Consider the following 72089-nt stretch of genomic DNA (forward strand, 5'->3'; position numbering starts at 1 on the left):
GAGGTGTGTCTTATTTCTCAAATTGAACCATCATCTGTTAATGAGGCATATAAAGATAAATTTTGGATTAAAGCTATGGAAGATTAATTAGAACAAATTGAGAAAAATAACACTTGGACATTAGTTCCCTGGCCTAAAGATAAAAATGTAATTGGAACCAAATGGGTATTCAGAAAAAAACTTAACGAAGATGGTAAGGTTGTTAGAAATAAAGCAAGACTAGTGTGTAAGGGATATTCTCAGAAGGAAGGAGTTGATTACAATGAAACCTTTGCACCGGTAGCTAGAATTGAGGTAGTCAGATTATTCTTGGCTTTTGCAACACACAAGAACTACAAAGTTTATCAAATGGATATTAAATGTGCATTTTTGAATGGAGATATTGAAGAGGAAGTATACATTGAACAACCTGATGGATTTTATTTGACAGATGACAATGATATGGTTTGCAAGTTAAGAAAAGCTCTATATGGATTAAAACAAGCTCCAAGAGCTTGGTATGCAAGATTGGATAAGTATCTTTTAAAAATTGGTTTTACTAAAGGAAATGCAAACAACAATTTATATTACCAAATAACTAATGATGACATCTTGATTATAGAAGTATTTATTGATGATATAATCTTTGGAGGAGAAGATGGTTTATGTAAGGGATTTTCTAGTAAAATGCAGCAAGAATTTGAAATGTCTATGATTGGAGAAATAAAATTCTTTTTAGGATTGCAAATTTCACAGACTGATAAAGGTATATTCTTGAGTCAATCCAAATACTTGATAGAGTTACTAAAGAAATTTGGGATGGAGAACTCTAAACTAGTAAGCACACCTATGACTACAAATGACAAATTATCTCAAAGGGATGAATCTACACCTGTTAATCCAACTAGATACAAATCTATGATAGGAGGCTTACTGTATTTGACACAAACCAGACCTAATATTATGAATGTAGTATGTATTGTTTCTATATTTCAAAGTAATCCTAGAGAAAATCATGAATCAGCAGTAAAAAGGATTTTTTGGTACTTACAAGGCACTATAAATCTTGGATTATGGTATCCTAGAGATGAAAACTTTGAATTATGTGCATACACAGATGCAAATTGGGCAGGAGATGTGGATGATAGGAAAAGCACCACCGACGGAGCATTCTTTCTTGGAAACAAACTAGTTTCTTGGCTGAGTAAGAAACAAAGTTGTACATCTTTATCAACAACAGAATTAGAATATGTTGCAACAGCAACTAACTGTACATAGGTACTATGGCTTAAGCAAATGTTGAAAGACATAAAGGTAAAATGGAAGGAACCTATTACTATATATTGTGATAACACTGCAACAATTGATATATCTAAGAATCCAGTACTACATTCTAAAACAAAACATGTTTCTATCAAACTGATTTTTTTAAGGGAAAAAGTTGAAGAAAAGGAGATAAAATTGGTTTATGTGAATACTAAAGAATAGCTTGCAGATATTTTCACAAAACCTTTGCCTAAGGAGACTTTTGAATATCTCAGAGACCAGCTTGGAGTCATACCACCATCGGTAGAGACTTAGATAGTTGATGATTGTCATCAACTGACAGAATTAAAAGACAAATCTTTTACTCCGGTCTTTGATGAGGAAGCTACTTCTCAGGGGGAGTAGTTGGTATATTAAATTGATTGGTATTTTGTATATGAACTTGGTTTTATTATAACTTTGGCATTTGATGTCAAAGGGGGATAGATATATATGGAGAAACACATTATCTTTTGGAGAGATTGGTATGGAAACTTTTGATAACACATGTTGCTCCCAGGGGAGAGATTTTTGTTTAAGAGAGACTATTATTCTCTGTATTTTGGTTATGATCTTTCAGGAGATTGTTGGTTTTTGGCATTTCTATTGTGGCACTTTGATGGTTTTTCCATCTTGTGTTGCCATCAATGCCAAAGGGGGAGATTGTTGGTATTTTGGTATGGTTTTGTCATTGATGTCAACACCTACTAAAACACTAGCACTTTGGAGATCTAGCAGCATTTACTGGCAAGCAAGTAACTATTGCACAGTTACTGGTATATGGTTCAATGACCGGATATAATGATCACCAACACTTGGAATGGCATGAAAGACACTTGGTATTATTGAAGACATCATGTGGACATCTTATCTTAATGGATTAATCATTGATATATTCATATTTGCATATTTGCATATTTTCTTTTACTGGCAAATAGGTCCAGGGTTATCTAGGGTTTCACCGACAGGTTTATCTTTTCCAGATCAGCATGGCACGCTATGGAGATGATTAATTATTGTTGTAAATGCATCAAGCCAACATGTTCAATCGGTTATTGCATCGGATATTATATTATTTGTAAAATGTCTTATTGTAATATCTTGTAGAGCCGACCTACTAAAATTGGTCTTAGGTTATGGTATAAATGTAAGATCTTATTTGTAAGATCAAGTGTGGAATGCGAAAAAGAATTGTGTGAAGGTATATGCAAGATTAAGCAGTGCAATACACATAGACATCATTTGAAGGTGAAGCTAGGTTTTTGTGAAAGCATATCAGCATTACACCGATACTGAATCCAGCATATGAAGATGTTATTTTGTGCAGTACATTCTTATTAGATTTAACCATCCAACTATAGTCAGTGTGACTCCCATTTTGTGATTGAGCAATAAGCTCTAGGCTATTGGCCTTTATGCATGTGTAGACCCCATTTATGTACACTTACTATCTACAATAGTATCATTTGATTGTGGGTAAGGTTTCCCACCATGGTTTTTCCCCTTACAGGGTTTCCACATACAAATATTGGTGTCATGTACTATGGATGACTTTGTGTTTATGTTTCATGCATTAATATTTACCGGTATAGCAATTAACTGTCAAAACTATCTATCGACATACTTAACTGGTTTACCGGTATTAAGCATTAAGCTGGTTAAGTTGTTTCTGGTTTGAATTTATTTGACAACTGATTCACCCCCCGCTCTCAGTTGTCTCCGGGACCTAACACTGAAGACTTATTGTTTTTCTTTTCTTTTTTTTCTTTTTTTGTACTTTTATTTTAATATTTGTTAAAGCAATTTGTTTTGATAAATATTAAACTAAATATATTATTACCCTTTAGATAAATGCCATTTTATAATTTTAATATAATTTAATTAAGCTAAGTGAAGCCTTAACTAAATAATATAAAAAAAACAAAAATAAAGAAAATTAAACTTGAATAAGTCATTTATACCCTTTATTTAGGGCTTAATACATACTCTAGTGTCGAAAGACATAAGTCTTTGACATAGACGTATTACCATGTAGCATTTGTTTCTTTAAAACAAATAAAAGAAATACAATTCCCTAAAATCTAGGGCAGGCAAACAAAAGGGGTTAAACCCTAAAAGATAGCAATTCTTTTCATTTTGCATTCTTGAAGAAATTTATGTCGTCATGCACTCCTTCTTTACTGCTTCAGGAGCTCGAGCTAGGGTTCAAATCAAGGCCTTCAACTGGGACTTCTTGTATTTGTCTACATGGTATGTCTACTTTCCCTCATCTTTTCTGCTCCATGTTGCTCATACTATGTGTTCCTTTCCTGTTGTATGCATGAAGAAGAAAAAACCCTAATGTTAGGTGCACAATATATCTCTATGTGATATTATAAATGATTATATCTGTGCTTATTTCTCTGTCATTTAATCATGCTTTTATTTAGGGTGTGTGCATGAATGTTTTATTTTTATCTTCTCTGCATGTGTATGATCCTGAGCTGTAATACTTTGTATTTACTATGCATGGTAATGGGTTTTTAACTATATGAAGAGAACTAGAATAGAAACACTATTCTGAGACTTGTAAATGGCAATTTCCCTTTAATATTATACCATGTTCTGGAAAATACAATAGTTAGGTTGGTGAAAATGTTATTTTATTTTTTGTGTTTTGGATTATTTGTACCTTAGGGTTTGGTGAAACCCTATCTTTATCTTTGACCTTTTGCTAAAAATAGAACTTTTTTTATGGAGGCTCCATAGCAAGACTGTTATAAGAGATGTTTTCATATGTTTTTAGCACTTGTCAACATTTTCTGATACCTATTTTCAAAATCATGATATATATGATTCATGCTATGTACAATTCTTGTCGAGTGTTTCTCAAGTTGTGACTGAGATATATGACTGTTGGTATTATGGATGTGTTGCAGTAGTTTTGTCATTGATGTCAACACTTATCCTTCTGGAGATCTATGGTAATGTTGAACTGACACATTGTGTTCACCAACAAGTTCAGTGACTTATGCATAGTCACCGGTATATTGTTCACTGATAGGTTATATTGTTCACTAGCACTGGGAATGACTTGTTATCATCTAGAGATCACTTGGTTATGTCAAAGACATGGTTTGAATACTTGGTTTTGGTATTTTGGTTAATGCTCTAATTGGGTTGACATATTTGTTGTTACCGGTAAATTGGTCTAGGTTATGGACCGATATGCATTATCTATTCTAGATCAGCATGACACGTTATGGAGATGATTTATTGTTTGGATATTGTTGTAAATGTATTGAGCCGACATGATGCACCACATCTTAACTTGTTTTTAATTGATTTTATTGTAATATTCTTAGTGAGCCGACCTACACATTTGGTCTTAGATTTTGTATATATGTAAGATCTCAATTGATGAGATATAGAATATAGGATATGGTATATGGTATGTAAGGTTATGGTATTGTAACATAGTATGTGCAAATATTGAAGATCATATGAGCAGACCATAGAGAAGGTTCAAGGAAGGTTTGAAGGTGATTATCAGAGCTTACCAGGTACTAAATCCAGTATTGGAGATGCTATTTTGAGCAGTATATTATTCTAGGATTTACCTATCCTACTGTAGTCATTGCGACTCCCATTTGAGCAGTGTACTCTAGGCAGTTGGCCTTTCTGCATGTGCAAACCCCATTTGTATACACATACTATTTGCAGTAGTATCATCTGATTGTGGGTAAGGTTTCCCACCATGGTTTTTCCCCTTACAGAGTTTCCACATTAAAATCTTTGTGTTATGTGTTGTGGATGTTTTTTTCTTGTTTGATGCATTAATTTTCATCGGTATTGATATTAACTGTTAATCTATTAATCGACATTAAGTTTGGTTTACCGGTATTAAGTATCAAGTTTGATTAAGTTGTATTTGGGTTGAAATTCATAGTCAATTGATTCACCCCCCCCTATTAGTTGCCTTCTGAGTCCTAACAATTGGTATCAGAGCCTTGTCTTCTTTTTGCAGAAGTCTAACAGCTTGAGGAGATCCTATGGCGACTAACATTTTTTAGGAAGGATAGTCTGAAACTTGATGGAACCAACTATGGTATATGGAAGATCAGAATGGAGACACAACTGAATTGAATTGGAAGAGACATATGGGAAGTTACAAAGAATGGCTATATTGGTCCTGCACCAAATCAACCTAATCCACCAACATTGGGTAAAGATCAAGAAAATGATTGCAAAGCAAGAGAAGCACTTTTGAGTGCATTATCAGATCAACAAATCATGGGATTATCAGACCACTCTACTGCTAAAGCTATTTGGGATAAATTGGAGACATTGTCTGTTAGCATTTTCACAAAATGAGGTTGTTAGCATCTCAGTAAGTTTGTTGGTATGAGGATATTGAGAAGGTTGTTGGATATAATTGAGAAAGGATAATTACTATCTTAATAATATTATTTTTTCATTGATGTCAAGCAATTGATTTTCTGATTCAGTATGATGTTGCCATATCTTAATGAGTATGTTTTGATAAGTATAAAGATGTCAGTAATAGACACAAAATGAATGTGAAAATAAAAGGGGAATAATAAGTTATTCAATGGGCAACTATTACCGAGTTTAGACAATGATGAGATTATGTTGTTTTGATTGTTTCAGATATCCTATATATGAGTATTCAAAGACTGAACAAGAAGGAGAAAAGATTTCAAGCTATAGAATTAGTTAAGGCTTGATACTGTTCTATGTTACCGAGCAAGATGCTAGTTAGTAAACCCTAAGGTTATCACTATCAGTTAAAGAAGGCAGAACATCTACCGAGTGAAGTTCAGTATTTACCGAGTAACAACCGAGTAATAACAGAATGCATTGGATGGATAAATACATTATTAAATGTAGAATACCAATGAGATGGAGTTGATCAGATGATTGGTATGTCGTGCAAGAAGTTTGTTGAGGATCTACGACATTGAAAATACAAGAGATAAAATCCACAACAAGATTGAATGGTCATAACCTAGCACAAGTCCAAGGCAAGGTAAAATGTTTTCAGATCGAAGGATACAATGAACCTAGTCACGTTTTAAGATCTGATGGCTAAGATTGATCATGGGAAATGTGATCAAGGAGATTAAGCGGTTAGGTATTGTTCATAAATAAGAAACTATTGATGAACAATGCATGCAGGCAAAATAGAAGAATAGTGACATAACAGTAGTGATCACCGAGCACAGAAGATAGAAGATCTTATTGAAGAACAGATTGAGAAGCCCAACAAGAAGCAAGAAAAGTCTTATGACAAGATTGTTTTGAGCATATAGAATCTGCTTTAGCATTTCAGATGTGAAGTTGCAAATATATTTTATTACTATTATTTATTTTGTAAGTGACGGGAAATCTCTTAACCGAGTGGACTTAACAGTCTTGTTTGTAAACCCTCTAGCAAGGTAACATTCTAAATGAGTGTTTGAAATCCTTTGACAAAGGTCACTTCTAACAAAGTGCAAGACTCTAAACAAGTCTGAGGGAAATCCCTTAACCGGGTCACATCTAGCAATGTGTTTTTGTAATCTGTAACTGGATTAGCTTCTAACCGAGCATACATTGTTACTACTTATCAGATTGCCATTAGTTTTATGTCAAAGTTATACTATATACTCTTGTCGGTTATCTATAACTGAAATATTCAGTCGGTATGTATAGTCTAGTCAGTTACAGAAGAAAGCAATCACAGAATGCAGTATACACTGAGCTGTCTACCAAGTATCTTTACATGTCTACCGAGCAGCAAAGATGACACATCGAGTTTATTTACACCGAGTGAAATGTGTTACCAGATTCATTGAACCTGGACATGCATATGAAAACGTGTTACAAGATCGAGGCACATCTAATTGTTATCACATTGGAAATTGCACTCAAAGATTGTGTATGATTTTGAGGTTATCTAACCAATGAAATATTTTGCATGGTTATTCATTCAATAAATCATGTTTGTAAGATCGAAGCAATGAATTAGATCACCGTCATAAGAGATCTATTTATACAACATGAGTTAAGAGTTAAAGGTGTGTGCATGAGTGTAAGAATACTGTTACAGAGACACAGAGGTCACCAAGAAGGTTTTCAGAGAACAGTCAAAGAACAGAGTAAACAGAAGGGTTTACCGAGTTACTATATGGGTTACCGAGGTATGCTATAAGCAAGGTAATCTATTCTTAGCACATATAATCTGCTATAACATTCTTGATGTAAAGTTGCAGATATTTGTAATGATTTTATTGTAATATTTTGAAGTTGTAAGAGAAACCTTTAACAGGGTAAAAGACTCTAATCAAGTCTATAAATTGTAAAGCCTCTAACCAGGTGCAACATTTAGATGAAGTGTTGTAAAATCCTTTAGCAAGGTAGATCTAATAGATCTTGCTACTCCTAACAGGGTATGCTATCAGAAATAGCTAAACATGTAGCTCTAACTGAGCACTCTTTATTATTGCAGTAGTGAAGTTGTGGGTGCCATCCCCACCACAATTTTTCTCTCTAACCAAGAGTTTCTGCATAATCAAAATATATGTGTTATGGAGTGAATCATGTGTGATTGTTATCTATTTGTTTTAGTTTTATATTATGTTACTGCACTATTCGGTTTATACATAAGAGTAAAGATATTGTTGAAGAAATATTTTAAAGTACTGAATCATCGCTCCCTTCTCAGTACATTAGCTTTCCATATTGGGCCGAACAATTGGTATCAGAGCTTGAATCTTGGAAAAGGGTTTAACTACCTAAAGAGAAAGATTTTATCAATGGAAGGCTATAAACAATCTCAGAGGATTGTGTATCTGTAAGAAGAGCTAGATCATGCTAATCAAGTGATTGCAAACATGCAAAGGTAAATGCAAAAATCTCTAAAAGTGAGAAGAAGATTATCTGATGATTTGCAGGACTCTCAAGAGTTAGTGGAACAAATTGAGTCATCATGTGAGAATAGTATATCTGAAGAGACTGAAGAAATGATTGAAGTATTGAAAGAAAAGAACAAAGCACTGGCTAATCAACTGAAAGCAATGAAAAGAGAACATGAACATTTCAGCACACAGATGACTGGAAATCTTGATGCATTGAAAACAACTGAGGATAAAGTAAGAGATCTAGAAAGAGAGAAACAACAACTTGAAGTCTTAGTATCTGATAAGAATGATGAAATCACAAGGTTAACTGGAATTCAACAAAACCTATCAGATCAACTAGGTTAGCCACATCATGAAGCAATTTTGAAGAATGATGAGAATCAAGCATTGAAACTTGAAGTATCAAACTTGACTGATGAACTTGAAACAGAGAAGAAACCCAAAGAAACACTGAAGAAGAGCTATGAAGCATCAAAGATGTTGGATGAGCAACTGAATACAAGAAGACCCAACAAAGATGTAGGACTTGGTTACAAAGGAAAAGTCTCTACCAAGAAAGGAATTCGTACTACTGAGAGAGGAGAATCATCAAAGCAAGCTAGAAACAAGAATAACATCAAAAGAAAGAAGCCTATTTGCAACTACTGTGGAAATCAAGGTCACACTACTAACATATGCCAAATCAGAAAAGGTAAGCAACTGAATGCCACTAAGTCCAATGGTTATTGTTACAATTGTAATAAATATGGTCACACATCTAATCAATGTAGGACAAAGTCTGTTAACAATTATCAGAAGGCAAAATTCAAAGGGTTTTGTAAAAAATGCAATAGATATGGACATAGTACCGAGAAGTGCTGGGTTAAGCAAAAAAACTATATGTGGTATGCACACCGAGCAAATGCTAGAGGTTACCAAACTCACACAGATCCTTACCGATAGTATTCTGCAGTACCATGGGATTACAATACAAGGATATGGTGTGAATGTTGTGGAAGATATGGACATATAAGTGTCAACTGTTTTATAAGGTTTGGGATGTACAACCGAAGATCATGGAGAAATCCCAGTATGGCATGTTTTCATTGTCACAAAGCTAGACACTTAGCTAGAGATTGCAAAGATCAACCTAGAAAAGACACTAAAGAAATAAAAGAAAAATTAAAGATGATTTGGAAAAAGAAGGAAATTGTGTCAAATGAAGAAAACACCTTACCTACTGAGTTAGGTGCACCTATTCCAAATTAATCGGTAAAGGTATGAAGGGACTACATTCTCTGAAGGTTAAAATATTAATAGTTCCTATTATATTATGTACTAAATTCAAAAATCTGCATAGTTAAGATGTAATAGTAAGCTTGAAATTCTATCAAAGTCTTTTGAAGCACTTTACAAGAAACTTGTCAAGTCAGTGAATATAGGAAGCCTGTCAAGTCGGTAAATGAAGGAAGTCTAGTTACTCGGTTAAAACGAAAAAGAAGAGTAAATCAGTTAAAGAGGAATCGAGTGCATTTAATGTTTTGACCTAATCCGCATGGAGCCCGATAAGGTATTTTATGTACTTAAAAGCATTTTCACGGTCATTTGCACTTACCAAGTTTTCAAGAAAGCAAAGCAAGTGATCAAATCTCCTACAAAGCAAATTCATGGTATTTACATCAAATCTCAACACATTGTTAAGCTGGTTTACTGAGCATATCTAGTTGCCATTATCCGCTAAGTATAAAGTGTCTGTCATTTGAAATCCTGAAACCCTAAGGACTCTTTGTTAGTTTTTTATCTGAAATCTTCAATGGCGCCCAAGATCCAAGATCCCATAGTTGTCAAGAATGTAGAGAAGCCCTCACTGAAATACTCTTTGACCCCCAAATTCACTTCTAAACCAGATGACAAAACCGCCTTTTCACTCATCCCGAACAGAGTGTTACTAGTCGAAGATGTGAGGTTCTTCACCAAATGTCGTGTTGAAGAACTCAATCATGTTGAAATCAGAGACACCTATGATGAGCTATGTACCGATGGTATATTGAACAACAAGTATGAGCACATAAAAGTCAAGGGATTAACTAAAGCCCTAACCTATCCCCGTGTGTTCAAACCTCAGTGGGTCAAGTTTGTTCTGAGTAGAGTTCACGATGATTTCATGTGGCTAGAAGAGAAACCATTTAACATTACCAAGGAAATCATTCATCTGATTACTGGCTACCCTATCTATGATCATGCTCGAGGCTAGAAGATGATATCACAGAAGGAATTGATCAGTTTAACCGGAGTGGAATCTGATTGCAAAGGATTGAAACTGAATAATGTCACAGATGAAGAACTAAAATTTTCCATTAGAGTAATGGGCTATTGTTTCTTCCAATCAGCAAGGGAAAACAGTGTTCCCTGTGCAACAGTAGACTTGGCTTACAAAATTGTGAAAAAGGGAATGAAAATTGACCTATGCGAGGTATTGCTGAAGAACCTATTTGAAAATATGAACACCATCAAGAAGCCAAAGAAGAACAACTCGGCTAATACTCTAAAGTTTGGATCACTACTGGTATGCATGTTTTTCTACTTTGAAAAATTATTTCCATCAGTCGATAAAGTTGTTTGAGAGCTACACCGACCTATCACCCATCAGATTAATGACTTCATTAAGAAGTTGGGTGATAATTTCAATGATATCATGGATGATTACTTCAATAAATTTCAAGAGAAAATGCATAACAGATATAGGATTCCACCCCAGCTAGTAGAGAAATGAAAAAATGATATATGTTTTGAAGTTGACACTGATTACTATTATGTGAGTGTTGTGGAACTGAGGACTCAATCTTTGTCACCAATGGGTTATGAGATTGATTTTGACATCACAAAATAGCAAATTGATGCATTTCTTACATTGCCCAGACATGCTACTAAGCTGAGGTATGGTACCTATGAGGAAGTAAAGGAAAAGGTAAAGATGAATATTGTAGTACCCAAAGCTACAAGAAAGGCAACAAAAATGATAAAAGCATTGTCTGAGAAATTCGGAGAAGACTCTTCCTCTACACCTGTCAAAGGCACCATTGCCATTATTGAAGAGGAATCTGAAGCCCAAGAGGTAGCTATAATGCTGAGCACTGAATTGCCTAAGGGTAAAGTGTTAAAGAGAAAGAAACAGGACACATCAAAAGTCTCACCGACTCCACCTCCAGTAAAATGACCTAACACTAGAGCATCTGCAGCTTCATCGAGTAAGAAGACAAAGAGTGTTACTATTCCCAAGGTAACAAAGACATACAAGAAATCTACTCAGAGACTCATTTTGGCAAAAGAGCCTAGTGATACCGAATCGGCAGATGCAGGCAAATTTCAGATTGTCAAGAGCAAGAAGGTAAATATACATAGTGTTGAAAACTTTTGTGCTAATCTGAAAGAATATGGTGGATTTGGAGGATTTAGATATGTCAAGTATGAAACCAAGAACAATGATGAAAAGAGACAAATTGAAGAAGCTGTCATCTGCACACTTCTAAAGTTCTAGTTAGCTCCATTGGAACTAGCTAAGTCACTTCCAAATGAATTGTATCTGCATATTGATAATAGGTGGAAGTATGCAATGGACTCAGAGAAACAAATTAGAGAAAGAAGTCTAGTCCATCTCTTTCCTGATATGTCAGTAGCTGAAATAAAGGAACATCTGACAACCTACAATTCAAAGTTTCTTGTCAAACAAAGAGCCTTAAAACTGATGAATGGAATATATATTGAAGTAAAAAATGAGACAAAAGCAAAGTGGCAGGAAATCTTTAAAATCAAGGATACCGGTGAGCAAGCTATAGTTGAAATCATTGATGTCACCGAGCACGATCCTGATGTCACCGAGCAAGGTCCTGATGCTACCGAACAAGACCCTGCTGACACCATTCAAATAGATGAAGATGTCATGGATATAGAGGCACCGAAACAGGAAATGATAGAATGCACTGCATATGCAAAACTTGTATCTAGTGAATCAGTCTTGGAACAAGTTCAACCTTATCCACTGGTCAAGCAACCTGTCTCAACCAAAACTCCTCAAGATACAGATCAAGGCATTGAAGGTCACAAGTCTACAATAGGAGAAGGTACTACTCAAGAATAGACATCTCAAGCACCTTCTGGCATTTAGAATGTTGCAACTAAGACACCAAGTACCGAGACACCGAAGGAGGCTAAAGGAACTGATCAAAGTGTTGCCTCTATCGAGAAACCTACTGAGGGTAATGAAGCCTCACAAGCAATTGTCTTAGTTCCATCAGTGAAAGGTAAAGAAAAGAAATTGAAGAAGCATAGTTTTAAAGTTGATTTGTCAAAACCCATAGTGTTGCCCAATGTAGACATAGCAAAATTAAAGGGGCAATCTCTCATTGATTTTGGTGAATTGTGCAAAGCAAAGGCCGAACAAGAGAAGCAAATGGCCATTCAAAAGAAAAATAAAGTACTTCAGAAGGTAAAAGCACTCCTAATAGATATGCTACTTGAAGCTACAGTATCAACAGATGCAACCATCCACATTCAACTGGATGAACTCCTAACAAAGATAGAGACATCTAGAGTAGATGCATCAGAGTATTTGAGAAAGCTGAAAGACAAAGAGCTCACTGCCAAAATGATAGAAGAGGTACAAAAAGCTATAGCTATTGGCAAAGTTAAACTTGTCAAATTTATTGCTGAGTTGACTCGTCAACTCAAGCACATTCATTATTTATTTCAAAAAACTGCACATTTTCTTTATTCATTAAAGAAATTAAGAATAAAACAGAGGCAATTGAGAAAGAGATCACCGATCTCTCAAATAAGTTGACCACCGAGCCAAATTCGGTTTAGAATTGTTATACAAAGTTACAATAGCTCATGGCTCAACAATTGGACTTAAGAAATGAAGAACACAAGATCAGGATGGACATAATGACACTTTAGACATTATTCCTTCCTCATCTTTCATTATTCCAAGAACAGATTAACCGAGCCACATACTTATCTACTACTCAAGAGGGAAGCACTTTAGATGGCTTAATATCACTATTGGCTAATATTCAAGCACAAAATTCTTTAATGGATAGTGTAAAGGATGCACTCTCTGTCACTCTCATCGACGCTTGGACCAAGTACAAATCCATTTTTGACCAGTTACCACCCCCGAATGGAAATTAAGTTTTTGATGTTTGTCAAAAAGGGGGAGTGATACTATATTTGGGGAGTAATATGTTACAGTACTAGGGGAGTGATATAGTATTAATACAGTTTTGGGAGAATGATATATTATTCGGAGTATAGTATACAGGGGGGGTATACCGAGAAGAATAAGCAGAGTATCCAAGAGCAATAAACCGCATAGTGTACAGAATAGTAAGCAAAGCATAAGAACATATCACCAAGCAGGCAAAACTCAGAATTTTATATAGTATATTGATAAGGGGAGTATATCTGATATATTATTATTGACTATTGTATATACTGTCAGTATAGTCAAATTTTGCAAGTATATAGATTATTGAGTTATAACTTTGAAAGTAGTTTTTGTCAAACATCTCAACTAATGTCAAAAGGGGAGATTGTTACTACTTATCAGATTGCCATTAGTTTTATGTCAAAGTTATACTATATACTCTAGTCGGTTATCTATTACTGAAATATTCAGTCGGTATGTACAGTCTAGTCGGTTACAGAAGAAAGCAATCACAGAATGGAGTATACACCAAGTTGTCTACCAAGTATCTATACATGTCTACCGAGCAGCAAAGATGACACACCGAGTTGATTTACACCGAGTGAAACATGTTACCAAATTCATTGAACCTAGACAAGCATATGAAAACATGTTACAAGATCGAGGCACATCTAATCATTATCACATTGGAAATTGCACTCAAAGATTGTGTATGAATTTGAGGTTATCTAACCAATGAAATATTTTGCATGTTTATTCATTCAATAAATCATGTTTGTAAGATCAAAGCAATGAATTAGATCACTATCATAAGATATCTATTTATACAGTATGAGTTAAGAGTTAAAGGTGTGTGCATGAGTGTAAGAAGACTGTTACAGAGACACAAAGGTCATCGAGAAGGTTTTCAGAGAACAGTCAAAGAACAGAGTAAACAAAAGGGTTTACCGAGTTACTATATGGGTTACCGAGGTATGCTATAAGCAAGGTAATCTATTCTAAGCACATAGAATCTGCTATAACATTCCTGATGTAAAGTTGTAGATATTTGTAATGATTTTAATGTAATATTTTGAAGTTGTAAGAGAAACCTTTAATAGGGTAAAAGACTCTAATCAAGTCCATAAATTGTAAAGCCTCTAACCAGGTGCAGCATTTAGATGAAGTGTTGTAAAATCCTTTAGCAAGGTAGATCTAACAGATCTTGTTACTCCTAAAAGGGTATGCTATTAGAAATAGCTAAACATGTAGCTCTAACCGAGCACTCTTTATTATTGCAGTAGTGAAGTTATGGGTGCCATCCCCACCATATTTTTTCTCTCTAACCAAGAGTTTCTGCATAATCAAAATATATGTGTTATGGAGTGAATCATGTATGATTGTTATCTATTTGTTTTAGTTTTATATTATGTTACTGCACTATTCAACTTATGCATAATAGTAAAGATATTGTTGAAGAAATGTTTTAAAGTACTGATTCACCCCTCCCCTCTCAATACATTAGCTTTCCATATTGGGCCTAACAATAAACCCTCTAGCAAGGTAACATTCTAGATGAGTGTTTGAAATCCTTTGACAAAGGTCATTTCTAACAAAGTGCAAGACTCTAACAAGTCTAAGGGAAATCCCTTAACCGAGTCACATCTAGCAATGTGTTTTTGTAATCTGTAACTAGATTAGCTTCTAACCGAGCATACTCTAGAAGGGTATATTTCTTAGTGGGTCTGAAATCCCATAGTGGTTTTTCCCTATTTGGGTTTCCACGTTAAATCTGGTGTTAAATGTGTTATGATGTTTTAAGTGTATCTGTTTATGAGTATTGAATGATTTACAGTCATAGTTGCATATTAGTAAAGGCTACCGAGGTTGAATCTGGTGAATATATTGTATTGTGAGTTTCTATGATTCACCCCCCGCCCCCCTCATCTTAACTAACACTGTCAAAATTGCAAAACTGGAATGTTTCCAGGTCAGGTATGAAAATTTGAAAATGGAAGAAGATGAAAGAATTTATTCTTTTATGGAAAGAGCTAATGAAATTGGTTTAGGAATACAATATTGTGGAGGATCCTTAAGTGAAGATGAAATTGTTTCTAAAGTTTTAAGAGCATTTCCATTGGCATAAAAAATGAAAGTAACTGCTATTAATGAGTTGAGAAAAATGCCTAATACATCAGTATCTAGAGACACCTTGGTTGGAAAACTTTCAGCATTTGAGCTTGAGGAATTTGGTCCTGTTGCTACAATTAAAACAGATTTAGCCTTCCAAGCATCATCATCTGCAACATCATCATCATCATCATATAACAAATCTGATTGGAAAGACTTTATGCAAGAGAACTTGAAGAAATCAGAAGGGAAAATGAAGAACTGGAAGAACTTGAAGCACTATTTGCAAGGAAAATGCCTAAAGGTCCAGTTGGAAGTAAGTATGAAGGTAAAGCACCATTTAAATGTTTTAATTGCAATAAAGTTGGTCATATGGCATCTAGATGTCTTGATAGACATGTAATATTGAGAGAGGAAGCTGAAAGAACATATAAGCCTAATCTTGAATATCAAAGATACAGATTTAAGAAGAATAGAGACAAATCTTGTTACTATGTTGATGAAGGAGTTACTGATGATTTTGATGAAGAACCGACAGACAATGGATGGGCTTTTGTTGCAATAAAAGAAGATCAACTGACACCTATTATTCCATCGGTAGACCAGGCCCTGGCAGCTAAAATTGAAGAAAAGGGTGAATGAATCATAGATTCTGGACATTCACATCATATGACTGGTGATAAAAGTAAATTCTTATCTTTTCATGAATATAGTGGAGGTCTAGTAAGATTTGGGGATGATAAATCTTGTTTGATCAAAGGAAAAGGCACTATATCTTTGGATGGTAAGAACAATACTGACAATGTTTATTATGTTGAAGGTTTGAATCATAATCTTTTGAGTGTTGGTCAATTAGTTGAAAAGGGTTTTCAGTTACAGTTCAAGAATGGTAAATGCAAAATCATGAACATAACTGGATTGGAGATTGCAACCGGTAATCAGACTAAAGGTAATATCTTTCATTTGAACAACAATGATAATACATGCTTGATTGCACATATTGATGAAAGTTGGTTATGGCATAAGAGACTTTGTCATGTAAATGTTGATTGCATTGTAAAGATCACTTCAACTAAGGCAGTTTGGGATTTACCTAAGATTGTGAAACCTAATAATCCGGTATGTAAGGAATGTCAAATGGGAAAGCAAGTTAGAACAAATTTTAAGAGTATTTCTGAGAAATCCAATAATGTTCTTGATTTAATCCATACTAACTTGTGTGGTCTGGCAAGAACAAGAAGTCTATAGGGAGATAGATACTTTATGCTAATCATTGATGATTATTCTAGAATGTGTTGGGTTACTTTTCTTAGGGAGAAATCAGAAGATTTTAGAAAATTCAAACTATTCAAGGCAATGGTAGAGAATAAAACTAGTAAGAAAATCAAATGTTTGAGATCTGATCAAGGAGGAGAATTTACATCTAAGGATTTTAATACATTTTGTGAAGTGAATGGAATCAGAAGACAACTATCAACACCCCAGATACCTCAGCAAAATGGAATTGTGGAAAGGAAGAACAAAACTATTCTGGAAGTAGCTAGAAGCATGATATTGGAAGTAAATCTACCTCATGTGTGTTGGAGAGAAGCAGTTAATACAACGGTTTACACTTTTAATAGAGTTCACATCAAAGGTAAAATTAGTAAGACCCCTTATGAACTATGGTTTGGTAATACTCCTACTCTTTAATACTTCAGAATCTTTGGAAGAAAATGTTATATTAGGAGAGATGAGTATATTGGTAAATTTGACCCTAGAAGTGATGAAGGAATATTTCTTGGTTATTCATCTAAGAGAAAGGCATGTAGATGTTTTAATAAAAGATTGCAAAAAATCATTGAGAGTACTAATGTGAAGATAGAAGAACAATTTAGAGGAAATTCAAGGTCTATAGATTATGAACCGATAGTTTAGATGATCATAAATAAACCTATATAGAGTGCACCAGTACAGAGTATGGATCCAGTCACACCAGCATCATCAGAGAATTCCATAGTGATTGAAGAACAACAACATGTGAATAAACCTAGGTATGTAAGAATGAATTACTCAGAAGGTCAGATAATTGGGAATAAGTATCAAGGCATTATGACAAGAGGAAGACTAGAAAAAGAAGAGGTAATCCTAAAGAAAATCATGAATTAACAATAAAAGGGATTTTCCAATATCTATAAGGCACAACAAATCTTGGTTTATGGTATCCTAAAGATAAATTTTTTGATTTATGTGCATACACCGATGCAAATTGAGCAAGAGATGTAGATGACAAAAAAAGTACCACTAGCGGAGTATTCTTTCTTGGTAGAAATTTGATTTCATGGTTGAGGAAGAAGAAGAGTTGTACATCATTATCAACAACAGAATCAGAATATGTTGCAGCAGCAACTAATTGTACTCAGGTATTATGGATTAAGCAAATGTTGAAGGACATCAAGGTAAAATGAAAGGAACCTATAATCACTTATTGTGATAATTCAGCAAAAATTGATATATCAAAGAATCCGGTATTCCACTCTAAGACTAAACATGTTTCTATCAAATATAATTTTCTGAAAGAGAATGTTGAAGCAAAAGAAGTAAGACTGGTTTATGTGAATACTAAAGAGCAGATTGCATATATCTTTACTAAGCCTTTGCGTAAGGAAACTTTTGAATATCTTAGAGAGAAGCTCAGGGTAATACCCTCACTAGTAGAGACTTAGACAGTTGAATATTGGCATCAAACCAACAGAAAATAACAAAGAAACCTTTTTCTGGCTTTGATGGAGGAGTGCTACTTCTCAAGGGGACTAGTTGGTTATATTAATTGGTCATATTAGTTGGTTATGTGTTATGATATTTTTATTGATTTAGCATTTGATGTCAAAGGGGGATAGATATCTATGGAAAAAATTTGTATTTTGCAAACATTATCCTTGGGGAAGAGATTATTCATTGAGGGAGAGATATATACTCTCTGCATTTTGATTTTGATTTCTGTCATTGATCTATTCTAGAGATTGTTGGTTTTTAGTTTTTGGCATTCTGTTTTGACACTTAGATGTTTTTCCATCTTGTGTTGCCATCAATGCCAAAGGGGGAGATTGTTGGTATTATGGATGTGTTGCATTAGTTTTGTCATTGATGTCAACACTTATCCTTCTGCAGATCTTTGGTTATGTTGAACCAACACATTGTGTTCCCTGGCAAGTTCAGTGACTTATGCACAGTCATCAGTATATTGTTCACCTGCACTGAGGATGACTTGTTATCATTTGGAGATCACTTGGTTATGTCAAAGACATGGTTCAGATACTTGGTTTTGTTATTTTGGTTACTGGTCTAATTGGGTTGACATATTTGTTGTTACCAGAAAATTGGTCTAGGTTATGGACTGGTATGCATTATCTATTCCAGATCATCACGACACATTATGGAGATGATTTATTGATTGGATATTGTTGTAAATGTATTGAGCCAACATGATGCATCACATCTTAACTTGTTTGTAATTGATTTTATTATAATATTATTAATGAGCCGACCTACACATTTGATCTTAGGTTTTGTATATATGTAAGATCTCAATTGATGAGATATAGAATATAGGATATGGTATATGGTATGTAAGGTTATGGTATTGTAACATGGTATGTGCAAATATTGAAGATCATATGAGAAGACCATAGAGAAGGTTCAAGGAAGGTTTGAAGGTGATTATCAGAGCTTAACCAGTACTGAATCTAGCATTGGAGATGCTATTTTGAGCAGTACATTATTCTAGGATTTAACTATCCTATTGTAGTCATCGTGACTCCCATTTGAGTAGTGTGCTCTAGGTGGTTGGCCTTTTTGCATGTGCAAACCCCATTTGTATACACATACTATGTACAATAGTATCATCTGATTGTGGGTAAGGTTTCCCACCGTGGATTTTCCCCTTACAAGGTTTCCACGTTAAAATCTCTATGTTATGTGTTGTGGATGTTGTTTCTCTTTCTATTTCATGCATTAAGTTTCATCGGTATTGATATTAACTGTTAATTAGTTAACCGACATTAAGTTTGGTTTATCGGTATTAAGTATCAAGTTTGATTAAGTTGTGTTTGGGTTGAAGTTCATTGTCAACTGATTCATGCCCCCCTCTCAGTTGCCTTTTGGGTCCTAACAATGACTGACTAGGACAATTAACTATCATTTGTATTTTGAATACATTGCCTTTAGTTGAGCATGTCATGCAAAACCACTATAACTCTGTCATTTTGAAACCTTCACTGTCAATTTCTCCTTAGTATCCTTATGATAGGATTTTTATTTGTATTTTGTCATATGTGTTGTTTGCTTACTATCCATGGTGATCACATTTATGATAGTCTTTGTATGATAGATACAACAACATCTTGACTCTCAAGGTTGTCACAATCTCTTTCTTTACCTGTCTGTATCATGTGATGGCTATCTATCTGATCTTGAGCTGTGATAAAGTGACTACTCTCCTATGTTTTTTAATGATTTCTATTCCATCAAATACTACTCTTATTGTTTAGATTAATGTTAGTTGTTCCTTTGAAAGGTCAACATATAATTAGTATTTTCTTATCACTGTTATGAGTTGTCATAAGCTGAAGTATATTACTATGGTTGTACTTAGCATCAAGTTCATGCTTTGTGCTAAACCTGATTGTTGGCATATAAACATGAAAGTTTACTGTACCTTTATGGGATTCTTTTAAATGAAAGGACTTCTCTTTTATACCTATGTTGTATGCATACCTTGCAAAAATCCACCTGTGTCTGTGTGAAACTATCAACCCTTTTTCTTTCCTTTTGTCTAAAATGTCTTACAACACTGCAATCATCATCATACCATGTCAATATATTCACTGTCAATAAAAAACTTTAATATTGGTCTTGTCTATTTATTCTCATCTTCATGCCTGGTAGGCCTCTTTTGTGGCATCAATGATGAAGGTTAATGTATTGTGTATGAGAATGAATGCCCCTGTCATTTTGTGGATACCTATGTATATTGACAGTAGCCTCCTATGTGTGCATTTATGGCCTGAACTTTCTTTATGCTACTCCTTGAAGACACTCTATGTATGTATCCACTTTGTCTTTAAGAGACCATCTTTGTTTTTCTATAAAACTTGTCTCTCCTCTGGTAAACCTATATGTGTACTTTGAATTGCTTTCTCTACTCTTGACAACATTGTGACTTGGTTGTTCCATATGGCTCCATTGAATATATTCATATGCAATGAATGTCTTCATGTTCTTGCATCTACTATGATTCTAATTTTTTGCTCCATGATGAATGCTTTCACTGTTATTCATGACTTTGTGCCCATGCATTCTTAACATTATGGATGAATTTTGATATTGCTCATTAATATTTGAAAACTTTAATCATTATGTGCTAATAGAAACTACTTTCACTGTCAAACTCTTATAAGGTCAGCATATGACTACTTCTTCTATGATATGACTATTTTTATTAAGGGAAAATAGGTTTTGAAGGGCCCTTGAAACCCTTTATAGCATTAGATCAAAAGATAGCCATTAAAGCACAATGAAAAAGAAAGAGACAACAAACATAGAAACAACACCTAACCAACAAACAAAAAGCCAACAATAGAAAAACACAACAAACAGGACCAATAGATAAAAAGCCAAGGCTAGGTAAAGTTCTTAAGCAACTCGACAACTTCTAGCTCTAGTTGCTCCATGTTCTCAGCAGTCTGCTTAATTTCCTCAATTTCCCTGCTTTGACTTTTCTTTTTTTTGGTGCTTGCACGAGTTCTTCTACCACGACTAGTATCATCTTCAGGGATGTCTTCCTTCACATCAGTGGTGTCCCCAGAGGTCTTTTCCCCTTGATCACTTTTTCAAGCTTGTTGATAAGAACCTTCATGCTTTTAGAGGCAACCTTTAAGATCTTATGTCTCTGCTCCCTAATCTTTTTGAGTGTATTCTCAACCCCTTCTAGCCTTTTTTAGTAGCCCCAGCTCTGTTTTCCAAGATTTGGAAGCTATTATGTTGGGCATTAATGATATCCTCATCATTACTAATTGCCTTGGTAAGCTCACTTAAACAATCAGGGAGGGAGCTAAATTTACTAATGCTATTAGCTTATAAAGTTTCAATTTTGCTGGATTCCTGGGTTTGTTTAGCTTTTATGCTTGTTATTTCCTTTTAAACCTAGAGGAAAACCTTGTTGAAGCTATCTGTGTCATTTTTGAAACATAGGTCAATATCCATATGGGAGCCATCCTAGGCCTTGTCTCCCATAGGATCCAAGTTCATCTCTAGACCCACCTCCTTCAAATATGCACTCTTAGCTTCCTTCATGGAGGTGTCCTCCCCAGCTAGGCCTACATCCTTAAAAACCACTCAAGAAGGGTGAACGACTCTTAGCTCGCACATCCTCATTTCTCATAGTTTTCCCCTTATGCTTCTGGCTAGAGAGGATTTGGACCTCCTCGCTGTCAGTCTCCATATCATCTTCATTATCATCTTCCTCCTCATACCAGCTTTCATCATACTCCCCCTTTTGCTTCCTTCTTGCCGACCCTTTGCCCTGATCCTCTTTCCCTATTTTTCTTCTTCACTTGCTCAACCCAGTGATATGTGGGTTGCCCACAACATCAGCCTCAGTGTCGTAACCTTCACCATCATCATCATCTGAGTCATCGAATTCCTCATCTGACTCAAAAACCTCTACAATATTTAGTTGAACCATGGTATTTTTGATGTGATTGTACAAAACCACCATAAGACCCTCATGCATAACAGGATTGGTTTGGGGATTGGAGATAACATCCTTTATCCCAACATTTAGGGAACAAAACATGTAATAGGGGATGGAAATTTTCTCCTTGTATCAGAAATGGTTGAGAATAACAAAATGATAGTTGCAAACCCTAGTAAATCTCCCATATAAAGTAATAAATTCCATAATTGCAAATAAAACCCTTCGCCGAATTATCTTAATTACCTGAGGGGAGTAGTAAGTGTGTCTTCCTTTCACCATCCTATCTTTCTCCTCCTCATCCTTAGGGAATTTCTTCACTACAACATTTGACAACTTCCTATCCCTATAGAATTTGATACCATCCATTGGTAGACTCGTAGCCTCAGTGATCATGGTCTCATTCTATTGGGAATTGACACTCATTGGATTCATATGTTGTCATTGATGGCAACATGGCAACAAGATTAATAAGGAATCATACACTAGCATTAGGAGGCATTCATCGATAGACACCAATATTGGAGTATCCAGGGGTACACCGGCACCGACACTAACATCCAGCACTTCAGTGAAGTTGACATTAGTCTTGGACCCGAAGGAAGTTTTATTTGTAAAATCATTTTGTAATTATTGTATAAGGCCGATATTGTATATCTTTTGTAATGCATTGTAAGCCGACATAAGGCATATTGTCTGTGAAGGGTATATAGGTTAGTTTGTTAAGGTCATTATAAAAAGTGATGTGGCATATTGTAATAAGGATATAGGAGATTGTGTAATGTGAAGTATATGTATGTAGATCATTTGTATGATAGTGTTATATCATGCAATGATCTGTAGATAGTTTGGAAATAATTCTTGGAGGAGAGGAGATACCGGTAGAAGTATTCAGGGTTTATGAACCGGTACAAAGCAAAACTATAACTGGAACTCTTTTTGGCATAGTAGATGCATTTTGTGAGTTCATTATTTCTATTTTATTTCAGTAGAATCTTGTAGTCAGTAATACTCTTTTGTGATGAGCAGTGTGCTCTAGGCAGTGTGCCTTCCTGCATGTGTAGGCCCCCATTTTATGTAATATCTTTCATATGGCCAATGAACTGATATTGTGGGTCACAATTCCCACTGTGGTTTTTCCTCTTTGAGGTTTTGCACATATGAATTCTGTATGTTATGGTGTTCATTTCTATGGATGGTTTATTTTCTTCAAGTTATATGTTTCTTCATTTACTAGTTTATATGTGTATGTTATAAAAGGGTAAAATCATATCATACCAATAGAACATAGATTCACCCCCCCTCTCATTGTTCTTGGATCCCAACAATTGGTACCAGAGCCTGGTTCCTTGGAAGAAGTTTAACAACTTGAGGAAGATCTTGAAACTGAAATCATTGAACATGACTATGGAGAAGCAACATGCGATGGCTCTTGAGGATTATGATGATGAAAGGATGAAGAATTTAAAATTACAAGATGAATTGAATTCCGCTAATGAATCCATTCTTATCTTGCAAGAAAGGTTACCATCATCTCAAGCTAAGAGAAAGAAACTTTTGCAAAACCAGGATGATGAAGAGAAAAATGCACTTAAGGAACAATTTCAGAAAATGAGTCAAGCAAACATGCTCATGAAGAATGAAATGCAAGACCTGACTATGAGGTTATGAAAAGATATTGAGGATAGAAAGAAGAAGGAATAAAATCTTGTTATATCTCTAAAGAACAAATTTGATGAATGTGGTAGATTGACTCATGAGAATAATCTTTTGAGAACTGAATTGGTACGCTCCTAGAACAATGAACAAGAGCTTGAAAGACAAATAACTACTTTGAGAGATGATCTGACTACTGCAAATGAGTATAAAGAAAAATTTAGGATTAGTGTTACATAGTTGGATGACTTATTGAAAAGACAAAGGTAGATTGATGATTCTAGAGGACTTGGATTTGTACAAGGTGAAAGCTCCGGTATTGCAAATAAAGATCAGACAACCGGTATGCAAAACTCATCAGAATAGAGGAAATTGGTAAGGAAATATGCTTATAAATTCAATGGTAGATTCTTTATTTATAATAAATTTGGGTATATGGCTAAACAATGTAGAAATAGAGCAAATAAAACTAAAATTTTGTTCCCAGTCAATGCACAAATTGCAAGAAATATGGTCATAGATCAGAAGATTGCAGAATGAATGTTAAATGTCATGCATGTGGAAAGTTTGGACATTTTTCTAATCATTGTAGGTCAAGAAATGATACCAGATATGTTAAAGCAATTCAAAAGAACAATGTTATATATTATGCATGCAACAAAATAGGTCATATTGCTAAGTACTACAGAAGAAAGACTCAAACGATTAGCAATGATAAAGATAATGAGAAAGGAAAGAAGAAGGTAGATGAAATACAACAAGATCACACCAAGAGATGGGTTAGAAAATCCTAAAGAACCAAGTGGAAATGCAACAACACCGGTAACTCCACCGGTTGAACAGAGCATTCCTACACTAGCAAGAAATTCTATTGATAACTGAGGCATAGGCCTTAGGGGTTGGCAAATTCATTGCAAATATTGCATATTCCCCTGGAGGAGATCAGAAGAGATCTAGAGAGTTGATTTCATCAGTATTGAAGGTTCACCCGGCATAAGACTATGAAACCGACATCCAGTAGGGTAGATCGTGAAACATTTATGATAGAGAAAGATTAGGGTTTTATTCATTGATAAAAAGGGAAAGTGGATTCACTTTAAATCACCCTGCATTTAAGCATTCAGAGCAGAGTAAAGGCAAATTTTAAGTGAATTAAGAGCAAGCAAAGGCATTCTGAAAGGATTTCGACCAGTTATCTAAGAAGCACTCAATATTCCACCGATGTTAACTTTCAGGTATTCTTCAAAAATGGCATTTGGATCTTCAGATCCTACTTTTGTTACAGATCCAACCATTGTCAAAGTTAAGGATAGGCTGAGGCCCATATTCAAGGAGGTTCCCCTGATTGCTAAGAAAGAAGACTTTGTGGGAGCATTTTCTAGGGTTCTTGATGGCATGATGTATGTTGAAGATGTGAGGGCATACATTCACTGCACTCTGGAGGATCTAGGCATAGAGGAAATCAAAGGCATGTATTAATTTGTGATACTGGACAACTCCGGAACCATCTGTTAGGACCAGGAGGCAATTGAGAGGGGGGGTGAATTAGTTATCTATTAATTTCAACCCAAATATAACTTAATCAAACTTGATACTTAATACTGGTAGACCAAACTTAATGTCGGTAGATAGACTAGTAGTTAATATTCATACCTGTGAAACTCAATGAATATAATAGAAACAGAAACAACATCCACAACACGTAACATAGAGATTTGTATGTGGAAACCTTGTAAGGGGAAAAACCACTATGGGAAACATTACCCACAATCAAATGATACTATTGCAGATCGTATGTGTATGCAAATGGGTTCCACACATGCAGAAAGGCCAACCGCTTAGAGCTCACTACTCAATCAAAATAGGAATCACACTGACTACAATTGGATGATTAAATCCAATGATAATGTATTGCTCAAAGTAGCATTTCCAATGCTCGATTCAGTACCGGTTAAGCTCTAATAATCATCCTCAAACCTTCCTTGAACCTTCTCTATGGTCTGCTCATATAATCTTCAATATTTCACACATACCATGTTACAATACCATAACCATATACCATCTCACTATCTTATTTTTTCATCTCACAAATGAGATCTTACATATATACCAAAACCTAAGACCAAATGTGTAGGTTGGCTAATTAAGAATATTATAATTAAATCAATTATAGATAAGTCAAGATGCAACGCATCATGCCGGCTCAATACAATTACAACAATATCTAATTAATTAAATCATCTCCATAACATGTTGTGCTGATTTGGAATAGATAATGCATGTCAGTCCATAACCTAGACCAATTTGCCAGTAACAACAAATATGTCAACCCGATTAGACCAATAACCAAAATACCAAAACAAAGTGTCCAAACCATGTCTTTGACATAACCAAGTGATCTCTAGATGATAACAAATCATCCTCGGTGCCGGTGAACAATATAACCTATCGGTGAGTGATATACTAGTGACTGTGCATAAGTCACTGAACTTGTCGGTGAACATAATGTGCTGGTTCAACATAACCAAAGATCTCCAAAAGGATTAGTGTTGATAAGTGTTGACATCACTAAAAAAACCAATGCAACACATCCATAATACGAACACCATCAAACCAAAATACAAAGCAATTGAGGATCTAGGGTTAACCGATACTCTATACATACTAGAATTCAAAGATTAGATCATCAGATACATTTTGAGAAGGGTTCACAACAAGTTCATCTGGTTGGATCAGCCTTACATGATCACCAAGGAGGCTATTCAAGTAGTCACCAGCTTACCCAAAGTTGGACAAGAACCTGGCAAGAAAATTTCCAACACTGAGGTTGAGAAACTCACCAGTGCAACTCATGATAGCAGATCAATGAGCATTAGCACAATCAATGACATTGATGTAAAACTTGCAAGGATGATAATAGGTTATAAGGTAATTCAATCTAGCCGATTGAATTCTATTGCTAGTTCTTCATGTTGCATATCAAATGTTGAGGAATGGTGCAAAATATGATTTATGTGAATGGTTGAGGAGTGAATTGATGTCGAACCTTGGAAAGATCAAGGGAGTTAAGAAAGGAACTTTTAGGTACAGAAATTTGATTGTTTGTTTAATGCTTTACTTCCTGAATGTGCTACCTGGTCTAGGGAAGAAGCATTGGGCTCATGACATACCTATAGGTAGGCAGATCGAGGAAGAAATCACCAGTATTGGTATCAACAAAGATGAGAAACTTTGGGGTTATTTCAAAACACTCCAAGAAAACATGAGGTAGAGGGAGAGGTTATCAAAGAACATTGTGGAGAAGTACTCAACTGATATCTGTTTCATGGTGAAGACCGATGAAACCTTCATGGAATTAGTTAAACCAATGACCATATGGGTTACAGAACTTGGATATAAGGTGGATGATAACATTCTAGACCTCTATGCAAAAATGCTACTAGATGCCCCATTGGATGAGAAAACATAGCATTTTGGCATGACAGAAGAAAAGGCCTTTGAAGTCAAAACTAGATTCAATAGGAAGAGAAGGGAGAAGAAAATAGAAAAGATGTCTACATTTGTGTAGAATTTCATTCACATAATAGATACTAAAATGGATTCTGGATCCAAACTGACTGTGGCTAGTACTATAGAAATAAAGAAGCCTGAAGCTTACATTTCTACCATCACTTCTGATTCTAACCCTGAGGACAATGAATCTCTAGCTTTTAGAAGGGTACAAAGGAAGAAAGTAGATCAACCACCAGTAGAGTAGAAGAAGGTGGAGCCTAGGAGGAGACTTTTTAGAAAGGCAACTAAACCTACTACACCGCTACCTCCGGCAAGGAAGCCTATACAAAAGAGAAAACCAGTTACATCTACTCCATAAACCTCAAGAAAAAAGAAGAAGAGTGATGATACTAAGTCCGGTAAGACAAAAATGACTTGTGCTAAATCAATTGATGAAATTAAAAAGGATGGGATTTTGAAAAATGTATCTATGTATTATGAGGATTTAGAAGAAAGTGAGTAGAATGAGATAAAAGAGGCAATTTTGTTGCATATAGATATCTATAAGAAAGTTTGTAGAAATTTTGAAGGAAATACCTCTGTCATTATATAATAAACTAGATACTAGAAGACTTGACACATTTAAGAGAGATAGGGAGATCAAAGAGGTAGAACTTTTGATTTTATGCAGTTCTATTAGTAATGATGAAATGAAGAGATGTATTGATGTTGCTAATAGGAATTTTTTTAGTAGTAAACCCTGACAAATAAGCCTAATGATGGGAAGAGTTAATGAGGTGATAAATGAGACCAGTGAGGGTTGGAAAAAATTCTTCCAGAAGAATCCAGACTTTCTTACATCTCATGAAGAATTTGTTAAGGGAACAATTTCCACCATTCCAGATAAATCAAAAGGGAAAGGTATTTTGGGAAGTTCAACTCCAATTTTGACTAAACCAATAGTAACTATAGATATACAGACACAACTGACAGTAAAGGAAAGTGTACAATCTGTACCAGAAAAAACTATTTTTGAGCAAGGCAATATACATGGTACTATGAATATTATGGATAATACTCCACCGACAGTAATTGATACTGCACCAAGTGGTGAAGCCACCAATGCTAAATAAGATAAGGTAAAGGGAATTGAATCTACACTGGTAGTTCATATTGATTCCTCGGCAAAGGTTTTGGCAATTGACACTTCTCAAATTGAGAAGAAACCAGTCACTGAGATGAGTCCAACTGAGTTAATGATGATTGCTACTCAAAAACTATTAAAGGAGGGATCTGTAGATAAGGGAATAATAGATCAATCAGTTATAGTGCTGCATAAATTAATCCTTGATTGTCAAATTGAGAATGAAGTAAGCCCTTTCGACAAGCTTAAAACAATAATAGAACACATATCTAAAAATTTTCAATCACTGTAGCAAATATCAGATCGACGAGCATTAGAAAGATTTACTATGGCTAAGAAAGTCACCTTTGACTAGATCATTGAAATAGAGGAAAAGAAAATTGAAGATAAACTCATTCTTATTGAGAATTGTTTGAAACAGTGTACAAACATCTATAGGGTTTGTTGTAGCATAGAAACTCTTACAACAAATGTAGATAGCAGATTAAAGGAATTACATGTTAAGGTTGCAAATATTGCTAATTCTTTTGATGGATTAACCTCGCTGACAACATTTGTTGATGGACAGATTTTGTCCTTGGAGAACCAAATTTTTGCTTTTGAGAAGGAGAGATAAAATCATTCGGAAAGAAGGGAGTCTTAGAGGATTGGTGAGTCCAAGATTGGATTCATTGGGTGGCAGAAGTCAAAGAGAAGGAAACAATGGCACACTTACTAAGTGGACTAGCATCCATATATGAAACTTTCAAAACTGGTTGGGATACATACCTACAGTTGTTGGATAAGGCTTACTCACAAATTTTGAAGTTACTCAAGCTTCGACAAAACAAACAATATTTATTCATTATTTTGTTTTGAATTCTTTTAATTCTTTCACTAGTCTTTGGCATTGATGCCAAACGGGGAGTGTATATATGTAAAAAATATTAGATAGGAACATATGGGAAGGACATCAGAATATCAGAAGGAGTGTATGTCTCAGGGGGAGCATATTTCAGTTGAACCGGTAGGGAATCCATTTTTCACATGAGTGTTGCCATCAATGCTAAAGGGGGAGATTTTTGGCAATCAAGACACTCATCAAATTTATTTTGTTGTCATTGATGGCAACAAGATCAAATGGAAGTCATATACCAGCATTAGGAGGCATTTACAAGCAAACACCGACATCGATACCAACATCAAGTACTTCAAGGAAGCCGACATCAAGGAAGATTTATTTAGAAAATCATTTTGTCATTATTGTCAAGGCCAACATTGAATATCATTTGTAATGTACTGTAAGCCAACATAAGACATATTGTTTGTAATGGGTATATAGGCCAGTCTGCTAGGTCATTTTGTAGATGGTGACATAGGAGAATAATAGAATGAAATTAAGATTAAACAACATAATGACACCTTATGAGTTTGAGGTGATATTGGTGTTGCAATTAAGATTAAACAAAATAATGGCACCTTATGAGTTATAGTATGATAGGAAACCATCAGTCAAGTATTTCAAGGTGTTTAGTAGCAAGTGATTCATCAAAAGAGATGAAGATTGATTAGGAAGTTTTAATTCAAGAAGTGATGAAGGTATATTCTTGGGGTACTCTACTCACAACAAGGCCTACAAGTGTTTCAACAAAAGACTAAAGAAGGTAATTGAGAGTGTACATGTGAAAGTAGATGAATATATACAAAAAGGAATGCAAAACTCAATTACTTAGACTAAAGAATCATATATTGCAGATGACGATCAATCTGAAAGTGAACATGAGGAGAAACACCTATCAAAGCCCCAAATAGATATGTGCAAAAGATTCACCCTAAAGATCAAATTATTGGAAACAAAAATGATGGTGTACAAACTAGAAGGAAAGCTAGGAACATTGAGCAAGTAAATTTTTGCCTTATGATAGAAATGGAACCCATGACATATGATGATGCCAGCAAGAGTAAAGAGTGGATGAAGGCAATGGAAGAAGAGTTGCAGGAGATAGAAAAGAAAAAAACATGGGAATTGGTTCTTAGGCCAGTAGACAAAAATGTCATTGGAATGAAATGGGTCTATAGGAACAAGATGAATGAAGAAGACAAGGTAATAAGGAACAAGACAAGGCTAGTATGCAAGGGATGTGCTCAAGTAGAGGGCATAGATTTTGAAGAAACCTTTGCACCAATTGCAAGACTTGAAGCAATTAGAATGTTTTTGACATTCTCAACACATAAAGGATACAAAGTATATCAAATGGATGTCAAATATACATTCTTGAATGGTAATCTAGAAGAATATGTATACATAGAGCAACCTAAAGGCTTTTAGTTGCATGAAGATGACAACTTTGTTTAAGATTGAAAAAGGCATTATATGGTCTAAAGAAGGTACCTAGAGCATGATATTCTAGGTTGGATAAGTATCTCCATCAGCAAGGTTTCAGAAAAAGAAATGTTGATAGCAATTTATATATCAAGGTAGATGGAGACCACATGATCATAGTAGTGGTATATGTAGATGACATCATCTTTGGAGGTAACAAAGGTGTTCTATGCAAATATTTTGCTGACCAAATGCAGTCTAAGTTTGAGATGTCAATGCTTGGAGAGCTATCACATTTCCTTAGTTTGTAGATTTCTCAGTTAGATAATGGGATATTTATATCACAAACCAAGTATGCAAAGGACACGTTGAAAAAGTTTCAAATGGAGGACAACAAACCAGTTAGTACTCCCATGGTGACAGGTTGCAAGTTGAGCAAAGATGATGAGTCACCTAGCATTGATCAAACCTTGTATAGATCCATGATTGGTAGCCTATTGTATCTTATAGCTTCAAGTCCTGATATTGTGTAGACAATGTGCATGGTAGCTAGATTCCAAGTAGCTCCTAAGCAGTCACATGTCAATGCTATGAGGATGATATTCAAGTATCTGCAGGGAACACTTACTTCCGGCTTATGGTATCCAAAGAAAGGAGATTTCATTTTCCAATCATATAGTGATGTTGATTGGGTGGGATGTGTGGCTGATAGGAAGAGAACCAGTGATGGAGATTTCTTCCTTAGAGATAGATTGGTGTCATGGCATAGCAAGAAGCAAGAGTCTATTTCACTATCAAGTACTGAAGAAGAGTATATTGTTGTTGCTACATGTTTCTCACAAGTTTTGTGGATGAAGCAAACTCTCAAAGATATTCGGGTGGAATTTTTGAATCCTATTCCCATCATGTGTGACAAATAAAGTGAAATCAATATTTCAAAGAACCTTGTCATGCATTCAAGAATGAAGAACATTGCAATTAAATATCACTTTCTTAGGGAGAAGGTTGCAGAGAAGGAGGTACAGGTTGAATATGTTCCTATAAGTGAGCAGGTTATTGACAGCTTCACAAAGACTCTTTCGAAGGACACTTTTGAGTATCTAAGACACAAGTCGGGTGTTGTTCCACCTTCCTTAACACAAACATATTTCTAGCGATTTACAGTTCAGGGGGAGCATACTATTTTTACCACTTTTCATCCTTGAACTTCATGTTTGTCTTAGGAGGAGCTCTAGAATTTATGTGACTAGTACTAACATTGCTTTTTATATTGTAATAATGATTCATCTAGTGGAATCTGTAGAAGGAGGTACAAAATTTATAAAGGAAATTTCTTATGTACTATATATGTGTTGTGATCAAAATTGGAAGTTCTATTCATTGCTCACCATTGACCATTGGTTGTAGCACCCTTTGCCATTGTTGTCAAAGGGGGAGAAAAAATATGGAGAAAATAATCAGAGCAAGGTTTGTAAGTGTGTTGACATGAATACCAAAGGGGGAGATTGTTGGCATTATTGTCATTGATTCAAAAGGTTGCAGAGACACAAGGGTTTGTTAGACATTTCAAATAATTGGAAGACAACTGAGAGAGGGGGGGTTGAATCAGTTGTCATAGATTAATAGAACATTTAGCAATTAAAACTTTAATAGTGAAACCCAAAACAGTAATACCAGAATGCTTAAACCAAATACTAGAATAGTTGTTAAACCAATTAAGCACAAACAATAATCAGAGAATAAATACCATCCATATGACACCAAGATTTATACGTGGAAAATCTGGTAAAGGGAAAACCACGATGGGAAGCCTATGCACAATTAGCTAATACTTCTGCGCTAAGTATGTGAATTACAATTGAGGGGCCTGCACTTGTAAGAAGGCCAACAGCCTAGAGTGCACTACTCATCGCAAAAGGAGTCTCACTGACTACATAGAAATCCAGACTATAAACTAGAAGAATGAATGAACTGAAAAGATAGCATCTCCTATGCTTTAGTACAGTTCCGGTTAAGTGCAATACCAGAGGAATAAATCCTCTTACATAAACCCAATTCGATCTCCAATGATCAACCAAATCCTCTGCCTAAATGATATTACATTATTTGCACATTACATATCTATATCCGATTCCTGACCATATACCATGATGATCTATAGTGAGATCTTTCATCATATATATACAAACCCTCGACCATAAACAATCAGGTCAGCCACCAGACAATAAACCAATTACATAATTAGAAAACATGTCGGCCTTAGACCAAACAAATAATATCAAAGACATATGACATCTTGGAAACATATCGAGAGGTGCAATCCACACATTACATTAAGTTAGTCCATAACCTAGATCAACCGGGACCCAATATAGGTCCACAAGATAAAGCAATGATCTCCATTTGCCAAGTCTCAAATATGATCACCATCAGCATCTTGAATCTCCACCAGAAGTTGTACCAACACCAATTATGCATATCATCAAAGATCTTCAGCAAAATCTCTACTGGTGAAACCCTCATCGAAACCACAAACCAAGCTTCCAAGAAAGCAGGATAGCATCTGATCACTAGACCAAAACCAACTAACTGAATATGAACATCAGTATCATGAATAAGCCAATTCCATAACCAAATCATACTGAAGCATATCGGATCATGCCGGATCCAAACCAACCAGAAACCACTAAACCTACCGGGACTAGAAGGGTGTTGGTAAAGCATCCAAAACAGCTAGTGTTGACATCAATGACAAAACATCAATGAAAGACATAATCAATTCCTCCAAATTTCCAACAATCTCCTCCTTTAGGATTGATGGCAACACTAGATGTGAAAAACATCTAAGTACCAAGAAATGTCAGACAAGTCTCCCCCAATGGAAGACAACCAACAATCTCCCACATAAAGATATAGCAATGAAGTTCTAAAAAAAATACCAAACTCCCCTTGTGAATGATATCCTTGTAAATCTCTAAATTATACATATATATCTCCCCTTAAAGTATACAACTCCTTAAGTTTTTCTTTTTCACACCAATATCTCTCCCCCTTTGACATCAATGCTAGAAATCTGACAAAAATATCAAAGCAAAAACATAAACCACTAAATCACAAGGTGACTACACCCCCTAAATAGTAGCATCCTCACATCAGTGTCAGAATGAATAATATCTCTAATAACAAATACCATATTAATGCCAAAAAGCATCAATCAATTCTTTATCGGAGGGGCAAAAACCACTAACCTATCTCTCAAGTACTCAAATGGTTCTTTAGGAAAAGGTTTAGTGGAAATATCTGCAATTTGCTCTTTATTGTTCACATAAACTAAACTAACTTAATTTTATTCCACCTTCTCCTTCAAAAATTTATACTTGATAGATATCTTCTTTGTCTTAGAGTGAAATACCAGATTCTTTGATATGTCAATAGTAGCAAAGCTATGACAGTGAGTAACTATCGGTCCAGTGCAATGCACTTTGATATCCTTCAACATTTTCTTCATCCATAAAACCTGTGTATAGTTAGTAGCAGCAACAACATACTGAGCTTCAACAATAGATAAAGAAGTACATGATTGTTTGTTGCTGATCCATGAAACCAACTTCTTTCCAAGAAATAAATCTCCACCGGAAGTACTTTTTCGGTCATCAACATCTCTAGCCCAATCAACATCTGTATATGCACATAAACTAAAGTCATCATTCTTAGGGTACCACAAACCATATTTTGATGTACCTTGCAAGTATCTAAGAATCCTTTTCACCACACTCTCATGATTTTCTCTAGGATCACTCTAAAATCTAGTTGCGATACAAACATCATTCATTATGTCAGGCCTAGTTTGAGTTAAATAAAGAAGACCTCCAATCATATATTTGTATCTTGTAGGATTTACTGGTGCAAAAACATCTTTCCTTGTCAATTTCTCACTTGTAACCATAGGAGTACTTACAGGTTTAGAATCCCCAATACCAAATTTCTTCAACAATTCCCTAGCATAGATAGTTTGACAGATGAAAATACCTTTTTCCATCTGAGTAATCTACAAACCTAAGAAAAATTGCATTTCCCCAATCATAGACATTTCAAATTCCTTCTCCATATTTTTAGAAATTTCATGCACAACTTATCTTCACCTCCAAAAATGATGTCATCAACAAATACTTCAATAATCAGTATATCATCATCAATGATCTTATAATATAAATTACTGTCAACAATACCATTAGTAAAACCAAGCTTCAAAATATATTTATCCAACCTTGCATACCAAGCTCTAGGTGCCTATTTCAATCCATATAAAGCTTTCCTTACCCTGCAAACCATGTTTGTATCATCTGATAGTGAAAAACCATTAGGTTTCTCAATAGAAACTTCCTTGTCAAGATCCCCATTCAAAAATGCACACTTAACATCCATCTAATAAACCTTGTAGTTTTTATGGGCAGTATAGGTAATAAATAATCTTATAGCTTTAATCCTAGCTACTGGTGTGAAAGTCTCACCATAATCAATTCCTTCCTTCTGAGAATATCCTTTACAAACCAATCTAGCCTTATTCCTTACAACTTGACCATCCTCATTCAATTTATTCCTAAAAACCCATTTAGTTCCAATAACATTCTTATTTTTAGGCTGGGGAACTAAAGTCCATGTGTTATTCTTCTCAATCTAATATAATTCTTCTTTCATAGCTTTCAACCAATATTCATCTTCACATGCTTCAATTATTGATACTAGTTCAACTCATGAAATTAAACATACCTCATTAGTTTCTAGTCTTCTTCTTTTCATCACTCCATTGGTCTTATCCCCAATGATCTAATCTTCTAAACGATTCAATATCACATACCTAGGAGTCTTTTGACTCTCTGTTCTTCTTCCTGGTTCTTCAGTTATAGTAGAATTTTCTGACACTATCGGAGTAATTGATTCAACACTTTGTTCTGGTAAACATACTACCAGTTTAGATATAATCATTTTCACCACTGGTTCCTTCTCATAAACTCTAATTTGACTTCTATTCATCTCATCCACCTTGACATTGGCACTCTCCACAATTCTCTGCAATCTCTTGTTATAACATCTATATGCTTACTTTTATTAGAATAACCAAGAAATATGCCTTCATCACATCTAGGATCAAATTTGCCAATGATATCATCTCTCATGATATAACATTTACTACCAAAGATTTTGGAATGCTTAATTGTAGGTGTAATGCCAAACAATAATTCACAGGGTGTCTTATCAGTTTCTCCTTTGATATGTACTTTGTTGAATGTATAAACCACTATGCTCACTACTTCTCTCCAATAGATATAAGGTAGAATGGCTTCTATCATCATTATTCTAGTATCATCTAGCAGCATCCAAGATACTTTTGTTCTTCCTTTCCACAACTCCATTCTGCTGAGGTGTCCAGGGAGTAGAAATTTGTCTCCTTATACCATGCTTCTCATTGAAGTTATTAAACTCACCGGATGTGAATTATCCACCATGATCTGACCTCAAACATTTAATATTCATTCCTATCTAAGTTTCCACTTTAGCCTTAAACATTTCAAAAGCCTCAGATTTCTCCCTTAGAAAAGTAACCCACATCATTCTAGAATAATCATCAATGATTAGCATAAAATATCTATCACTTTGAAAACTTTTAACTCTAGCAAGGCCACACAAATCAGTATGAACAAGATCAAGAGTATCATTAGATTTATCTTCTATACTCCTAAAAGAGGTTCTGACCTATTTACCCATTTGACATTCTTTACATATTGGATTATAGGGCTTCACAATCTTAGGTATATCTCTAACTGCCTTAGTTGAATTGATCTTCACAATGCAATCAAAATTCAAATGACACGACCTTTTATGCCATAGCCAACTCTCATCAATTTGTGCAATCAAACATGTCTTATCATCAGAATTCAAATGAAATATTACCTTTTGTCTATGTACCGGTTGCAATCTCCAAACCAGATCTGTTAATGATTTTATATTTTCCATCCTTGAATTGTAATTGAAATCCCTTATCCACCAATTGTCCTACACTCAAAAGATTATGCCTTAAACCTTCAACATAATAAATAGTATCAGTATTGATCTTACCATCTAGTGATATAGTTCCTTTTCCTTTGATCATACATTCTTTTTCATCTCCAAATCTGACCAAACCACTATCAAATTCTTGCAAAGATAGAAACTTCCCTTTATCTCCATTCATATGATGTGAACATCCACTATTAATTACCCATTCATCATTGTCTTCAATTTTAGCAGTAAGTGCCTTCTCTTCAGGTTCATTCTCTTCCAGTGCCAAAACATCTTCCTTGATAGCTAGGAACACACATTCCTTCCCACTACTAGAACCACTAGCAGATTCTTCTATCAATTCATCATCACAATCAATAACATCTTCCTCATCTCCTATGTAGCATGATTTATCACTATTTTTCCTCTACTTATACTTGTTCTAATATTGAGGGTTAGGCTTAAAAGGCATTCTAACTCTTTCTTCAAATCTCGAATTCCTTTCAAGAAATATAGATGCAAAATGACCAATCTTATTACATGCAAAACATTTAAAAGGCTATTTTCCTTCATACTTACTTCCTATCAGTCCTATCGGTCCTTTAGGTACTCTTCTAGCAAATAGTGCTTCAAATTGCTCAAACTCATCATCTTCTCTCTTTATATCATCCAATTCCTTTGCATATAAATCTTTCCAATCTTCCTTACGGGTTGTTGATGTAGATGCATGAAAAGCAGGTTTAGACTTCATAGCTCCAGAAGGTCCATATTCTTCAAGCTCAAAATAAAATAATTTCCTAGCTATTGACATATGTATTAGCCATTGTTCTCAACTCATTAATAGTATTATCTTTCATCTTGTAAGCCAGTGGTAGGGCTCTCAAAACTTTAGAAACAATTTCATCTTCACTCAGAGTTCCATGAGAACATTGAATTCCCATAACAATCTCATTTACCCTTTTCATGATGCATTAATCCTTTCATCTTCTTCCATCTTTAGGTTTTCATATCTCACCTAGTAACCATCAAGTTTAGCAATCTTCACTATAGGGTCACCTTCATTAAGAGTCTCCAACTTATCCCATATAGCCTTTCCAAATGGTTTGTCAGTTAATCCCATTATTTGCTAATCAGAAAGTGCACACAATAGGGCTTCCCTTGCTCTACAGTCATTATCAAGCTCCTTATCCAAGTTTTCCAAAGGAGGATTGTCAGATGCCAAATTATGAGGTGTAACACCATTATGTGTGATCTCCCAAATCTCCTTACCGAGACACCTCAGATGAGTCTCCATCTGAATCTTCCATACTATGTAATTTGTTCCATCAAGCCTAGGAATATATCCAAAAGATAGCTCCAGATGAACTTGAACTATTAGTCACCATAGGATCTTCCTCAAGCGGTTAAGATTTCTACAGAGAAGATGAAATATTTAATACCAATTGTTAGATGATTCAAATAATCAGAAGACAACTAAGAGAGGAGGGAGGTAAATCAATTGTCAGGTATTACCATAATATTTAGCAATTAAACATTTTATACCAGAACCTAAAACATTAATACCAGAATGCTTAAACCAAATACCAAAATAACAATTAAACCAATCAAGCATAAACAATAATCAAAGAATAAATACCATCCACATGACACCAAGATTTATATGTGGAAAACCCGGCAAATGGAAAAACCACGGTGGGAAGCCTACCCGTAGTCAGATAATACTTCTACACTAAGTATGTAAATTATAATTGAGGGGCTTGCACTTGTAGGAAGGCCAACAACCTCGAGCGCATTGCTCATCACAAAAGGAGTCTCACTGACTACATAGAAATCCACACTACAATTTGGAAGAATGAATGAACTGCAAAGATAACATCTCCTATGCCTAAGTTCTAGTTAAGCTCAATATCGGAGGACTAAATCCTCTTACATAAACCCAATTGGATCTCTAATGATCAACTAAATACTCTACCTAAATTCTATTACATTATTCACACATTACATATCCATATCCCATTCATGACCATATACCTTGATGATCTACAGTGAGATCTTTCATCATATATATACAAACCCTTGACCATAAACAATCAGGTCAGCCACTAGACAATAAACCAGTTACATAATTACAAAACATATTGGCCTTAGACCAAACAAATAATATCTAACACATAAGACATCCTGGAAACACTTCAAGAGGTGCAATCCACACGTTACATTAAGTCAATCCATAGCCTAGATCAACCGGGACACAATATAGGTCCACACGCTAAAGAAATGATCTCGATTCACCAAGTCTAGAACATGATCACCATCAACATCCTGAATCTCCACCAGAAGATCCACCAATACCACTTATGCATATCATCAAAGATCTTCATCAAAAGATCTTTCGGTGAAACCCTCATTGTAACCACAAACCAAGCTTCTAAGCAAGCAGGATAGCATCCGATCACCAGACCAAAACCAACTTGTTGAATATGAACATGAGTATCATGAATAAGCCAATTCCATAACCAAATCATACTAGAGCATACCAGATCATTCCAGATCCAAACCAACCAGAACCCACTCAACCTATCGGGACCAGAAGGGTGTCAGTAAAGCATCCAAAATAGCTAGTGTTGACATCAATGACAAAACATCAATGCAACACATAATCAATTCCTCCAAATGCCCAATAGGGTTGCAGGTTGCAGAGTGTTCAAATTAGGATAGCTATGCGAGCTAACTAGGAGACCTTGCGAGATAACACAAATATAGCATGGTCATGTTATACATAACAAGTTCCCACGTGCTTAAAATTTTCACTTAAGTATCTATCTTAGTGTTGTTGTGGTGTGGGATAAGCGCATCAAAGGAATTGTTTGGATATTCCTTATCCCACAAGTAAATATATCACGAGTCCTGAACTTGTGGGATAAGAAGTGCAAGTTAAAAAATAGAGGATTCCTTCTCCTGCATGTTCCTGTGGGGATAAGAGATGGATCATGGGCTAAGAGAGAACAAGCCTCGTGTAGAGGAAACACACAAAGAAAATCACTATTCAAGCAGCAAAAAAATAGGGAACTACGAGAAATGCATGATAAGAAGATACTTAGAAGACATACTCAGAACCTTAACCACATGGGAAATCAAAGACAACAATTTTGTCATGGGATAAGAAGAGACAAGTGCCACAGAGGGAAGGTCAATGAAGGCTTGTCTCATGGAAGTAAAATAGGTGCTCCTGAGTGCCATGGGATAGGAAAAAATGAAGCATATAGAAAACTTATACCACATAGATTGTTAGGGCAGTGAGAAACTCCATGAGATCACAAAACAAGAGGAAAGAGAAGTATACATTAAGGGTTGGCTTGTACCATGCGACCAAACCGAGATAAGAAGAGACTCATAGGATAAGGAAAGGCACAAACATAAGAAGAGATGTTATCCCGCATATGCTAAGAGGCACACAAAAAATTGTGTGGGATAACAAAGGAAGTGAAGAAACTAGTTAAGGTTTGACCAATCTTATCCCGCATGCTCCTGCGGCACTATGGAGAAGGTCGCAGGACAAGAATGTAGTAAGGAAAAAGACAAAGCCTTATCTCGCACAAATTAAGAAGCCACTCAAATGTGATGCAAGCTAACAAATAAATGGGGAGGTTATTTGTGATCAAACAAAATCTTATCTGGCAGAGACAGAGTTTAACGTCACCATGACCATTTGAAGTGTTTTAGACAACATGGTGGCAACATGATAAGGATGATGGTCCACATGGAAGTCAACCAAGTATGACTAGAAATGTTGAACGATCAATTTTATGTCATGGATGCATGTCGATAGATGTAGAGGCTTATGTGGCAGCTAACTAACATTGACCAAGTGATGTGGATGTAGAAAATGAAGAAAAGTAGTCCCCAAGTGGTCGATAATAAAATCCAATATGTAGAGGCCCATGCTTGCAGAGATCTTAATGAGGTAGTTGTCAATCTCCATAGTGTAGGTTGACAGAGGATGAAGGATGCATTAATGGTGAACTTATTTTAGTTTGTTGATGGGCTCAAGATGATCAATAGTGGTTGGATCAAATCTGCTGGAGAGATCAAGTTTGCAAAAAATAACAACCTAGTGCAAAAGGTAAGCAGTATAGAGACCAAAAAGAATAAAATAGAGAAGAGTCACTTGATGCGGGTGATCAAGGGAAATCCAATCTACTTCAAACCATATGCTTGAAGAGAAGACTGAGATTACTAAGTTTAGTAATCTATGTACTGATTGACTTGAAGACAGATGAAACACATTTAATATATGTAGCTAGTCTGAAATTATTCCACAAATAGAGAATAAGATGTTGAAAAAGAAAGATGAAAGTAGGGAGAGCAATCTAATATGATTTGAAGTTGATAGTGTGAGAGATGTTATGCGCAAAAGGGAAGTTCACTGCTGAATGATATAGATAGAATGAGATAGAGTTGGTGATAAAGTGGAGTGAGGGTTGTTGTAGCCATAGAAGACTAAGAATCAAAGAGAGTAGCCTGAGATAAATGAAGCAGAGGAAGAGTAAAGAAGACAAAAGAGTATAGAGTAGATAAGAAGAACATAGAAATATTTGTAGATAACTGATAGGGTGTAATCCTTTAAATCAAAGAGAGTGATTATCAAGATATGATAATTCTATAGTGTTACAAAATTCATTTGTAACCTGGTATTATCATTGTAAACTTGAATCTTGTTGTAATTTCTCTGAGTGGGTGCTCAGAGCATGGGCAGGTTCTCCTTTGAGTAGGTGCTCATGAAACTAGGGGTCGGTGCTCAAAATATCAAGGGTTGGTGCTCCTTGGGTTGGTGCCCTAAAACATATTGTAAACCGTTATTTACTATGAGGTTGGATTGGAGAAGTAGACTCCAAAAACTATTCTCATCGAGGTTTTCCCCACATTAGATTTTCCTCGTACATTCAGTGTTATGTGATGTCCTCTTGTGTGTGTTTTCTCAATTAATTTGTAATAGTAGTATTACCATATATAATTAAATTTTTTGAAATGCATTGATTCACCCCCCTCTCAGTGTCCATTTGTTTTCTTCACATCCTATTAAACTTATGCCTATGGAATTCATGTGCATGGCAATTCAGATTCAACATCCTAATTTCACAATGGTTTTTTACTATGCCTAATACCTTGAAGACAAGATTCATGAGAGGCTACATGACATTAAAAGTGGTGTGTTGGGTAGACATTTCTTCTGGTATTCATTGTTGATGCACATGTTCTTATACAAGAATGCATATTATTTTGAAGGCACCATGAATTTAAGAAGGACAATTAGTGGTGAATAAATGCTAGTACAACATTGGATTATGAACATGTCTTGGGATAGGTTGGAAGCTAGCTTTGTTAGATTTGACAACTATTTTGCATCTAGATTAAGGGGAAGATTGATAGTGAAACCACCTAAGATTCCAACACAGTTGCATAATTTTTTAAGACCTAAGGAAAGGTTGCAACTTTTGAGAATTGAGCATAATTGGGGGGATGTTATCCCCTACCATGTCAACACAGTGATTAGAGTCTATGGTTTCCTCAGTGATCCTCATGTGTTGTCTTTTTATGTACCTTTTAAACTGGGATTTGCAGAGGTAATTTAGCAAATTGGATACATTCATGACAAAGAATTGAAAGGGAGAGGTAAAGGAGCCATTTTACCTGATTTCCTAGTCATCCCATATTTTTTTATCACTAAGGGAGGGTGTATTCATTTTGACAAATTATTTGCACCATATCATAGGGGGTCAACTCAGCAAGACACAGTGACCATGAACGTTTCTAAATTTTGTTTAGGACCAAAATCAAAGGAGGTCCACTTCCCCATGAGAATAATTTCCCTGAGGATACAATTAGGAATGAATTTGATTTTATGGTTCAAGATGAAAAGAAGGAAAAGTGGGTTTCTTATAGGAAACTATGGAATATTATTCAAAGGATGGATCCAAGTTATGATCCATTAAAATATTTTAGCACATTCTTTGCTAAAATTGATTTTTTGAAGAATAACTTTGAGAAGGTAATGCTTTCCCTACAAGATATAAGAGTTATGCTAGAATAAATTCATAGCAAGCAAGTTGAGAACAAAGTTAAATAGGCTCCAACACCACAAGAAGTAGCCTTGCTACAACAAATTAGAAGAAGACCATCAGGCCCACCACCTCTGCTAACACATAGAATTGATGAATAAGAAGAGGATAGACCTGTCTTCTCACCTTCAGCCAATAGGCCCTTTTTTAATAGGGTAAGGAAGGAAATAAATAGTGAGGAAGAAAGAAGCAGTGAGAGGGATGAAATGTAGAAGGAAAAAGGGAAGAAAATAATGAAGAAAGAACCACCCCCTAAAATCCAAGAAAAAACACTTAAGGGGATTAAGATCATTGATATTGTGGAACCAAATAAGAGCCCTTCACCACCACATGTGCCCCTTTCACCTCCAAGATAGATAGAAAAACAAGTTGTTGAACAAATGGAGGAATCACATATAGTGTTACTACTTATCAAATTGCCATTAGTTTTATATTCAAAGTCATACTATATATTCTACTTAGTTAGTATTACCAAATCATACAGTCGGTACACATAGAGAAGTCGGTATGAACAGTCTAGTCAGTTATAGAAGAAAGCAGTCACAGAACGCAGTATTCACTGAGCTGTTTACTGAGTATTGTTTCATGGCTACCGAGTAGTAAAGTTAACTCACAAAGTTGATATTCACCAAGTGAAATGTTTTACCAGATACACTGAACCTGGACATGCACATGAAAACATGTTACAAGATCGAGGCACATCTAACCATTATTACATTGGAAATTGCACTAGAAGATTGTGTATGATTGCAAGGTCAATCTAACCAATGAAATATTTTGTTTAGTTATTCATTCGAGGAATCCTTTTTTTAAGATCAAAGCAACGAATTAGATCACCACTGTAAGAGATCTATTTATACAGCATGGGAAGAGAGAAATGTATGTATGTGTGTGTATGTATGAAGGAAGACTGTTATAGAGACACAGAGAGGTCATTGAGAAGCTTATCAATAAACAGTCGAAGAACAGAGTAAATAGAAGGGTTTATCGAGTTACAATATGGGTTACCGAGGTATGCTATAAGCTAGGTAATCTTATTCTGAGCACATAGAATCTGCTATAACATTTCATATGTAAAGTTGCAGATATTTGTAAAGTCTTATTGTAACATTTTGAAGTTGTAAGAGAAACCTTTAACAAGGTAAAAGACTCTAATCAAGTCTATAAATTGTAAAGCCTCTAACCAGGAGCAACATTTATATAGTGTTGTAAAATCCTTTAGCAAGGTAGATCCAATAGATCTTGTTACTCCTAACAGGGTAAGCTATCAAAAATAGCTAAATGTAGCTCTAACCGAGAAATCTTTATTATTGTAGTAGTAAAGTTGTGGGTGTCATCCCCACCACAATTTTTCTCTCTAACCAAGAGTTTCTGCATGACCAAAATATATGTGTTATGGAGTGAATAATGTATGATTGTTATCTGTTTGTTTTAACTTCATTTTATGTTACTGCACTATTCTGTTTATGTATAACAGTAAGGTTATTATTAAAGAAAAGTTTTGGAGTACTGATTCACCCCTCCCCTCTCAGTACATTAGCTTTCCATATTGGGCCTAACAATTGGTATCAGAGCTTGAATCTTGGAAAAGGGTTTAACTACCTAAAGAGAAAGATCTTATCAATGGAAGGCTACAAACAATCTTGGAGGATTGTGTATCTACAAGAAGAGCTAGATAATGAAAATCAAGTGATTGCAGACATGCAAAGGTAAATGCAAAAATCTCTGAAAGTAAGGAGAAGATTATCTGATGACTTGCAGGATTCTCAAGAGTTAGTGGAACAAATCGAGACATCATTTGAGAACAATATATCTGAAGAGACTGAAGAAATGATTGGAATGTTGAAAGAAAAGAACAAAGCATTGGCTGAACAACTAAAAGCAATGAAAAGGGAACATGAACATTTCAGTACACAGATGACTGAAAATCTAGATGCATTAAGGATAGTTGAGGATAAAGAAAGAGATCTACAAAGAGAGAAACAACAACTTGAAGCTCTAGTATCTGATAAGAATGATGAAATCATAAGGCTAACTGGTATTCAACAAAATATGATATATCAACTAGGTTATGCACATCATGAAGCAATTCTAAAGAATGATGAAAATCAATCATTGAAACTTGAAGTATCAAGGTTGACTGGTGAACTTGAAACAGAGAAGAAATCCAAAGAAACATTGGAGAAAAGTTATGAAGCATCAAAGATATTGGATGAGCAACTAAATACAAGACAATCCTACAAAGAAGGAGGACTTGATTACAAAGGAAAAGAATCAACTGAGAAAGGAATTCATACTACCGAGAGAGGAGAATCATCAAAACAAGCTAAAAAAAGGAATAACATCAAAAGGAAGAAGCCTATTTGCTACTACTGTGGAAATCAAGGTCATACTACCAACATATGCTAGATCAAAAAAGGTAAGCAACCGAATATCACTAAGTTCAATGGATATTGTTACAATTGCAATAAATATGGTCACACATCTAATCAATGTAGGATAAAGTCTATTAACAACTATCAAAAGGCAAATTTCAAAGGGTTTTGTAGAAACTGCAATAGATATGGACATGGTACCAAGAAGTGCTGGTCTAAGCAAAAGAAATACATGCAGTATCCACACCAAGCAAATACTAGAGGTTATCGAACTCACACAGATCCTTACCGACAATATGCAGCAGTACCATGGGATTATAATACAAGGATATGGTGTGAATGTTGTGGAAGATATGGACATATTAGTGCCAACTATTTTATAAGGTTTGGAATGAACAACCGAAGTTCATGGAGAAATCCTGGTATGACATGTTTTCATTGTCACAAAGTTGGACATTTAGCTGGAGATTGTAGAGATCAACCTAGAAGAGACACTAAAGAGATAAAAGAAAAATTCAAGATGATTTGGAAAAAGAAGGAAATTATGTCAGATGAAGAAAGTACCTTACCTACCGAGTTAGGTGCACCTATTTCAAATTAGTCAGGAAAAGGTATGAAGGGACTGCATTCCCTAAAGGTTAAATCATAATAGTTCCTATTCTATTATGTACAAAATTCAAAATCTGCATAGTTAAGATGCAATTAGTCAGTTTATAATACTTTATAGGAAACCTGTCAAGTTAGTTAATAAAGGAAATTTGGTTACTCGGTTAAAACAAAAAAAGGAGTCAATCAGTAAAAGGTGAACCGAGTGCATTTAATGTTTTGACCTAACTTGCATGGAGTCTGATAAGGTATTTTTGAGTACTTAAAAGTATTTTTGTGGTCATTTTCATTCACCAAGTTTTTGAGAAGCAGAGAAGAGTGAATCAAGGTGATCAAACTTCATTCAGAGTGAATTTCGAGGTATTTACATAAAATCTATTCACACTATTAAGTTGGTTTCCGATCTAGACAAATTGCTATTGTCTATCGAGTGTGAAGCGTCAGTTATTTGTAAACCCTAAGGATAATTTGCTAAATCTTACTTGAAACCTACAATGGCACCCAACGTCCAAGATCTCGTAGTTGTCAAAAATGTGGAGAAGCCCTCGCTGAAATATTCTTTAACTCCCAAAGTTGCCTCTAAACCGGATGACAAAACTGCATTTTCACTCATCCCAGATCGAGTCTTGTTAGTAGAAGATGTTAGATTCTTCACCAAATGTCATGTTGAGGAACTCGGTCATGTTGAGATTAGTGACACATATGATGAAATTTGCATTGATGGCAAATTGGATAGAAAATTTGAGCATATCAAAATCAAGGGATTAACTGAAGCCCTAGTCTATCCCCGTGTGTTCAAACCCCAGTGGGTTAAGTTTGTCTTGAGAAAAGTACATGATGATTTCATGTGGCTACAAGAGAAACCATTCAAGATCACTAAGGAAATCATTCATCTGATCACCGGGTATCCTATCTATGATCATGCACGAGCACAGAAAATGATATCACAAAAAGAGCTAATAAGTCTAACTGGAGTAGAATCTGATTATTGAGGACTAAAATTGAATAATGTCACTGATGTAGAACTCAAGTTTGCAATTAGAGTAATTAGTTACTGTTTCTTCCAATCTGCAAGGGAAAACAGTGTACCATGTGCTACAGTTGACTTGGCCTACAAAATAGTGAAAAGGGAATGAAAGTAGGTTAATGTGAAGTGCTACTGAAGAACTTGTTTGAGAACCTGAACACAATAAGGAAACTGAAGAAGAACAACTTGGCAAATACACTAAAGTTTGGTTCACTTCTTGTATGCATGTTTTTCTACTTTGAGAAGTTCTTTCCTTCAGTCGGTAAAGTAGTATGGGAGCTACACCAACCTATCACCCATCATATCAATGATTTCATCAAGAAGTTATGTGATAACTTTAATGATATCATGGATGACTATTTCTGCAAATTTCAAGAGAAGATGCACAATAGGTACAAGATTCCACCACAGCTGGTAGAAAAATGTAAGGATAATATATGTTTTGAGGTAGACACTGATTATTGTTATGTGAATGTTGTTGAACTAAGGACTCAATCTTTGCCACCAATGGGTTATGAGATTGATTATGATATAACACAACAACAAATTGATGCCTCTTTATCATTGCCAAGGCATGCAACCAAACTAAGATATGGAACATACGAAGAGGTGAAGGAAAAAGTAAAAATGAGCATTGTAGTACCTAAGGCTACAAGAAAAGCTACAAAAATGATAAAGGTTTTATTTGAGAAATTCAGAGAAGAATCCTCCTCTACACCTGTCAAAGGAAATCTTGCCATTACCGAAGAGGAATCAAAGCTCAAGAGGCAGCAATAACATTAAGTACAGAGTTGCCTAAGGGTAAAGTTCTGAAAAGAAAGAAAAGGGACATTTCAAAGGCCCTACCGACTCCACCAACAAAGAGACCCAACACTAGAGCATCAACTACATCACCAAGTAAGAAACAAAAGAGTGTTACTACACCCAAGTTAACCAAGACCTATAAGAAATCTACTCAGAGACTCATTTTGGCAAAAGAGTTGAGTGATACAGAATCTGATGATGCGAACAAATTTCAGATTGTAAAAAGCAAAAAGGTAAATATTCATAGTGTTGAAAATTTTTGTGCCAATCTTAAAGAATACGGTGGATTTGCAGGATTTAGATATGTTAAGTATGATATTAGGAATAATGATGAGAAATGACAAATTGAAGAAGCTATCATCTGTACACTTCTAAAGTTTCGGCTAGCTCCATTAGAACTAGTAAAGTCACTTCCGAGTGAATTATACTTACATATTGATAACAGATGGAAATATGCAATGGACTCAGAGAGACAAATAAGAGAAAGAAGTCTAGTCCATCTATTCCCTGATATGTCCATAGCAGAAATCAAGGAGCATTTGACCACATACAATTCTAAATTTCTTGTCAAACAGAGAGCCTTAAAATTGATGAATGGGCTATACATAGATGTGGAAAATGAGACAAAAGCCAAGTGGGAGGAGATCTTCAAACAAAAGGATGTTGGTGAACAATCTCATATTTAAATTGTTGATGTCATTGAACAAGATCCAGATGTCACCGAGCAAGGTCCAGACCTGGCTGACACTATTCAAATTGATGAAGATGTAATGGATGAAGCAGCACCGGAGCAGGAAATGATTGAAGGCACTACCTATGTAAAACTTGTATCTAGTGAATCTATTTTAGAACAAGTTCAACCTTATCCACCGCTGAAGCCACCTATCTCAACCAAAGCTCCCAAGGACATAGAGCAAGGCACTGAAGGTACCAAATCTGAAGTAGCAGAAGATACAACCAAAGATCAGATGTCTCAAGCACTGTTAAGCACTACAAATGTTACAGCTGAGACCCCTAGCACCGAGACACCCAAGGACACTACAATGGCTACAAGAACCGACCAAAGTGTTGCATCTACCAAGCAACCTACCGAGGGTCAGCAAGCCTCACAAGCACTTGTCTTAGTGCAACCGACCAAAGGAAAAGAAAGGAAGGTGAGAAAGCATAGTTTCAAAATTGACTTGACTAAACCGATAGTGTTTCCCAATGTCGATATCTCAAAGTTAAAAGGGCAAGCACTTATTGATTTTGGTGAACTGTGCAAAGCAAAGGCCGAACAGGAAAAACAATTGGCTATTCAAAAGAAGAATAAAGTACTTCAAAAGGTTAAGACACTACTAACAGAAATGCTACCTTCAGCAACAGTGTCAACCGATGCAGCCATCCACATTCAACTAGATGAAATCCTTACTCAAATAGAAACATCTGGAGTTGATGCATCTAAGTACTTAAGCAAGCTAAAAAAATAAAGAGCCTACATCAAAAATGATTGAAGAGGTACAAAAAGCTCTTGCTATAGGAAAAGTAAAGCTTGTCAAATTCATTACTGAGTTGTCCCCTCAACTCAAGCATATTCTTTATTTATTCCAGAAACTGTGTACATTTTCATTATTCATTACAGATATCAAAAATAAAACTGATGCAATTGAGAAAGAGATCACCGATCTCTCAACTAAGTTGACCATCGAGCCTAATTCAGCTCAAAAATTTTATACAAAGCTTCAACAGCTCATGGCTCAACAGTTAGAACTCAGGAATGAAGAGCATAAAATCAAGATGGACATAATGACCCTTCAGACATTATTCCTTCCTCATCTCTCATCAGTACAGGAACAGATCAACAGAGCTACACGCCTATCAACTACACAAGAGGGAAGCACTCTTGATGGCTTAATATCACTCTTAGCTAATATTCAAGCACAAAATTCATTAATGGAAAGTGTAAAGGATTCACTCTTAGTCGCCCTCACCGACGCCTGGACCAAGTATAAGTCTATTTTTGATCAGTTACTACCTCCAGATAGAAATTAAGTTTTTGATGTTTGTCAAAAAAGGGGAGTAATATTATAATACTACATAGAGGAAAGTAATACCCGGCAAAGGGGGAGAAATACTATATTTGGAGAGTGATACAATTTTGGTAACACAATTTTGAGTATTGTATACAAGGGGAGTATACCGAGCAAAATATACAGAGCATTTAGAGCACACAAGCATAGAACAGAACCGAACATGCAGAATTCAGAGTTATGTATAGAATAATGATAAGGGGAGTATATCTGCATATACTATTTCATTGACTATTGTATATATTGTCAAGTGTAGTCATTTTGCAAGTATATAGTTTTTGAGTTATGACTTTGAAAGTAGTTTTTGTCAAACATCTCAACTAATGTCAAAAGGGGAGATTGTTACTACTTATCAAATTGCCATTAGTTTTATATTCAAAGTCATACTATATATTCTAGTCAGTTAGTATTACCGAATCATGCAGTCAGTACACATAGAGAAGTCGGTATGAGCAGTCTAGTCGGTTACAGAAGAAAGCAGTCATAGAATGCAGTATTCATTGAGCTATTTACTGAGTATTGTTTCATGCCTACTGAGCAGTAAAGTTAACTCAACGAGTTGATATTCATTGAGTGAAATGTTTTACCAGATACATTGAACCTGGACATGCACATGAAAACATGTTACAAGATCGAGGCACATCTAACCATTATTACATTGGAAATTGCACTAGAAGATTGTGTATGATTGCAAGGTCAATCTAACCAATGAAATATTTTGTTTAGTTATTCATTCGAGGAATCTTTTTGTAAGATCGAAGCAACAAATTAGATCATCGCTATAAGAGATCTATTTATACAGCATGGGAAGAGAGAAATGTATGTATGTGTGTGTATGTATGAAGGAAGACTGTTACAGAGACACAGAGAGGTCACCGAGAAGGTTATCAGTGAACAGTCGAAGAACAGAGTAAATAGAAGGGTTTACTGAGTTACAATATGGGTTACCGAGGTATGCTATAAGCTAGGTAATCTTATTCTAAGCACATAGAATCTGCTATAACATTTCAGATGTAAAGTTGCAGATATTTGTAAAGTCTTATTGTAATATTTTGAAGTTGTAAGAGAAACCTTTAATAGGGAAAAAGACTCTAATCAAGTCTATAAATTGTAAATCCTATAATCAGGTGCAACATTTATATAGTGTTGTAAAATCCTTTAGCAAGGTAGATCCAATAGATCTTGTTACTCCTAATAGGGTAAGCTATCAGAAATAGCTAAATGTAGCTCTAACCGAGAAATCTTTATTATTGTAATAGTGAAGTTGTGGGTGTCATCCCCACCGCAGTTTTTCTCTCTAACCAAGAGTTTCTGCGTGACCAAAATATATGTGTTATGGAGTGAATCATGTATGATTGTTATCTATTTGTTTTAACTTCATTTTATGTTACTGCACTATTCTGTTTATGCATAACAGTAAGGTTACTATTAAAGAAAAGTTTTGGAGTACTGATTCACCCCTCCCCTCTCAGTAAATTAGCTTTCCATATTGGGCCTAACATATAGAATAACAACAAGAGGAGGATACCATTATTGTAATAGATGCAGATTTGCAGCTTGGTATCCCTCCTATGCCAAGGCCTTTGGAATTAGATTTGACTCCTTTGGATATCCAAGGCAGAGATTTCAGAGATGCAAGAAAAGAGGCCTATGATAAATCTATTGAAAATGAGGCTTTTGTACAAAGCGAAGCTTTCTTGCAACTAGTATGGAAGATGAAGATTGATGGATACAAAAGGAGAATCAAAGAAAGGAAAGCTCAAAATCCAGATAAAATTGATTAGGAGAATCAGGATGAAGTAAAGGGTAAGATGATGGAAGAATTTAGAAGAATCATTGCTAAAGAAGGTAGAAAAATCATCAGCCAAGCTGGCATCCTAATTTTGCCTGAGTAGGATATTGCTAATGTAGTGGCCTTTGATGCCATCAGAAAATCAAAATAGAAACCTTTCAATTATGAAGAAGAAGCTAGGCTAGCATTAAAAGGATCTGAATTTGTGCAAGATTATGCCACACTAGCCATTTGGTCATTGGAAGAAGGGCCTATAAGACCTGATATTGGTGATATCAACCCTAATTTGAGGGGAAGCCTTATAATTAAGAGAGCTACATATACATCAAATGTGGAATTTCTAAAGTTAACTTTGGATGTGACCAAATTGGCCCATGAGACTATGAAGAGATAAGAGATAGAGAAGCAAGAACTGATGAAAAAAATTGGAAACATTTTTGGTGAATATAACAAGGTGCAATGAAGATGTATTAAGTTATAGTCTAAGGTTCAACTTCTGGAACATAAAAAATTGGAAGCATCCCCTGCTACTCCTATAGCTACTTCAACACCTATAACATGAAGGTATCCTCCTATTACCCCTTGTTGATCCAACAACTCAGTGTTCTTCATCAGAGCCATTTGTTGAACAACCAACCAGGTCAACTGATCCAAGAAAGGCTCAATTGCTGGAGAAGATCACAAAATTGGAGAATAAACTGAAGGAATCAAAGGATTAGTCTACCTCCAAGAAAAAGATAAATAGTTAGCTTTGTGCTAACTCATTTAAATAAAAAATTTGTTAGCAAGTTGAATACTATTAATTCTTTATATTCTTTTTTGTTTATTATTCGAGGTTTTGGTCATGATAAAGAGGTGGCAATACCTCTGTTTACCAAATGGTTACAAAGAGAAAATGAGCTTAGACTAATGTCAATGGATTCTAAATATCAAGCTGAGAGGCCACCTACACTTCAGCCAACCTATTTATAGGTGAAGTCAAAGCAAGAAGCTCAAATCCTACCAGAAAGCATAAAGAGAAAAATAAGAGAGTTGATGAGGAGCTTCAATGAATTAAATAATACACTTCTGCAAAGGATTTTGGATGAGAATGGAGCTATTAATACTTTGCAACTATGGAAGGAAGAGGCAGAGAGAATCATCAGCACTTAGCTGGAACTCATTTGTGAGGATTTGGATACTGATTTGCTAGAGGAAAGTATGGATAAAATTATATGCACGAGAACATTCTTTGAGTATTTTGAAAGTGAAGCAAATCAAGTTGCTATAAAGTATACTCCATATAGGGAAAAATTTGATGAGGTCATGAGATTTAGGTGGTCATCTAATGAAGAATACAATGATTGGAGAAAGACATATTTGAATGAGGAATGAAGACTACAAACAGTTAGCTAGCCAACTTATTGATGTGACAGTTTGGTAAACGGTTTTGTCTTCTTGTAGCAGTTACCTTTTTGAACATGAGAAATAAAAAGGTGGGCCTGTATTAGGATATGTTTCGGCAATAACAAGGAAGACAGATTGCATGAAGTGTTATAATGAAGCAGTTAAAGATATTTGGTCTTGGTTGTGACATTCCTCAAAGGAATATTTTGTAACAAGAATCTGGTATGTCCAATCATTTTGATGACAAGTGTCTCCTCTGGCCCGAAGCTTGTTTTATCCCTTATTTTCTATAAAAGGGAATTCAAGGCCAAGAGACAGGGTTTATGTTTTCAACTCTGTACCAAGTTTTCTAAATAAGAGTCATAGGTTCCCTTAAAAAATTTTAGGTACAAATGAGAAAGTGTAAAGTTTTTTTTTTGTAGAGGAAAAATAGAATGAGTCTTATGTCATATTTTGTGCAGGTTTTGAAGGACTGAAATGTATATTGTGTTATAACAGATATAGCATTTGAGTTAATGAAATATAATCCAAACCTATTTCTCTCTATTATATTATTCAACTATCTTTTGAATGAAATATAATCAAAGGTTTCTTTCATTCATTTCATTGTTGTGATGCATATGATTTGTGTTTATGTTGTGATCTAAGGGATCAATTAAATGCTTGAACAAAATTGTAGAGTGTTAGGGCTTGTGCAAGGATTTTGATAAGTATTTTGGGTTTAGATCATAGTTGAGATATATTGTAATGAAATATATTCTTAGTTTAAATGCTATCAGATAAATTTTATTGTAATTCATCTTACATTTCATGAATTTGACTCCCCAGTGGAATGAGGAACTAGTTACAGCTTGTCTTAGTCTTTACAGTCAAGTTCATGCTCCATTCATCTATATTTTCTATAAATTATTTATTATTAGAATATATTTTATTTCATGTCTTTTAATATATGTTTTCTCCATCTCATTCTCCAATAGGTTGAGGATCACTGAAGAATTTTCCATTCTTGAGCATTCTCCCTCTTTGTCGAGCCTGTATATAAGATTATCTGCTTTGTTTTCATGCAATTTGTGAGTATGGCATAGAGATTATAAATTCACTAAGGAATCACCCTCTTGGGTCTTGCAGAGCCCAAAGTGTAGAAGGATCTGTTGAATCCTTGTCAATTGGTCCAAGTTCTAGAGGATATTGATAGTTGGAGTTGGCTTCTCCATAGATATTTGAAGAATCAACTTGGTTTATGCCTTTTTTAGTTTAAACCTTTTGGGGAGACAACAAAATGGTGACTCTACTGAGGAGTAATGCATAATTATAGTTAGTCTTATCATCGATTTGGTAAAATTTAATTGAGTTTTCATTGTGTTTCTATGATTTGATGGTTGAGCTTATGGATTTGTGTTTTTGGTTCATGTTTTCTGTTGTAAAGGGTGTTTTACATTTTTTTGAGAAAGACCTTCCTATTTGTGAACAAGGTTTTGCAAATTTCTTTCAAGGATTACCAAATATTCTCTTATTTGGTATCCCAAGGTTATTTGGGTGGCAACTCTGAAGTCTCTGCGGTAGTGCTTGTATGCTTTAAGATTTCTAACAAGTCCTTGAAATATTTTGTCACCATGAGAAAAGATAAAAACACCAAAGGTTACATGAAGTTACATCTGAAAGAGATATTGGAAGGAGAGCTTCTTGGAGCTCCATAGAGGAGTGGGACAAGAAGAAATGCAGAAACAAGTACCGCTCCCTCATCATGGAAGCTGAAGCATAAGAATGCAAGTAAGTCATATTTGAATCATGTTCTTGAAGTTCATACAACATCTTATAAGAGTTATAAGTTAGATAGCTTAGGATTATTTGATGCCTTAATTAATACACCTATTCAAGAAGAAGTTCAAAAACAAAATAAGGAAGTTACCTAGGTCCAATATTGCGAAAAAAGAAGAAGTCGAAGTAGAAGTAGAAGTCATCAAAGAGATAGTGCTATTGGTGTACCTCCTCCTCTTGGCCTCACAATGGAACTTCCTTATAATTATGAGTCAATTGAGGAACAAGGAGACATTAACCTAATAGATTTAGGTGATGCTTCTGGATCTGAAATAACTTTGCTAGATCTTGAAGAGGTTTTTGGAGATATAGATACATTAAGAAAGGAACTCCAAGAACAAATGGAACTCAGAAAGAAAAGAGAAAAAGAGAAATAATATAAGGTCATTAGTGATGTGATCAAAAGAGATAGTCTGATGAGACAACTAGCTACACTTAGGATTTAAATCAAGAGAAAATAAAGCCTAATATTGAGGGTCCTATTGTAAGAGAAATCCTAGACATGAAAGCTGAACAAATTATTAAAAAAAATCCTAAAAGCCTTCTTGATAGTAAAAAAATAGTAGATCAAGTTAATCCTAAGTAGAATGTTCAACTCCCTAAGTCTAATCAAGACGAAGGAAAGAAAAAGGTGTCTAGTATTAAGATAAATGACCAAAAATCTACAAATATCCTGGATCCAAATCAAGGATTATCCCAAGTTGATATAGAACTAGAAAAGGCAAGAACAAAAAATGAAAGTCTTGCAGAAGAGTTAGAGAAGATAGTGATGGAAGCTACTATAGTAGAAAAGAAAAGGAAAATTAGTCTTCTTGAGATATCAACATTAAATAATGCTTCTTTTAATCTTGGTCCATCTAGTTTTCCAACTATCTCTAGTTCAGTCCCCACAACACAACAAAATGTTACTACAAATACTCCCACCCAAAATATTCAAAATACCCAAACTACCAAAGTTGCAATCACTGGGCAAGGAGGTCAAGTAGCCACTCAGAGCACAAGTCAGTCCCAAGCTTCTAAGGTATGTGTTGGAGTTACAACAAGAACTAATGTTGGTGGACAACCTGCTAGTGGACAATTTTAAAGGAGACATATACATTTAGAAAGGTATAGACAATTACATTTTGATGGGATTCCAAGTTGTCCTAACATGGTCCCAAATGAGTTGAGGGACATGATCAACAAATTTTCAGGGAATAATGCTATCATAGGAGAATAAAATATAAGAGATTTTACTGTTAAATTGAATGACTATGAAGTAGAGCATGAGGATGTTGTCATGAAACTATTTGTACAATCTTTGACATAAGATGCTAGGGATTGGTACAAAGGGTTACCTATTGCAAGCATCAGCTCTTGGGAAGAATTTGAAAGATGCTTAAAAGAATAATATGGTGACCAAACAAATGCTAGTTTAATGGTAAATGAATTCAACAATATAAAGAAGTTACCAAATGAGTCTGTAACTAATTTTAACATCAGGTTTCAAAAGGCCATGCACAAACTATTGCAGGTTCTAAGATTAGATGAAAATATTTGTCTAACAACTTATGTAAATGCATTTGATTCAAAAATGACATATCTCCTTAGAGATAAATATCCTCAAAATTTGAAAGATGCATTTAGGGTGGCTACAAGCATTGAAAGCAATAGAAGAGATTTTGCTAAGCTCAGAAGAAGAGACGATCCTAGATTCTTTAAAAATGTAAAAGATAAAGTGGAGAAACCTTTAGGATCAAAGCCTAAATAAGAAGATAAATGGGACAAGGTTCTTAGTACCTTGAAGGATCTCAAGTTAACTATTGCAAATAATGACAAAGGTACCACACTAGAGAAGCAATGGTTTAATAAATTTAATAGACCCCCAAGATTACAAGATTGTCCATACAACACAAATTGGAAGGATGGTAAGCTAGTTTAGTAGAAACAAAGGAACAAACAGGAGAAATGGACTCCTGATCCATTGAAGAAACATACAATAAATGTAGTTGAAGAGACACTTTGGTGTATTGCCTTCTAGTCACCCCATTCACCTAAGAATTGTGTAGTTGCATAATTTATTGTTTCCAGAGAAGAACTACAAGAAGAAACATTTGAGGATAGCAACGTTGACTATCTCATGACCACTTCTTATCTTGGAGGAGCAGAATATTTTTTTGATATTGAAACTCAGGGCTTGGATGTGGATCACCAAAGGAAAAAGAAGTGAATCATATCATAAACAAGTTTTTAATGATGAATATCTTGGTGTAGATGATCAAGTGTGTAATGATAAACAAGGAGAGGATACAATATCCTTGACAAGACTTTCTGATGAGGAGATTGCCAAAATAATAGCTACTATGGCAGCTCAAGTTAAAAGTAATTACCAGTTAAGAAACAAAACAATCGGTGAAGATCAAGGCAAGCCTTCTGGTCTATTCATCAAAGAATTGGAAAGTAAAGGCAAGGAGGTAAAAAAAGATAAATCAAAGAAGGATACAGTTAAAATCAAGGAGGTCAAGAAAAAGGAATGGGCTAAGAAAGCTGAGATTTTAAAGCCTAATGAGGAAGTTGCTTCACTCAAGGTGAAGACAAAAGCAAATGAAAAGTCTATTACACCTATTGGAGATGACCTGAAGAAAAAAAAAAGTATTGAAAGAAACAAGATGAAGAAAAATGAAGAAAAACTAGGTATGTCTCTTGAATTGCTAGACTACACACCTGTTGATATGCTATAGTTGCTTTCTCAAATTATAGTTAATGTTCCTTTTCAAGAAATGTTAAGAATAAATGAACACAAGGAGAAAGCCATGACATGGGTCAAGGGTGTTTCCTCTTCTGTCAAAATTGAACATAAGAGTGATATTCTTATTGTAAAGGAACAAGGGAACAAAATTGAGAAAAAGGAAAAGGAACTTGAGTGAATGGTTTCACAAATTCCTCAAATTTATCTTGAGGATACAGCAGATGATTGTTTTAGAAATGTGGATCCCTTTTTCTTAAGTGTTATCATAAATGCGGGTGTATTGAAGAATTGAATGATTGATTTTGAAGCCTCAAACAATGTCATTCTAGTGAGAATTATGCTTATCATGGGTTTAAATGTTGATACCACTCATGGCAGATGTTGTGCTATGGATTCAAGAGAGGTACCTATGATAGGTACTATAAGGGCACTGCCTTATAAGCTTACAACCTTCCTTGATAAGGACTTAACCATGAGTGTCTTATTTGTATGCATCCCACCTCATTATGGGATGCTATTGTCAAGAAAGTGGACTGCTTCTATGGGCGGAAGCTTGCAGTGTGATTTATCTTATGGAACCTTTTGCATTGATGGTGAGAATGTAAAAATTAAGAGAGAGTCAAGGGTGCCATATATGATGGTGTTGTCATTACAGTAAGAAAGATTGTTGATATTCAATAAGGATATTGAGAAGGTTGTTGAAGATTATTGAAATATCTGAAGAAGGATGATAATTATCTTTATAATATTATTTTGTCATTGATGTTAAGAAATTGATTATTTGATTCAGTATGATGGTTCCATATCTTGAGAAGATTGGTTAGAAGAGAATTAAGATGTCAGTAATAGACACAGAAAGAATGTGATAAATAAAGGGAGGAATAAGTTATTCAATGGGCAACTATTATTGAGTTAGACAATGATGAGATCATGATGTTTAGATTGTTTTGATATCCTACATATGTTTTTAATTGGAAGGTTAATACTATACTATGCAACTAAGCAAAGAACCTAGTCGATAAACCCTAAGGTTATCGATATCGGTTAATGAAGGCAAAATATCTACCGAGTAAAGTTTAGTATTTACTGAGTTGCAACTGAGTTATGACAGTGTGCATGGGATGGATAAAAGCATTATTTAATGAAGGACAATGATTAGCTAGAGATGTATAAATGATTGGTATGTCATGCATGAAGTTTGTTAAGGATCTATGACAAAGGAAAATCGGCAGGAAGATCTACAGCTCAGATTGAACCGCAATAACATTATGCAAGTTCCAAGAAGGGAATGCAAATCCTGAGGTAAGGTAAAATGTTTTTAGATCAGAAGGATACATTGAACCTAGCCAAGTTTGAAGATCTAATGGCTAAGATTGATCATGGGAAATGTGATCAACAATGTATGTGGGCAAGTGTATGCATAGGGATGCTACATAGTGATTACCGAACATAGAAGCTTGAAGACCTGTTTGAATAACAGAGTAGAGAGCCCAGTAGAGGGACAAGATAAGTCCTATGACTAGACTGTTTTGAGAAAATAAGAATCTGCTTTAGCATTTTAGATGTGAAGTTGCAGATAGATTTTATTACTGTTATTTTTTAAGTAACAGAAAATCTCTTAACCGAGTGGACTTAAGAGTCTTATATGTAAACCCTCTAGCAAGGTAACAGTCTAAGTGAGTGTTTGAAATCGTTTAACAAGGTCACTTCTAACAAAGTGAAGATCCTAACAGATCTGAGGGAAATCCATTAACCGGGTCACATCTAGCAATGTGTTTGTAATCTTTAACAGGATTTGCTTTTAACCGAGCATACTCTATAAGAGTATATTTCTTAGTGGGTATGAAATCCCACAGTGGTTTTTCCCTATTTGGGTTTCCACTTTAAAACTGATGTTATGAGTGTTATTATGATTATGTGTTCATAAGTTTGCATGTTTAACAGTTTTTGGTTAAGTTGTTGAAGTATAAGTTACCAAGGTTGAATCTGTTGATTTTATGGAAGTTTAAGTTTGTATGATTCACCCCCCCTCTCATCTTGTTAGCTATTGGCATCTGTACTTTACATTAAGTATTAGAACTAACAAATGGTACATGACTCTAATAAGGACATGACATGTTTTCTAGACACTGACATCAATGCATTCAAAATTGAAGACTCTCCAAGAGAAGAAAAGGAACAACCTGCACCATTGGATAAGGAGGTAGAAAAATCATCAGATGATGCAATCCTTTGAACAATGTATTTTGATGGAGCTAGTTCAAAGGAAGGATCATGTGCAAGTGTGTTGTTTATCTCACCCCATGGAAAAAAAATTCAAATTTTATTTTAATTTGTCTTTTGCATGCACAAATAATGTGGTAGAGTATGAAGCATTACTTTTGGGATTGAGACTAGCAGAAAAGCATGTGATAAAGAAGCTCAAAGTCATTGAAGATTCATAATTGGTCATATCTTAAATTAGGTCAAAGTATGCATCAAAAAACAAAAGATTAAAATAGTATAGGAATGTTGTATGGGATGAAATTGAGAACTTTGATGCATTTGGCATTGACTAGAAAGAAAGAAGCCATAATAGGATGGCAGATTCACTCACTAATATTGTGTTAAAGCCAAAAGATATAACTTTTGTTGGAATCTCCAAAGTTGAGGTTCAAACTAGACCATCAGTCCCTGAGAACATTGAAAGATGGCAAGTTTTTAATGATGATGATGATATTATAAGATTCCTATATTGTTTGGATGAATATGAGAATCGGGAGATTGATTTTAGTGCTTTTGTACAAACAGTAGATGGAAAGGAAGCAATTTTTGGGAATGAGGTGATTCAGCTATAGACAAATAAGATTCCCAAAATCTTGGTTGTGTTATAAAGAGTGTTTGATAGTCAGGATAAGGCTAAAGTTGCTTCTACTGCCCCACATCCTAAGGATTTGGAAGAAGTTAACCTTGGAACTGAGGGAGCACCAAAGAAGGTGTATATTGGTAAAAAGATGTAACCTAAAGTGAGGAAAATGTTGATTGATCTATTAATAAAGTATAAACATGTCATTTCTTGGTCATATGATGACCTAAAAGCTTATAGGGAAGACTTATTCCAACATGAAATTCCTTTGAAGGAAGATGCTAAGCCTTTCAGACAAAAGCAAAGGTCGATTAATCCAACTATATCACCGAAAATACAAGAAGAACTTGTCAAGCATAGGGATGTTAGGATTATAAAACCTATTAGACATTCATCATGGGTGTCTAACTTGGTACCTATAAGAATGAAGAATGGAGATATTAGATGATGTGTTGACTTTAGAAATCTTAAAATATCTTTATTAAAAGACAACTATCCATTGCCCAAAATGGAAGCTATGTTGCAGAGGGTCACAGGATGTGAAGTTATGTCCATGATGGATGGTTTCTCAGGTTACAACCAAGTGATGGTTAAGGAATCAGATGAACCCAGACTCAATAAAAGAAAATGTTTACTACACCTTGGGGAACATATGTTTATGTAAGAATGCCTTTTGGGCTAACAAATGCAGAAGCAACATTCCAAAGAGCAATGGATGTTGCATTTTCTGAAATCATAAAGGTGTTCCTAGTTGTTTATCAGGATGATTTAACAACTTACTCTAAGAAGGAAGGTGACCATTGTCTCCATCTTGAAAACAATTTAACAGAGCTATTGAATATGGTATATCCTTAAACCCAAAGAAGTGTACTTTTGGGGTAACTGAGGGTAAGTTGTTGGGCCATATTGTGTTAAAAGATGGTGAAGGATTGATCCTGAAAGGCTAGCAACAATTGATAAGGTACCTTAGCCCAAGACAGTGAAAGGTAATCAATCTTTCTTTGGGAAGATAAATTTCTCAGAAGATTTGTCACTAATTTTGATGAAATTTGTAGACCTATTTCTACAATGTTGAAGAAGGGTGATGTCGGTTCCCAAAATAAATGGGTTTATACTGCCATAGGGTAGAGACCAAGTTGATTCCTCTGAGATAGCTATGGAAAGACATATTCCAACTATCAATATCCTTTAGGCTTAGACCAACTTCAATAAGGATACAAGATCCTTCTACACTTTGGGCTCTACAAACCTGGGAGGGTAATCCCTTCAGTGAACTTCCTGATCTCTGCACCACACTCAAGAATTTACTGAAAAATGAAGCATATTATCTCATAAAAAGGCTCAACAGAAAGGGAGAATTCTCAAGGATGGAAAATCCTTTAGTGATCCTTGACCTTAAGCTGGAGCATGAGATGGGTAGGATGACTTTAGAAAATACATAAAAACTTAACAAAGATATTCTGATATTTAAAAGACTATAGCAATTCATCAGTCAAACTGAAACAAGACTAATTAATAAAGCTAGTTACAAACAGTGATTAGTGCCTTACTCCATTGGGTAACTGAAGATATGAAATGTAAACCTAAAAATGTAACAAAGCATCTCATAGCATAAGATCTAAGATAATACTGCCTTACTGTATATCTAATTTGTAATCCCAACCCCAAACTACTTATCTCAAAACCTTGCACAAGCCCTATCATTTTGCAACTCTATTTAAGTATTTTAATTGACCCCTTGGGCCAAAGCATAAATAGAAAGCTACATACATCACAACAATGCAATGAATAAAATAAACCCTTGGTTGATTTCATTCAAAAATTGATAGAATCATGCAATGGAGAGAAAAGAGTCATAATTCTATTTTATTTTAATAAACATACATACTCAGGCAGTAAATAGGCATAAATCAGATTATCAAAGAGAGAATCACAACTCTAAATCCAATTATTATTACTCCTAAATAATAATGAAATAATACAATAATCAATTGAATTGAAACAATCTATCTAAGACTCCCTCAATTGACATAGAAAGGCTTCCATTGCTCTTCTCCATTGTTGTTGATGTAGGTTGGTCTCAGGTATTGCACTTGATTTCCTGCATAAGATAGACAACAATATTGAAGACTATGATTATGCGATTCTATGATTCTAGACTGAATTGAGAAAAGAAGTTGAATTTATAGATTTTCAACAAAAAGGGGGTGATAAATAGAACTTGAGTGTTGATTGATAGACAATTGGAATTGATTGATCTATTAACTCAATTGATTGATTTGTTAACTCATTTGATTGAGTAGTGAACTAAATTGATTGAGGAGTGAACTGAATAGATGAATTAGTCAACTCACTTGATTGATTAGTGAACTGAAGAGACTAGGGAGATGACTAAATTGATGGATTAGTCATAAAAAGTTGATTTTGTGTTAAAAAAGATGATTGATGAGCTAACTAAGTTAACTGATTAGACAATTGATTTGATCAATCAGTTATGATTTTAGCATATGTTGTAGGAATTTGAAATTGAATTTGAATTTTCATTTTCAATTTGGATTTGAATTTGGTCATTCGAATGCTGAAATGCACATGAAATTAACTAAAATTCAGATTTGGGGAAAATGTGGATTTGAAAATATGAAATTAGATGAAATTAATTGAAATTCAAATTTGGGAGAAATGAAATGAAATTAGATGGAATTAAGTGGAATTATAATTTGGGGAACTGGAGGAATAAGTTAATCAATTTAAATAATTTAAATGAAATAATTTAAACTTAGGAGATAGAATTAATTAAATAATAGAGATTATTTAACTAAGGAAAATGTTGTAATTAATTAAATAATTGATATTTAATTAATAATTGAGATGTGGTTAACTGAATAAAATGATATGAGAATAGAAATAGAATAATTAGAAGTGTTGAAGGGTGATGATTAGAAGAAATAGTTAATTTAATTAAATAATTAAAGAATTACTTAATTAAATAGACGAAAAATTAGTGTAGAATTAATGAGACATTTTTAGGTGTCTACATTTGCCCCTCTTTGAGACAATGCTGGAACAACATTATTTCAAAGAAAATGAAAAGAAAACCTGCCCCAATATGCCTCGGTGACGCTAGGGTATAATGCCCCCTCAAAAAAAGTGGTCGGAAAATTTTGGATTGAAGACCATTTTTTCGGAAATGTGCTAGATAGTGATAATATGAAGTTTCAAATGTTTTTCGATCTCTCTTGCTATGTCTACAACTGCATTGAAGTTGGAGGGGTCCACGGGCGTTTATGTTGAAAATACCCTAATTTTGAGCTTATAAATTGAGGATTGGTATTGATTTGAGTTCTTTTGCATTTTTTGTTTTGAAAGAATTTCTTAGAGATATTTGTGTTTCTAGCATCTTTGGAGCGAAATGGTAGGTCATAGAGTGAGGCTGCATTTATCCGAGCGAGTTTGATCTTATCAAAGACCTCCTGACACTAGTGGCATGGTGAGTTGCCTGATTTTTTGCTTTTTTTGTCTATATTTTGCAAAAAAAATTCATTGTTTCTTGGTGTGCCATCTTTCATGTATGTCACAATTGAGTATCGATATTACCGCAATTGACTTAATCATATCACAATTGAGGTTAACACATCACAATTGAATTTTTATGCCGAATTTGTTAACATTGTGTCGCATATGATAAAATTGAATCGCAATTGAATGTTTTGGATCACATTTGATAATACAAAATCACATTTGGCATAAGTATATTGCACATGATTCTTTTAATTCCTAATTGGTAATATTGAATCACAATTGATAATAAAGGCCCTTCTTTTCTTCTTATTTATGCATCCTAGTAGTTTTGATGACATAGTTGACTCATTTTTATATTTTCAAAATGCAAGCGTATCATCCAGTACTTCTTGCTAGGCAGACATGGCTAGATAGTCTTGATCGTCGTCATGAGTTGGATGCAGAGGATATTGCCTTGTTACAATAGGTTGGATTGTATTATATAGCACATTTTCCAGAGGTTACAACCAATAGGGCCATGATTACACTTTGATGGAGCAGTGGCATTCAGATACATGTTCTTTTCATCTACCAACTGGTGAGGCATCTATCACACTTGAGGATGTGTGGCTTATTTTGCACATTCGGATATCTGGTAGATGAGTTACTTTTTATCATGATGATAGTATTTCAACTTTGTGTACATTGTTCAAGTGTGAGGAGCAGGATCTACATATCCGTGGTCGTTATGATATTCATTGGGATATTTTGATTATGATGATCTCACCATTGTGCTTGCTTGTACTGTTCTTGGATTATTAATTCCTGATAGGCGCACCCATGGTTTTGCTATTGGATGGGGACATGTTATACATGATATGATTATTGATAGATGTGTGTTTGCTTGGGGTCCTTGTCTTCCTGCCACTTTCTATCATCAAATGCATGGGATTGTTTACTTGTAGAATAAATCAGTTGGATGTGGTATTACTTTGCTTCAAACATGAGCTTGGAAACACATAGCTATCTTTCATCCTGTGTTACATATAGATTTAGAGCTAGAGCAGCCATATGCTTTTGGGTATACTGTTGGTGTGAGGCATAGCGTATTCGGTAACATCTTGTATTGGCATCATCAGATTGATATCTTACAATACTTCTCATGGAGACCTTATCTTACTTGCCTTGGGTGGACTGATGATTCTTATCATCTTCCTTTTTGTCGACAGGGGAGATATATTATTGATCGAGATGTGGGTAGCCACAGGGTTATTGATATGCATCTTCTTGGTTGTGTGCTCAAACAGTTTAGGGAAGTACAGGGTATTCTAGATGTGATAACTTATTTTGCTCGTACTATGCAAGAGGTTGGTGATTGGGGTGCTTGTGTGTAGCCTCATGTTGCTATTGTTGATTTTGATGGTCTTGCTCCTGTTTTGTGGGGATGGCGGCTCGATGTAGCAGATCCAAGGTCCATAATGCAGTATAGTGTATGGTGGATACAACATAGGCCTATACCTTTGACAAATCCAATAGTTCTGATTAGTGCTCAACAAATTAGACATGGAAAGGGTCCTAGAGGTAGAGGTGGAGGAGGTAGAGGTGGAGGAGGTATAGATGGAGGAGGTATAGATCTGATAGCAGTGGTTGTAGGGCAGGTGGATAGTGATAGTGAGGATGTGGATATTGGTGGAGAGACTACATCCATGAGTAGTTCTGATGAGAGTGATGAGTCAGGATCAGGGTCATCGAGCAGCAATGGAGATGAGGGCGGGGATGATGGTTATGATGTGGAGATGCCCTAGGCTGCAAAGTCTATAGGTGTGGAGAGGAGATGAGGAGGGATTGAGAGATCAAGTTAGGCATTTAGAGGACTTGGTCACTACTTTGCAGCAGTGGTAGATGGAGGATAGGAATTAGTATCGACATGCGATGGAGGAGTTGACTGTAGAGAGGGATCAGGTATTTTTGGAGAGAGATCAATTGTAGAGGGAGAGAGATGAGTTAGTTAGGATGACTCAGATCACTATGGATGCATATGATTAGTTATTTGGGCCAATGATGGAGGCTCGTAGCCAAATAGATAGATGTTTTGCTACTGCACATGAGGCTATTTATTATCAGTAGGCTTATGAGAGAGCTATCCCTGAGGGTCAGAGGGAACCTAGTTTTAGTGCTTTCATGGCATGAAGATCAAGTGGATCTACCTCTCAGCAGACTAGTAGTGGGGGAGTGATGGATCCACCTAGAGCGTCATCAGGATAGGCTGGAGTTATTCAAGATGTACCTACTGATAGAGGCAATATAGGTTGAGAGATTGGATATTGATTTTGATGTTGTAGATATGATGTATTTTGACACATTTCTTTATGATATATATGATATGGTTTCTTGATGAGATTTTTGGTGGTGAACTTTGATGAGTCTAAACAATGGCTCTTCTTTTATAAAGTCTTGATATAATAATCCTACTTAGGCCTTATAATTAGATGACATTTGGATTATAATGTTTTCCTAAGATGAGACCTTTAAAGTGTTTTTGAAACTAGTTTAACCTATACCTAAGGGTGTCATATAGTGGTTTCAAATGATCTGTCTATGCAAATATCTAAAGTTAATTATAAATATGGTTTATGATATATCATGTTAGTATTAGTATATACACATGTTGTTGTGTGTGTTAACATCTTGATGCAGGGTCAGTAAAGGTGAGGAAAAGTCAGATGGTGGTTCAAAAGATCATCAAGTGTGTAACCACAATACAAACCCAGTCAAGGAAATGTAGTTATGATTAGGATTAATGGACCGATTCTTCAGCAAATTGATTAAAGAAAACATTTATAACTACTCTTAGTGGATCTTATATCTAGGAGGTGGCCATGCTATATTTTCTCAGCTGTAGGACAGATGTTGTTCCATTGTCTTGTGCTGACTTCTTCTTCTTTTGTTAAATAAATTATGTTCACCTATTCCATAGGAATGTGAGTAGTTAGTCGTAATTTTGTTATAAGCTTTCGTATAAATAAAAGGGGTCTCTCTCCTCTCAGGGATAGTAGAGAAAAAGATAGTATTTTGTAATACACAAATTTCTAGTGCTATGTATGTATTTTCTAGAAAAGATGAAATAAAGAGATCATGTAATTTTGGATGATTAGATAAGTGTAATATGAAGTTCTAGAAATACTCACTCAAGGGGGCTTACTTGGTGAGTAATCCTTGGTATGTTTTAAACTAGTTTTCATACTTCTGTTATAGTTGTTTTTTGTAGTTATCTATTCTTGCAGCCTAGGAAATAGTTCCTGTGTTTGTTCCTACAACCACGACATCAAAGTAGTTCTTGCTGCTCACCAGAACTTTATCTTTTAACAGTAATTATTTAAGGCAATTTCCAGTTGTAGGATTAAGTATTAGTTTATTAGAGATTTCGTGTGTTTACTTTAAAAAGAATTTCTTTCCTGCAATTATATAAAATGGTTGCAATATGAACTTGGTGCACATATAGTGCTGACCCATTTCAAGTTTACGTCCCTGGTTGATAACTAAATGAGCCTTTTCCACAAGAAAAGTTATCTAATTAAGGATATTCAATTTCTGAATTGTGTTTTATCACTTAGTTACCATTCCAGTTAGGAGGACCAACATTTTTTGCATTGTTGTCGGGGCTGGTGCCAAGCTAAGAATCTATTGTAAACGATTAGCTTTAAGTTTTTTTACTTAGCTTTATGAATTTCTTTCATTAATTTGCATGCATATAAGGAGAAGGGATGCATTAGGGAAATTTATTCCCTCACATTCTACTCAAGATATAAGATCAGATCAAGCACCTGAAATAAACCATTTTGTAGAAACCTATGTGCTACCTGGTAGTGACTTTAATTTGTCAGAAGGAGATCTAGACTTTCTGAACGAACCCCTTGAACAAAGCATTTTACCTTTAGTCATTTATCAGGGACTAATGGTAGCAAATCCTCCACCTCCACCTGTAAATACAACATTTGAGTTTTTCATTCCCGACTTGCATGATAATGCAAATTTAAAGAATATACCAGCCTCTTCACTTCCAAAATTTCATGGGTTGCTAACAGAGGATCCAGACACCTTTTTGTTTGAATTTGATATTCTGTGCAGAAGTTATGATTATACCTCTGATACTCATAAATTGAAGTTATTCCCTGCTACTTTGAAATAAGATGCTTTAAGATGGTTTATGAGTTTAGGAAGAAATGTAATCACTACTCGAGATGTAATGAATGAAAACTTCTTGGATAAATATAAAGACTATTGTAGAGGAATGGATCGACATGGTGATGATATCTTTAGAATGACACAAGAAGAAGATGAAAGCCTAGAAGACTATTTGGAAATGTTTTTATTTAGTGTTAGCAAATCTAAACATAGTAACTTAAGTGAAGACTCTTTGAAGTCGATATTTCTGAGGGGTATCAATGATGACTGTGTTGACTCCTTAGATCTAATGGGAGGAGGAGACATTACTCAAGTTCAATGGGATGACATCAGACAAATCTATCAAAAATATTCACGAGTTGCAGTAAAAAGGGGAAGACACTATAGGCCTGGATCTTCAATTGCTAAATCATCTTCAAAAGCCTCAAGAATAGAAATAACTCATCTGTTGAAGGATTTTAAAGAAGATATAATTAATAATATGGCTACCCAATTGTATACACTGCAAGCAAAGAAGAAGCATGAGGAAGAAGAGGCTATTCTTGCTAAATTTTGTCCTCACTGTCATAAAAAGAAGAAAGATTGTAGATGCAAAATGTTCACTAAAAATTGATAGCCAATAGAGTTCCTTGGATTTCAAGCCTGTTTATGGAGATGACAGACAACTTTTTTATGTTGCACAATGAAGGCCTTGGCCTCCAAGACAAGGTATGCCACAAGACCCATTGTCATTTTCTAATCCTTATATGAACTTCAATGTACAAAACAATCACTGGCAACCACCATATTCCCAAAATTTTGGAAATTATACTCCTCAGTCTTGGAATAACTCTCAGAACTCTTGGCCAAATTACTAGAATTCCTCATCTCAATGGCAACAACCCTAACGGAATTAGTTTCCCCCTCATGGTAACTAGAAATAGTCACCACAATGGAGGGGAGGACAGTAATGGGTAAACCAGTCACCAGGTTTCCTGCAGCCACAACAACAGTCCCAACAACTAGCTTTAATGCCACCAACTCCTAATTCTGCTCCACCCAAGCCAACCCAATTGCCAACTCAGCCTATTCCAAATCCAAATAATAAACCGCGAAAACAACAAGTTTTTTCAACTGATCCTAATAACTATCCTGCATATTCTCTCAATATAAGTGATATTCGTTTGAGATCAGGGAAAACATTGCCTACTCCATCTCCTCCAGTCATAACAAAGTTACCAGTAGAGGAAACTACTCAGGAAAGCATGCCTGATAAAGTGATAAATCTTGAGCAAGTTCAACAGTTAGCCACCCCAAATATTCCTATAAGAAATCCCCCATTTCCTCAAAGGTTACAATTAGAAGTATCTAAGCAGCAGGATGATATAGCCTTTGATCTTATTGATCAACTAAAACATATATGTGTTAAAATTCCATTATTCCAAGCTATTAAAGATATTCCCATATATGGAAATTCTATTAAAGAAGATTGTTTGAAGAGACCTGGGAGGAAGAAAAAGGATCCAACAACAGTGCATGTAGTAGGACAGTTGGCTGATATTATGTTGGAAAAAATAACAGTCCCTAAATATTCTGATCTAGGTAGCCCTATTGTTAAGATAGTTATTAATGGAACTCAAATAAAAAATGCCTTGATAGACCTGGGAGCAGAAATAAATGTGATGACTAAGGATGTCATGCAGCAACTCAACATTACTAATCTCAGATCAACTCCAACAGTCCAGCAACTTGTTGATAGCTCAAGTGTTCGGCTTGAAGGAATGGTTGAAGATATTGTTGTCACATTAGATTCTTGGGAGTATCCTACTGATTTTATAATCCTTTCTCCCAAGGCAACATTAAGAGGATATCCAATTATTTTGGGAAGACCTTGGATGGTGACAACTAATGCATATATAGGTTGTAGGTCAGGAGATATGATGATTTCAGATGGTATTACTACTAAAACACTTGCACTCTATTCTCCAGCAAACCTCAACTTGACCAAGACCGAGTAGTGTGGCCAGATATAGGAGACGAAGTAGAGGAAATTAACTTTGTTCAAAAACTAATGATGTTATCAAGGGATCCATTCATACCCCTTCAAGAGGATGATACAGTACTTTCTAAGATAATAAGGAATCATTATGGAATAGTTCTGCAGTCAATGGGTATATCAGTAAGTCCTCTGCATATCCTTCTTCCATCTAAGGGCTTATTAAATTCTCCTATAGCCACCAATATGTTTTACACATTGTTACCACAAGAGATTCAAACCTCTTGTTTGTCTGAAATATCTAATGCAGAATCAGTAATTCCAATAGAAGTTGCTGCAGGGAGAAATCTGAATATCAATGGTCAATTGCCAGCAGATCAAAGATTGTCATTGATAGAACTACTCAAAGCCCAACAACAAGATTTTGCATGGGATTATCAAGACATGAAAGGATTAAACCCTACATTGTGTACCCATATAATTTATATCAAAGAGGATTGTAAACCAATTAGACAGCCTCAAAGAAGGATTAATCCTGCTTTAAGGGAAATAGTTAAAGAGGAACTGCAAAAATTGCTTCATGCAGGATTCATCTACCCTATTTCAGATAGTCAATGAGTTTCTCCTTTGGTTATAGTTCCCAAGAAAGGACGAAAATGGAGAGTTTGTGTGGACTATAGGGAGCTTAATATTTCTACTAAAAAGGATCATTTTCCACTACCATTTATAGATCAAGTGTTAGACTCTCTAGCAGGTAAGCAATACTTTTCATTTTTGGATGGATTTAGTGGTTATAACCAGATCAGAATAGCTCCAAAAGACCAGGAGAAGACCACCTTTACCCGCCCTTGGGGCACATATGCCTATTCAGTCCTTCCTTTTGGTTTATGTAATGCTCCTACAACCTTTCAAAGGGAAGTTCTTAGTATATTTTTCAGACATATCCCATGATTGTATGGAAATTTACAGGGATGACTTTACTACATATGGAACTACATTTAAGGATTCATTACAAAATATGACAAAAGTATTGCAGCGATGTGAGGATCACAATCTATCCCTCAATAGTGAAAAATGTTTTATGATGATGCAGGAAGGAATAGTGTTGGGGCATCAAATCTCTCAAACAGGTATTCAAGTAGATACAACTAAAATTGAGGTAATACTTAATCTTCCTACCCTTGTTAAACAAAAGGATGTGAGAAGTTTTCTAGGCCATCCAAGGTACTATAGGAGATTTATCAAAAGCTTTAGTCAAATAACATGGCCATTGTATTCTTTATTAACAAAGGATGTTGAGTTTGAATGGATAGTTCAATGTGAAGATGCATTTTCTAAACTAAAAGAAGCCTTAACTCAAGCCCCTGTACTTAAAGGACCTAATTTTTTAGTTCCTTTTCACATTCATATTGATGCATCTAATTTTGCAATAGGAGAAGTTTTGGGGCAGAAGCAAAGAATTTTGGAAAATGCAATTTATTACATTAGTAAAAATTTGCAAGGACTAGAACTGAATTATACTGTTACAGAAAAAGAGATGTTAGCTGTCATCTATGCCCTTAATAAATTCAAGCACTATATAACATGATATCAAATATTTGTGCATACTGATCATGCAGCCATCAGTACCTCATGAACAAAAGCTCCATTACAGGTAGATTAGCAAGATGGTTGTTACTAATGCAAGAATTTGATATTACTATTATTGATAAACCTGGAAAGCAAATGTGGTGGCAATTTTTTTGTCAAGGATTCCAACAATAGATAATAGTGATGTCATTAATGATGCATTTCCAGATGAACATCTATTTTCCATTATTTTCAATAGCCCATGGTATGCTGACATAGCCAACTATCTTGCAGCCAACAAGACACCCCCACATTTCTCACCTAAAGAAAAGAGACTACTTGTAGAAAAAAGTTTTAACTTCTCTTGGATTTCAGATTTCTTATTTTACACAGGTCCAGATTAGGTTATGAGCCGCCATGTAAGGGAAAATGAGACATATGACATAC

This window comes from Cryptomeria japonica, chromosome 7 (assembly GCF_030272615.1).
Source record: "Cryptomeria japonica chromosome 7, Sugi_1.0, whole genome shotgun sequence".
NCBI lineage: Eukaryota > Viridiplantae > Streptophyta > Pinopsida > Cupressales > Cupressaceae > Cryptomeria > Cryptomeria japonica.